This window comes from Nicotiana sylvestris, chromosome 12 (genome assembly GCF_000393655.2).
Source record: "Nicotiana sylvestris chromosome 12, ASM39365v2, whole genome shotgun sequence".
Taxonomy (NCBI): Eukaryota; Viridiplantae; Streptophyta; class Magnoliopsida; order Solanales; family Solanaceae; genus Nicotiana; species Nicotiana sylvestris.
Window position 1 is genome coordinate 146,797,190 of NC_091068.1, and position 72,089 is coordinate 146,869,278.

Here is a 72,089-nt window from a genome sequence, read left to right on the forward strand (position 1 = left end):
ATTGATTGGTATGGATGGGAACTTGAATCAGAGTTTTGAGAGGCTATTCGCTGATGTCAGTATGGTAGAAGCTGGAGAAAGTTCCAGCAGAGCAGAGATACAGTTTGTGGGGCCTGAGGCCAAAACCAACAATTGGACGGTTACTCCTCTCCCTGTCCGAGGGGAGTCTTGGTAGTAGGCTTTGATTTATGTTTTGTTTGTTTTGTTCGGATTATTCAGGGTGTAATCCAAGTTTTACTTTTGTTTTGTAAAAGTGTGAACCCTTTTATCCCGCAAGTTTAATAAAGTTCTCTTCTTTTGTCCCTATTTTAATTTTTGTTTTGTTCTTTTTCTTTCTGAACAGTTCTCTTTTTACTGGTTCTAACGACATGGCATGCACAACGAATCTTCGACCTAGTCTAATAAATCAATCTGTATCCGACTTAATGACACAAGAGGTCGTTTGCAACGATGAATCTGAATATGACAAAGATAAAGCCTTCGAAGAGATAAACCGAGAATTGTGCCAATTTGAAGAAAAACCCAAACCTAACCTAAATGACACTGAGGCTGTGAATCTAGGAGACGCTGATAATGTCCGAGAAACCAAAATCAGCATCCATATTGAGCCGAATGTCAGGGAAGAATTGATCAAAACCCTCGTGGAATTCAAAGATGTTTTTGCATGGTCATATGATGATATGCCGGGATTAAGCACCAATTTAGTGGTTCACAAATTGCCCACTGACCCGGCATACCCTCCGGTCAAGCAAAAGCTAAGGAAATTTAAAACAGAAATGAGTGTAAGGATCAAAGAAGAGGTGATTAAGCAGTTGCAGGCGAAGGTCATTCGGGTCACCCGATATCCCGAGTGGTTGGCCAATGTGGTACCAGTTCCAAAGAAGGATGGGAAAATCAGGGTGTGCGTCGACTACCGCAATCTCAACAAAGCAAGTCCCAAGGACAACTTTCTATTACCCAATATCCATATCTTGATCGATAATTGCGTTGGGCGCGAGATCGGATCATTTGTGGATTGCTATGCGGGTTATCATCAGATCCTAATGGACGAAGAAGATGCGGAAAAGACAACATTTATCACGCCATGGGGAACTTACTGCTATCGAGTAATGCCGTTCGGACTAAAAAATGTCGGGGCAACGTACATGCGAGCAATGACTGCTGTGTTTCATGACATGATACACAAAGAAATCGAGGTGTACGTCGATGATGTGATCATAAAGTCTTGGCGTTAGGAAGACCATTTAGCAGACCTAAGGAGATTCTTCCAAAGACTCCGAAGGTATGATATCAAGATTAACCCGGCCAAATGCACATTCGGGGTTCCGTCAGGAAAGCTGTTAGGATTCATCGTCAGTCGACGGGGGATTGAATTACACCCATCCAAAATCGAATCCATCCGAGATTTGCCACCGCCAAAGAACAAAACAGAGATAATGAGTTTGCTGGGTAGACTCAATTACATCAGCAGGTTCATCGCTCAACTCACAGCAACTTGTGAGCCCATATTTCGGCTGCTGAAAAAGGATGATGCGGTAAGTTGGACGGCAGAGTGTCAAGAGGCTTTCGACCAAATCAAAAGGTATCTGTCTAATCCACCCGTATTGGTCCCGCCTAAGCCAGGGAAGCCCTTAATTCTTTATCTGACGGTCCTGGAAAATTCATTTGGTTGTGTACTGGGGCAACATGATGACACAGGAAGGAAGGAGCAGGTCATCTACTATCTTAGCAAGAAATTCACAGTATATGAAGTCAAGTACACTCAACTCGAGAAAACATGATGCGCCCTAACTTGGGTAGCTCAGAAGTTGAAACACTACCTGTCCTCGTATACTACTTATCTCATATCCTATGCCCACAGGGAGGTTGGCAAAATGGCAAATTCTGCTCATAGAGTTCGATATCGTCTATGTGACGAGGACAACCATGAAAGCCCAGGCGCTGGCCGACCATTTGGCAGAGAATCCCGTTGATGAAAAATATGAACCCTTAAGAACGTATTTTCCCGACGAAGAGGTATTGCATACAAATGAGTTGGAGTTACCCGAGGAACCGGGTTGGAAGCTTTTCTTCGATGGAGCTGCAAACGCGAAAGGGGTTGGAATAGGAGCGGTACTCATTTCTGAAACAGGACGTCATTATCCTGTTACGGCTCAACTACGCTTCTATTGCACCAACAATATGGCCGAGTATGAGGCTTGCATTCTGGGTCTGCGCTTGGCTGCTGACATGGATGTCCAAGACGTCTTGGTCTTGGGAGACTCGGACCTCTTGGTACATCAAATTCAGGGTGAATGGGAAACACGAGATCTAAAACTCATACCATACCGACAATGCTTGCATGATCTGAGCAAGCAATTTCGATCGGTGAAGTTCAAACACATCCCGAGAGTTCACAATGAGGTTGCGGATGCCTTGGCCACCTTAGCATCAATGCTGCACCACCCTGACAAAATGTATGTTGATCCTCTACACATCCAGGTCCGTGATCAGCACGCCTACTGCAATGCCATAGAAGAAGAAGCAGATGGCGAACCCTGGTTTCATGATATCAAGGAATACCTCAGAATGGGGATATATCCAGAACATGCCTCTGGAGACCAAAAAAGAGCCCTTCGGCGTTTGTCGAATGGTTTCTTCCTCAGTGGAGGAGTATTGTACAAAAGAACCCCGGATTTGGGATTGTTGAGATGCATAGATGCCAGTCAAGCAACGACGGTTATGGCAGAGGTACATGCTGGAGTTTGTGGGCCACACATGAGCGGATATGTATTGGCAAGAAAGATCCTTCGAACAGGGTGTTATTGGCTCACCATGGAACACGACTGTATCACTTTCGTGAGGAAATGCCATCAGTGCCAGATACATGGAGATTTGATTCATTCTCCGCCAACAGAGTTACATACGATGTCAGCACCCTGGCCGTTTGTGGCATGGGGCATGGATGTCATTGGGCCCATCGAGCCGGCAGCATCCAACGGTCATAGGTTCATTCTAGTGACCATTGATTACTTCACCAAATGGGTTGAGGCTAAAACCTTCAAATCAGTAACCAAGAAGGCAGTGGTGGACTTTGTTCACTCCCATATCATCTGCAGATTTGGGATCCCAAAAGTGATCATCACGGATAACGGTGCGAATCTTAATAGCAGCCTGATGAGAGAGGTATGCCAACAATTCAAGATTACACACCGCAATTCCACCCCATATCGTCCCAAGGCGAATGGAGCGGTCGAAGCAGCCAATAAGAACATCAAGAAGATACTGCGAAAGATGGTGGAAGGATCTAGACAATGGCACGAGAGATTACCCTTTGCTTTGTTGGGTTACCGCACTACCGTCCGGACTTCCGTAGGTGAAACTCCTTATTTGTTGGTGTACAGAACTGAGGCAGTAATACCAGCGGAGGTCGAAATTCCATCCCTCCGGATTGTCGCTGAAGCCGATATTGATGACAATGAATGGGTCAAAGCTCGATTGGAACAATTGAGCTTGATAGACGAGAAAAGATTGGTAGCAGTGTGCCATGGTCAGCTGTATCAGAAGAGAATGGCGAGAACATATAATAAGAAGGTACGCCCTAGGAAGTTTGAAGTAGGGCAGCAGGTGTTAAAGAGAATCCTCCCGCATCAGGTTGAGGCAAAAGGCAAGTTCGCCCCAAATTGGCAAGGGCCTTATATTGTGACCAGAGTGTTGTCCAACGGTGCTTTGTGTTTGACAGATGTCGAGGGGAGATGTGTCGACATGGCTATCAATTCTGATGCAGTCAAGAGATATTATGCGTAATTTCTTTAATTATGGCAATTATTGGTTCGTTTGTTTGTACTTGGTACTTATTGGATAATGAAATGACGGAGGCAATTCTTTCTTCTATACAAACACTTTTACCATTGTTTTCCCCTTTTGAGCCTTAAGTTATTCTTTCATACCCCTATTTTGGAATCACTAACGGAAAAGATATTAAAAGAGAGAGAAGAAGAAGAGAAAATTTTAAGAGAAAATGAAAAAAAGAGAGAAAAAAGAGAAGAAAAAAAAGAAAAAAAAAAGAAGAAGATAAAAACCACAAACCGTGGGAACTACGTTTGACCTGATTCCTCAAAGAGGATACGTAGGCGCCTCACGGCTCAGTCATAGTATGCATCATAGTGTACATAGGATGCATAGTGTACATAAATACGCATAATAAGGCACAGTGTACATAACGCACATAGCTCAACATAGAGTAAAAATAGAATCCCCCAAGCAAGAAAACTGGGGCAGAGGCTATGTTTTAAAATTCCAACCAAGGTTTGATTCCAAAAGTTGTAGCGGATCACCTGTCAAAGTCATTTCATTTTTGATAGCCTTTCTTTTAGCCCCACACCAAAACCAACATCTACGTCCAAAAGACCTCCCGATCAATATCCAAGAGATGCCAAGTCAGGCAAATGAAGCCGAGAGTAATACACTGTTCCCCGGCAAAGAAGAGGATCATAAAACTGGAAATGAATTGATAGTCCAAAGGAATCGCTAGAAGAGAGGGTCATATTGACAACACTCCAACTCTCCGGTGAAGAAATAAAATGAGGGAGTCTTATTGGTGAAAACTTTCACAGGCACCATAAGGCGACGAAAGATGAGAGATATAAAACGAGAGAGTCTTATCGGTGAAAACCTTCACAGGCACCATAAGGCGCCGGGAGCTGAGAGAAAGAGAGAGTCTCATTAGTGAAAACCCCTCGAAGGGCACTATGAGGCGACAAGGCAGATCAGCAAAAGGGTCCGCGTTCGCAAGGAATGGACACTCACTTATCCCCAGCAGGTAAGACCATCGGGCAAGTCGATTGATACAAATAGACTGGGTCGGGAATTTATGGTGCACGTCATGATCACGGGGACCAGTCATGTCATCCAGATAAGTTCTTTTGAATTTCTTTTCCCACCAAGTATTGGATCAGAAAGATTTTCTCCTTTTCTATCTTTTTCATTTCTCTTTCTAAAAATTTTGTCTTGAAAAGGATTTTTCAAAGCTTACTACCAGAGACCGGAGGGGGATCCATCCGATGCAGGGTAACCCCAACAGTCCTAAAGGCTAGCCCCGGGCAATACAATGTTGAGCCCTGCAGTTTTGGAGGAAGTAAACTCCTAAAGGGAGTGGTTTCGGGAGTAATAGCAGACTCCTACAACATGTACTGTAAAGAGAAAGCAGAAAAGGGGATAAATTGAAAACCAATCCCCAGCAGGCTGGAAACCTCCAGCAAGCAACTTTGTCCCCTAACCAGTTGTGGGGGCACAGAGCAAGAAAAGGGAAAGAGAAGGAAAATCATCCACCGGAAAGACACCTCTTCCCACCATGAGTGAAACTGACTAAATCCTTTTGTCTGCTGCAGGAAAATAAGAATTGATAATGGCAGCAAGACGCGATGCCAGGGAAATCACCAAACCGGGGCAGAAAATTTTCTACCGTTGTCAAATATTTTCTCGGAAGAACGAGGAAACAATTTTAATACTTTTCAGTTCTAGGTCGCCCACCAGTAAATTGCGGGAATACTTTTTAGTTCTAGGTCTCCCACCAGTAAAATGCGGGAATACTTTCAGTTCTAGGTCGCCCACCAGTAAAATGCGGGAATACTTTCAGTTCTAGGTTGCCCACCAGTATAATGCGGGAATACATTTCAGTTCTAGGTCGCCCACCAGTATAATGCGGGAATACATTTCAGTTCTAGGTCTCCCACCAGTATAATGCGAGAATACTTTCAGTTCTAGGTCGCCCACCAGTAAAATGCGGGAATACTTTCAATTATAGGTCGCCAACCAGTAAAATGCGGGAATACATTTCAGCTTTAGGTCGCCCACCAGTATAATGCGGGAATACATTTCAGTTCTAGGTCGCCCACCAGTATAATGCGGGAATACTTTTCAGTTCTAGGTCGCCCACCAATATAATGCGGGAATACATTTCAATTCTAGGTCGCCCACCAGTATAATGCGGGAATACATTTCAGTTCTAGGTCGCCCACCAGTAAAATGCGGGAATACTTTCAGCTCTAGGTCGCCCACCAGTAAAATGCGGGAATACTTTCAGTTCTAGGTCGCCCACCAGTAAAATGCGGGAATACTTTTCAGTTCTAGGTATCCCACCAGTAAAATGCGGGAATACTTTTAGTTCTAGGTCGCCCACCAGTAAAATGCGGGAATACATTTAAGTTCTAGGTCGCCCACCAGTATAATGCGGGAATACATTTCAGTTCTAGGTCGCCCACCAGTATAATGCGGGAATACATTTCAGTTCTAGGTCGCCCACCAGTAAAATGCGGGAATACTTTCAGTTCTAGGTCGCCCACCAGTATAATGCGGGAATACATTTCAGTTCTAGGTCGCCCACCAGTAAAATGCGGGAATACTTTCAGTTCTAGGTCGCCCACCAGTAAAATGCGGGAATACATTTCAGTTCTAGGTTGCCCACCAGTAAAATGCGGGAATACATTTAAGTTCTAGGTCGCCCACCAGTATAATGCGGGAATACATTTCAGTTCTAGGTCGCCCACCAGTATAATGCGGGAATACATTTCAGTTCTAGGTCGCCCACCAGTAAAATGCGGGAATACTTTCAGTTCTAGGTCGCCCACCAGTAAAATGCGGGAATACTAATAGTTCTAGGTCGCCCACCAGTAAAATGCGGGAATACATTTCAGCTCTAGGTCGCCCACCAGTATAATGCGGGAATACATTTCAACTCTAGGTCGCCCACCAGTAAAATGCGGGAATACATTTCAGTTCTAGGTCGCCCACCAGTAAAATGCGGGAATACATTTCAGTTCTAGGTCGCCCACCAGTAGAATGCGGGAATACTTTTAAGTTCTAGGTCGCCCACCAGTATAATGCGGGAATACATTTCAGTTCTAGGTCGCCCACCAGTAAAATGCGGGAATACTTTCAGCTCTAGGTCGCCCACCAGTAAAATGCGGGAATACTTTCAGTTCTAGGTCGCCCACCAGTAAAATGCAGGAATACTTTTCAGTTCTAGGTCTCCCACCAGTAAAATGCGGGAATACTTTCAGTTCTAGGTCGCCCACCAGTAAAATGCGGGAATACTTTCAGTTCTAGGTCGCCCACCAGTATAATGCGGGAATACATTTCAGTTCTAGGTCGCCCACCAGTAAAATGCGGGAATACTTTCAGTTCTAGGTCGCCCACCAGTAAAATGCGGGAATACTTTCAGTTCTAGGTCGCCCACCAGTAAAATGCGGAAATACTTTCAGTTCTAGGTCGTTCACCAGTAAAATGCGGGAATACATTTCAGCTCTAGGTCGCCTACCAGTAAAATGCGAGAATACATCTCTTAATTTTGCATTTAAACAACTTTTTGGTCTTATATTACAGATTCTGGAATCAGTAACCCCACCAGAAGGCGGAAGGTTACAACAGAGATCCCCAGCAAGGAAACAATAAAGTCCCCAGCACCGGGAAGCATAAGGTTGCAAACTCAAGTATATGCGTCAAATGGAAGGAAGGACGCGTTTTGAAGGAAGCGGCCTGGGAACGTTATAACATGCCCATCATGACAATTTTGATGAAGAAATCCACACTACTAGGCTTAGAGAAGAGGGCCACGTTCCCAGCAGATCAAGCGAAATGATGAAAACTGGCATTCAGAAAAAGCAAAAGACCAGTATCATCCCCCCAAGTTCACAAAAAAAAGGCATAGGAGGACCGCGCTAGCCGACAAGAAAGCAAGGCGACAAGAACAAGTTGAAGATAGATGAGATCTCATGATCCCTAGTCTAGCATAGCTTCTTGTTTTCCCTTTCAGAACAATGTAACGAGGAGATCGGTGAGCGGTAGCATCCTACAGTAGCATGCAACAGCGCACAACAGCAGCAAACACTACAGTCATACGGTAGTCCCAACTACCAAAATTTCCCGAACTACATTGACCTGATTCCTATTCATCCCAGGATATGTAGGAAACCTCTGAAGCAAAGGTTAGGTCAAATCTTTTTCAAAAATGCTTCACACGGAGTACTCGGACGAGCAAAAATCACCCGCTTTATCTTTGCGCGAAAACCCTTCGTGTCTTCGGGCAAAGAGGGGCAGCTGTAAGCACGTGATTTTTTCTTCACGGACAATCACTCCAAAAGAAAACAAAAAAATAGTGACAAATGACCTCATTGTGCAATTTTTTGATTTTTCGTGACATGTGCTGTTAGTCATTTGTGGTTCAGGACATTTTGCATTTAATCTTATCGATCAAAATACAAAGTATGTCTGTCATGGTAATCAAACCATAATTCGGTCATTAAAAGAAAATTCACAAAAAATATGCAGCTTTTATTCTAGGCTGTGATTTTAACCATTTTTAAAAATTTTAATATGTGTGTGATAATTGTTTAGGTGTTGATTAATGGGTGTTTTAAAATTCATTTTAATTTAGTTGTATTATAACAAAAAAAAGAAAAAGAAAAAGAAGTGAAGAAATCGGATTGGGCCCCAAATGAGGCCCAAAGCCAATGCAAGACCAAGCCCAACCCAGGCTGCCCCAGCAGCACCCCAAACGACATCGTATCAGTATCCCTGTTGGAACCGTTGATCTGATTCAAACGGACGGTCTTGATCAGACTGCTCATTTACCCAAACGACGTCGTTTCAGGCAAGATGATCTAAGCCGTCCAACCCCCATTGATCCAACGGATCCAGGTCCTCCTCTAGACCCGTTAACATGACCCGGTCCATTCCCCCTACCCGGTCTCACCCACCATCACCCTCAAACGACGTCGCCCCCCTTTAATGAATAGATCCTGGCCCTTGATCTCACATGATCCGACGGCCAGGATCTAAACCCCTAGATCGTATATAAGCCTTCTATCATACCCCACGCCCCATATCTGAACCCCCCTTCACTCGTCTTCTTCACCAAACCCTGAACCCCCTGAACCCCCCGAAACCCTAGCAGCCGCCATGGCTTCCCTTTTACCAGAACCCGGCGGCATGGATGCTGGTGACCACCCCCTGAACACCCTAGGACCACCTCACTGTCCTGAACACGGATCTGCTATCCTTTTGCTTCGAATCAGTCCCTAGTTTCTCGAATATTCATTTGAAGATTCGAGTCGAACCATGACCTACACCAAACCACACCATACTCGTACCAGACACTCCCCAGACCTCCCTCGTGACCAAACCAGGCTTGGTTTGGTCCAAATCTAACCAGGGAAGCATAAATCTCAATTCCGCCTTTAGAAACCCTAGAAATCCTGATGTCCGATCGGTGATAATAGAAATTGTTGCTGCATTTACCAAAACATAAAATACTCGGCCAATACCTTGAGCATAAATGTTTCGTCGTGCTTCATGCTCCTTGCTCGGACAACATGCTCGAATTTCTCAGGAGTTGTAGGACCCTACAAGTAATCGACACGTTTGGTCAACCATAGGTATAATTCAAGGAGAATGGGAAACCCGAGATTTGAAGCTCATACCATACCGACAATGTCTACATGATCTTTGTCAGCGGTTTCAATCAGTGGAGTTCCGGCATATTCCAAATATCCATAATGAGGTTGCTAATGCATTGGCTACCTTGGCATCAATGTTGCACCATCCAGACAAAGCTTATATGGATCCACTACATATTCAAGTCCACGATCAGCACGCTTATTGCAATACGGTTGAAGAAAAATTTGATGGTGAACCATGGTTCCACGACATCAAGGAGTATATCAGGATGGGGATATATCCCGCACAAGCCACAGGAGATCAAAAGAGGACCATTAGGCGATTGGCAAATGGATTCTTCTTAAGCGGAGGAGTTTTGTATAAAAGAACACCAGATCTTGGATTATTAAGATGCATAGATGCCAGACAAGCTACAGCTGTCATGTCTGAAGTACATTCAGGAGTTTGCGGACCCCACATGAGTGGATATGTGTTGGCAAAGAAAATCCTCCGAGCTGGTTACTATTGGCTTACCATGGAGCGAGATTGTATCAGTTTTGTGCGCAAGTGTCATCAATGCCAAATACACGGAGATTTGATTCATTCTCCACCATCCGAGTTGCACACAATGTCGGCACCATGGCCCTTCGTTGCCTGGGGCATGGATGTGATTGGACCAATTGAGCCGGCAGCATCCAATGGGCACAGGTTCATTCTGGTAGCCATTGATTATTTTACCAAATGGGTTGAGGCCAAAACATTCAAATCAGTAACCAAGAAAGCTGTGGTCGATTTTGTCCACTCAAATATCATATGTCGATTCGGAATCCCAAAGGTGATCATAACTAAACTAGACTATGGTACATGAATAATAAAATCTTATCTAGACCATGCCCTTGCATTTCTTGTTGTCTTGATATCTTGGTGACTCTTGGGCATTTGGCTTATTCCGCATTCCCTTTCATTGTGTCCCATATTTTCTTTCTCTATTTGGGACTCTTGTTGTTTCCTGCTGGGGACTTTGTTGGACTTCTCTGCTTTATTAACTCTAAGTGTTCTCCTTTCTCATACGAGCGGGCTTTTGATTTCAATACTTCAATTATATTCCCTTGTTCTCCAGGTGGGCGCATGATTTCTACTGCTTCAGTTGTATTCCCTTATTCTCCAGGTGGGCGCCTGACTTCTGCTTCCTTTTTCATCCTTCCTTTGTCCTTGTTCTCCAGGTGGACGCCTGATTTCCTCCTTTTTTTGTCCTTGTTCTCCAGGTGGACGCCTGACTTCTTCTTTAATTTTTCATCCTCATTCTCCAGGTAGACGCCTGATTTCTTCTTAAATTCTTCATCCTCATTCTCCAGGTGGACGCCTGACTTCTTCTTAAATTTTTCATCCTCATTCTCCAGGTGGACGCCTGATTTCTTCTTAAATTCTTCATCCTCATTCTCCAGGTGGACGCCTGATTTCTTCTTAAATTCTTCATCCTCATTCTCCAGGTGGACGCCTGACTTCTTCTTAAATTTTTCATCCTCATTCTCCAGGTGGACGCCTGATTTCTTCTTAAATTCTTCATCCTCATTCTCCAGGTGGACGCCTGATTTCTTCTTCAATTCTTCATCCTCATTCTCCAGGTGGACGCCTGATTTCTTCTTAAATTCTTCATCCTCATTCTCCAGGTGGACGCCTGATTTCTTCTTAAATTTTTCATCCTCATTCTCCAGGTGGACGCCTGCCTTCTTCTTAAATTTTTCATCCTCATTCTCCAGGTGGACGCCTGATTTCTTCAATTCTTCATCCTCATTCTCCAGGTGGACGCCTGATTTCTTCTTAAATTTTTCATCCTCATTCTCCAGGTGGACGCCTGATTTCTTCTTAAATTTTTCATCATCATTCTCCAGGTGGACGCCTGACTTCTTCTTCAATTCTTCATCCTCATTCTCCAGGTGGACGTCTGATTTCTTCTTCAATTCTTCATCCTCATTCTCCAGGTGGACGCCTGACTTCTTCTTAAATTCTTCATCCTCATTCTCCAGGTGGACGCCTGACTTCTTATTAAATTTTTCATCCTCATTCTCCAGGTGGACGCCTGATTTCTTCAATTCTTCATCCTCATTCTCCAGGTGGACGCCTGATTTCTTCTTAAATTCTTCATCCTCATTCTCCAGGTGGACGCTTGACTTCTTCTTTAATTCTTTCTCCGGGTGTTTCCTGACACAAATGTTGTTTTTGCCCCTATTTTAAATCAAAGAAAACTTTGTTAGTTTTAAAACAGGATGGTTAACTGGGGCATTCTTGCCGACGGTGGGGCTTCTCTTCGTCTTGTTTTGTTGCCTTGGAATGGTTGAAAAGACTGTTTATCCTTGTAATTGACCCTTAACTATAGGATCCCCATCTGTATGTTTTCCTTCAAACCCTTTTAACCGTAATCATATGTTCTCCTGACATTGCTGATCCGTTTTTGATTTTTCTTACACCCATATCTTATTATTTTTTATTACCTCCTGCCCATCATGGCCGTATTTTTGTCCTATGCAACCTTGAATCTTGGTAGTATACCTTGACATTCTTTCTTATTTGTTTGGAACAAAACTCATCTCAAAAGCTTTAGAAGAGTAAGATTATTAGTGACGAAAACATGATGATTTCGACAATCTAAAAAGAAAAATCCAATGGATGATTGTTGGAGAAGGAATAAAGGACTTATCTGATTGGAGTCACTGGCGCCAATGATCATGGTATGCAATTTGGATTAATCAACCCAGTCTTTTAATCAATCTCCTTTTGATTGTCTCATTTTGTTTTCCCCGAAATTTCCATAACCCAACTTCATTTTTCATTTTACAGACATGTTTGACTTGCAATAGCTCAAAGAGTTTTCACCGACAAACCTTCCTCATTTGTTCATTTCTTACTTCCTTTTCGCCTTATGGCGCCTGCAAAGGTTTTCACCTATAAGACTCTCTCATTTTTACTTTCTTTTCTTGTTTGTACCAGAGTGTTATGAACCATCTTCATTTGCTTGACCCAGCATTTTTCTAAGATTGATCGAAAGGTCTTTTTGGTATATGGTTGGAAATGGAAAGGTATCAAAAGTTAAACAGTTTTGATATGGGTTTAAAAATTACAACTCTTGGAATCTTTTCTTATTACCAATAAAATTCATGCTCCAGTTTCTTGATTGGGGTCTCTTGATGTTTCTTTTTGTGCACATTATGCATATCGTGCACCCTATGACCGAGCCGTGAGGCGCCTACGTATCCTTCTTTGAGGAATCAGGTCAAACGTAGTTCACTCAATAATAGTGATTTTTTTTAATTATTTCATATTTGATTTTCATTGATTCCAAGAGAGGGTAGGAAAGAAACAAATATAGCTCAAAGGGGAAGCAAAAGGGTGTAGTGTTTGGATAGCAGAATAAATTGCCTCTGTCATTCCAATCTTCGAAATAATGCTAAATACAAACATTCAAAAAGTTATGCATAATATCTCTTTACCGCGTCAGAATTGATAGCCATGTCTATGCATTTGCCTTCAATATCTTTTAAGCATAGTGCACCATTTGATAATACTCTGGTCACAATGAATGGTCCTTGCCAATTCGGGGCAAATTTGCCTTTTGCCTCAACCTGATGTGGAAGAATACGTTTCAGCACATGTTGACCCACTTCAAACTTCCGTGGACGCACCTTTTTGTTGTATGCTCTTGCTATTCTTCTTTGATATAATTGACCATGACATACTGCGGCCAATCGTTTTTCATCAATCAAGTTTAACTGTTCCAGACGGGTTTTGACCCATTCATCATCATCAATCTTTGCTTCGGCGATGATCCGAAGGGAAGGAATCTCAACTTCTGCAGGAATTACTGCTTCAGTGCCATATACCAACAAATAAGGAGTTGCTCCTACTGAAGTGCGAACAGTAGTGCGATATCCCAATAATGCAAATGGTAGTTTTTCATGCCATTGTCTTGAACCTTCTACCATTTTCCGAAGTATCTTCTTTATGTTTTTGTTGGCTGCCTCGACTGCTCCATTTGCCTTGGGCCGATATGGGGTAGAGTTGCGATGTGTAATCTTAAACTGTTGACACACTTCTTTCATTAAGTTACTGTTAAGATTAGCACCGTTATCTGTGATGATCCATTTGAACCAGACGATTAGGGTCTAATGGACCTTAATCGAAGTGTTCTCAGTGGAGAACACTTCGATTAAAGCCCGTTCAACCCCAATAAAGGTCGATTCAAATCCGAGTTAGGATTTGCTGATTCTTTTTCCAAGACTCCCAAGTATTTTTACTTTATTAGTTCATGTGTTTTGTTATAGTTAAAGGTTTGTTTGTATGGCCAATTGTTTGTAGTTGATTTGCTGTGAATTCTAACTGCCCCGTCCATTTTGCCCAAGGTTTCTGTGTTTGGTCAAGCCCTTCTTCATTTTTTGTGTATGTTTGTAAGTTGTGCAGTCAGCTGAATTTAAATTTGATCGATTAATTAGTCCCCAGTACAACTTGGTTTATGTCAGTGCAATTTGAATCACATACTGATACTTTTGGATTTCTGGTCATTGGTTTCGATTGTATGTATTACAATTAGTATAGTCGAGTCGATATACGTCGTCAATTAGTTCAGTTTGGAATGACGATAATCTGATCTTTGTCATTGGTTTGTCTGCTGAGATTTTGTTGAATTCAATTAGGAACTGAGTGTGTGGCCTGAGATTTGTTCAAATTGAATCAAAAAACATTTGAGGGTGTGTTATAGTTGCAGTTCAGGCTGAGATTTTTAAATGGATAACATGTTCTCTTGGTTTAAATTGTGGGCAGCATGTGTATGGTTAGCTGTTAAGGAATTAAAATAATTGGGCAGCATGTGCTGTCAGATTATATTCCTGCTGCTCATGCTTTGGCTAAATAAATAAGAGATTAGGACGCTTTAACAACAAAATAGAGAGGGTCTGTCAGGGACCTCATGGGAGGTCTGGTTATTTAAAATAACTGAGTGGAAAAACAACAGGGAGAGGGAATTCTGAGTTGTCCAGCAGACTGTAAAGTGCTGAGGGTAGGCTATAAAAAGGCAGACCTTCCATTAGAACAGGGGGGATTTTTTTTGGAGCCTGGAGAGAAGGTTTTCTTAAAAAAGGCTGAAAGAAATAAACATAAATTCTCAGAATATTGTAACCAAACACTGTCTGAAACTTACATAAGAGTTCAAGCTAGTCAAAGCTGTCTTGGCCAATTGTTGTTGGTTATTTGCCAAGTTGTTTGGGATCATTGGATTGCTGTTGCTATTGCCGTGAACATTCTGGTTCTTGGTTGTTTTCTACTCTGTTTTCTGGGATTTTCTGCTTGGTGCTCTATCACTTGAAGGCTTCATAATTGAGGCTGGTTATTGCTGTTGGTTGTTGTTGCTGTGTTTGTTGCTTGGTTGCCCGTTGCTGACATCTTTCTTCTTCTCCTGTCTATTGTTCAAACATCCAGGTACACGACTAATACTGTCAATGTAATCTGAAGTTGAGTATGAATACAAAGAGAAGAGTTGAAGATCGTTTATTTTATGTATAGCATGTACACTAAATGATATGTAATGTATGATAGTTTACATTTTGTTCGGATACTGAGTTAGTTTTCACACATAGCAACTGTCAATGTAGGGTAATTTGACATCCAATTGTGTGCGTAGGCTGTTGGATAAAAAATTTCGACCATGTAGTAGGTTGTAGATCAGAAATTAATTGAGTTTGTGATTAGCATGTCCAGTAACGCGTGAAAACTATTCATCATTATAACTGTTTTTCCCTTTAATGAACTGTCCCGTTATAACTGATAAACCACGCCTGTAGAACAAAGAACAAGTTCACGGCCTCAACTTCACGAGGGTCGAGCCCAGGTCGAAACAGACCAAGCAGGCCTGCACCGGATAAACAGTGGCCCAGGTTTGGCCTATCCCGTATGTGCTGGATTTGGGCCCATAATGTTCGATCAGTTGTTCGTGCGCGTAGCCACGTTTTCTTATTATGTAAAAGCATTTTGAATCCCGCTATAGAAAAATCTGCAAGCATGTAATTAACTAGGACTATCTCTATTTTCAATTAGTAGAGACAAACGCGACAGGAAGCGTAGTTGCTATAGGATATCCTTTTAAAATAAGAATGAGATGAGCCTCGACAAATAAAAAACGCACAAGATGCAGGGCCCTCGTTAAATGTATATATCAAAGCATTCAGTTTCCAAGGTGGGTCGTTTAGCAAATTTCACGACCCTCCCGGAATAATAACGCGATGGTATCTTTAGGCGCGTGTTTAATAATCTATTTTCTTAAACTCGGGTGTGCATTTCATGCGACCCAAATCCAAATCCTAAAACATTGAATAAAATATGTTCCGGATCGCGGGTGCATTTTATGTGACGCAATCTAAAGACATGTTTTAAACGATGTTCACATTCCTTGTAAAAATAATGATAATAATGATAAAAGCGGTTAAAAGATAAAATTGGCACATAAGTTCACATTTGTATAAAATCAGATAATCAAGCTGAATATAACAGTTGAGCGACCGTGCTAGAACCACGGAACTCGGGAATGCCTAACACCTTCTCCCGAGTTAACAGAATTCCTTATCCGGATTTCTGGTACGCAGACTGTAATATGGAATCATTCTTTTCCTCGATTCGGTATTAAAATTGGTGACTTGGGACACCCTAAATCTCCCAAGTGGCGACTCTGAAATAAATAAACCAATCCCGTTTCGATTGTCCTTTAATTGGAAAAACTCCCTTGTACCCTCTCGGGTGCGGAAAAAGGAGGTGTGACAATGATGTGCTTCCTGCTGATCCCAATGGTGTCCCAACCGTTGACCCGGTCGATGCTAACTCGTAGGTGGCAATCAACATCAATTTGCAACTGATCCCGGAAATAGTGTTTGTAGAGGACCCCGACCAACAGCTCGACAAGCGCTCGAAGGTGAAGGTGATGGGGTGAGCCTACAACTGATTTTTGAAATGTTGTAGGATCAACAAGCAGCGATAGAACAACTGTAGCATCAAAGCCACACCCCTAACAGGCTCGAGCCTGAACAATCCCGAAATTGTACTCAGAGAGACGAACAAATCACCGAGAGACCAGGTGGAGCCAAGCCCGGAGAAACTTTAAAGGTAATGAAGATGCTCGAAGCGTTAACCGAACGGGTGGAGTCAGGCGAGAAAATGACTGAGGCCAACGACAAGAAGGTGGAAACATATTACTCTAGGGTCGATTAGATCCCAGGAGCACCTCCGATATTGAAGGGACCGGACTCCAAAAAATTTATTCAGGAGCCCTTTCCTTCGAGCGCGGCAGTAAAGCCGATCTCAAAGAAGCTTCGAATGCCCGACATTCCCAAATATAATGGCACCATGGATCCAAATGAACATGTAACCTCCTATACATACGCGATTAAAGGGAACGATTTGGGAGATGACGAAATCGAGTCGGTGTTGCTGAAAAGGTTTGGGGAAACCTTGTCCAAGGGAGCAAAGATATGGTATCACAACCTGCCTCCAAATTCCATTGATTCGTTTGCTATGCTTGCAGATGCTTTAATAAAGGCCCATGCCGGAGCCATCAAGGCCGAGATCAGAAAGTTAGATCTTTTCAAGGTCAACCAAAGTGATAACGAGATGCTTAAAGAGTTCGTGTCAAGGTTCTAGATGGAGCGGATAGATCTGCCACCAGTTGCAGATGATTGGACCGTTTAGACATTCACTCAGGGGCTTAATCCCTGAAATTCCGTGGCATCTCAACTACTAAAATAAAATTTGGTGGAGTACCCAGCGGTAACCTGAGCCGATGTCCATAACATATACCAGTCAAAAATCAGAGTCGAGGAAGACTAACTCAGGGCCCTTTCTAGATCTGTTTACCCCATCAGAACCGATGATAGATCTAAGAGACCCATTGACCAGGAGCCATAACTGGTCTAAGATCGATATCAACCATACTGTACAGATCGAAGGGGAAATGGATTTAGGTGTCACCTAGTAAGGAACGTGAAGAGAAGAGATCTAAGGCCGAGCGGTCAGGACTTGATGAGCAAGAATAGGTTAGATAGGTCACTTGGGAATAGAGAAGCGTCGAGGTTATTGGAGTATAATTTCAACATAGACACTGCAAGCATCTTGTTGGCCATAGGGCATATCAAAGAGACCAAATGGCCCCGACCATTGCAGTCTGACCCAGCTTAGAGAGATCATAATTTGATGTGTAAGTATCATAGCACTCATAGTCATAGGACCGAAGATTGCCGATAGTTATTAGAAGAAGTTGCCCGACTATTCATCAATGGGAACCTCCGAGAATTCCTAAGCGAGGGTGTCACGACCCCAAATGCCCGATCATGATGGCGCCTATCACAATACTAGGCAAGCTAACCCAAACCATCAACCACAATAAATTTCTTTTACAAAACCATTTCCTAGCATTGATTTAAATCTCAAATTCTCATAAGAAATGTATAAAACAACTAAAATGTGCAAAAATCAGTAAAACATTAAACCGACACAGCCCAAACATCTAGTGTCACGAGTCTAGAGCCTTTAAATATACAAATCTGACTGCCTAATACATAACAAGTCTAAAATGCGGGGAAAACAAGGATAGGAAGGAAGAAAGCAGGGCTGCGGACGCCATGCAACTACTTTACAGTCTCTGGTAAACTCTGACAATGCTGAGGACCCTCACTCTGCCGCTCGGGCACCTAGATTTGCACACAAGGTGCAGAGAGTAATGTGAGTACACGAACTCAGTAAGCAACTAAAGTAAATAAGGTTTGAAAGCAGTGACGAGCAGTTAAAAATCATATAGAAGGGTAAACGACAGAATATCCAGTCAACTCAACAGTTTTAAAGCCAATTTCTCCATAAAGTTTTAGTTTCAATTGAAATACTTGAAATCATTTACTTAGCAATTTTCAACAGAGGCTTATCGTAAAAGAAGAGTGAAATCAGCAAAAATATCATAAATGGGCCCTTCGGGCAAGGTATCACTCATAAATATAGCCTATTGGGAAAGCCTCTCAGTCACTCGTGACTCAACTCTCGTCACTCAGTACTCACACTCAGCACTCAAGCTCAAATACACCTCATAATAGTAATAATCATAATAACCGCTGTGGTGTGCAACCCAATCCATAGTTTATAGTCGACTACGCTCACTGGGGATGTACAGACTCCGGAGGGGCTCCTACAGCCCAAGCGTCATATCGCTGCGGCACACAACCCGATCCAATATATATATTGCTGCAGCGTGCAACCCGATCCATATAATTATTGTTGCGGCGTGCAGCCCGATCCATAATATATATATATATATATATATATATATATATATATATATTGTTGCGGCATGCAACCCGATCCATAATATTTATAATCCTCACCATTAGGTCATCAACCTCTCTTAGTCATTAACCTCACAGCCGCTCGGGCATAACAGTAGAAATCAGGAAACTCAGTCCGAACAGTTCTCACATTTTAAGAAGTAGAGTAATAAAACCAGTTTTAAACAATTAATAGGTAAAACATGACTAAGGATATGCTTTCAAACAAATAGAGTGAGGAAAAACAGTAAAATGCCCCTAAGGGTCTCAACATATCGGCACAAGGCCCCAAACATGGCATACAACCCATAATACATTATAATTTCTAATATACGGGATATCATAAGATTTTAAATCAAGTACACAACTTAATAGTCACTATGGGACGGACCAAGTCACAATCCCTACCGGTGCACGCCCACACGCTCGTCACCTAGCATGCGCGTCACCTCATTTATCAAAACGATACAAAATACCGGGGTTTTGTACCCTCAGTTCCAGATTTACAATGGTTACTTACCACAAACCGGGTGAATTACTACTCCGCGATGCCTTTTCCTCTCGCCTCGGCCTCGACTCGCGCCGAATCTACCCAAAATCAGAATCATAACATTAGAATATGCTAAAGGATCGAAGCCCAAGCGAAAATAATCAAATTATACCAAAAATCCCGAAATTGGCCAAACCCGACCCCCGAGCCCACGTTTTGGAATTCAATAAAAGTCACATCAATGGAAATCTTTATCCTCCCACGAGTTCATACATACCAAGAATACCAAAATCCGACCACAAATGGCCCCTCAAATCCCTAGATTAAAGTCTCAAGTTTCCAAGCCCTAACTCCCCAATTTAGGCTTCAAATTCCCCAAATTTCATGTTTAATTAGGTAGAAATCACAATAGGATCGAGTATTAAGTCCAAAATTCTTACCTCCAATAAGTTCTCTTTGATTCCCTCTTCAATCTCTCTCAAAAAGCTCCAAAATCGAGTCAAAAAATGGTGAACTTAGGCCAAAACTCGTGAAAATGGCCTTTTAAACATTCTGCCCAATGATCAGAAGTCCTTCTTTGCGATCGCGGTCAAAGCCTCGCGTTCGCAAAGCACAAAAATTCCATTGACCAAAATTCTCTTACGCGAACACACCATCGCGAATGTGTTGCCTCAGCATCTCAAACCATCGCGAACGCGTCAGACATATTGCAAACGCGATGCTTCCAATTCTGCCCCTTCGCGAACGCGGGACTCCCCCTCGCGAACGCGAAGGATGAATCTCCAGCCTCCCTTCCTGACCCTTCGCGAACGCGAAGCACAAATTGCCCGCAATAGCTAAAGCCAAAATCTACAACTTCCTTTAACTTGAAATGGTCCGTTCAACCATCCGAAACTCACCCAAGGCTCTCGGGACCCCAATCAAACATGCCAACATATCCCATAACCTCATTCAAACTTGTTCCAACCTTCGGAACGCCCAAAACAACATCAAAACACCAAAATCACATCGGATTCAAGCCTAAGAATTCCAAAAACTTCCAAAATCCGCTTTCGATCAAAAAGTTTATCAAACCACGTCCGAATGACCTGAAATTTTGCACACACATGCCGAATGACACTACGGACCTACTACAACTCCTGGAATTCCATTCCGACCCCTATATCAAAATCTCACCTATCAACCAGAAAACGCCAAAATTCCAATTTCGCTAATTCAAGCCTAAATCTACTCTGGACCTCCAAAACACATTCCGATCACGCTTCTAAGTCCCAAATCACCTCCCGAAGCTATCAAAACCATCAGAACTTACATCCAAGTCCTTTAACACATAAGTTAACTTTCGGTTGACTTTTCCAACTTAAGCTTACTCAAAAGAAACTAAGTGTCTCAAACCTTACCAAAACCTCTTCGAACCCGAGCCAATCAACCCGATAACATATAATAACATTGAACAAAGCAATAAGAAGCAGAAATGGGGAAAACGGAGCGGTAATTCATGAAACGACCGGCCGGGTCATTATAGAGGGAGCCAAAAACCACTTTAAAATAGGGACGCCAATGAATAGGTCGAATTAGAGGAGCCTCAGCACGTGATCGACATGATCATTAGGGGAGTCGAAGTCCCCTAAGGGCTAGTGATAAAATGCACTAAAGTATCTATCACGAGGGGAAAACACACTCGTGATTATGTTCCGGAGGGAGCTATTTTGTTCAGCGATGAAGATACTGAGGGCATAGTACAGCCTCACAACGATGCGCTGATAATAATTGTACTTATTAATAAATCTCGAGTTAAGAGTATGTTGATTGATCCAGGTAGCTCAGCCAACATCATCCGATTAAGGGTCGTAGAGCAACTGGGGTTACATGATCAAATCGTACAGGCGGTCCAGGTATTGAATGGATTCAACATGGCATGTGAGACCACGAAAGGAGAGATAACTTTTCCCGTAAACACTGTCGAAACAATCTACGAAACAAAGTTCGACGTGATCAAAAGGGACATGAAGTACAATGATTTATTCGGAAGGGCATGGGTCCATGACATGAGGGCAGTAAATTCGACCTTACACCATGAGCTGCGATTTTCAACATTGGGGGAGTCAAAACGGTGAATAGAGAACAACCGGATGCACGAGAAATGGTTGTTGTCGATGAAGTGATCCCGATGCATACAGTTTCAACATCGAATGGCGCGGAGCCAACCAAAAAAGAAAAGATTTAACAGCAGTCAACAATATCAGCCCCGGCTGGATGGAGAAACGGGAAAAACAAGGAGCGGACGATGAAGACGATTACGATGTCCGTAGATCATTCATAGCTCTCGATAACACCGATGCCACCAAATCAACGATCAAGAAGTTGGAGCAAGTTATACTAGTCAAGCACCTACCAGATCAAAATATATACCTGGGCACGGGGTCAATCCCCGAGCTTAGGAAAAAACTTATTAATTTTCTTAAAGCTAACATCGACTATTTTGCTTGGTCCCATTTAGACATGATAGGGATCCCAACGAAGGTAACCACTCACAAGCCAAGTTTGGACCCGAAGTTCCATCGGTCATGCAGAAGAAAAGGCCACAGTCCGATATCAAACACGTGTTCATCAAGGATGATGTATCCAAACTCCTAAAAATAGGTTCTATCTAGAAATTAAATACCCAGATTGACTAGCTAACATAGTGGTAATACCTAAAAAGGAAATAAACTAAGAATGTGTGTAGATTATAAGGACCTAAACAAAGCAAGTCCGAAGGATTCTTTATCTTTGCCTAACATCAATCGAATGATCGATGCGACGACCGGGCATGAGATACTTAACCTTCTCGATGCCCACTCTGGGTACAACCAAATTCAAATGGACCCGGATGACCAAGAAAAGAATTCTTTCATAACAAAGCTCGGGACATACTATTATAATGTAATGACATTCGGACTAAAGAGCGCTGGTGCCACCTACCAACACTTAGTAAACCGGATGTTCGAAGAACAAATAGGAAAACTAATGGAAGTTTATATTGACGATATGTTAGTCAAGTCCATGCGAGCAGAGGTCCATTTGAAACATTTACAAGAAACCTTCGACATATTAAGGAAGTACGACATGAAGCTAAACTCGAAGAATTGTGCATTTGGGGTTGGTTTGGGTAAGTTTCTCGGGTTCATGGTATCTAATCGAGGGATATAGATCACCCTCGACAAAATAAAGGCCATAGAGGATATAACCGTGGTCGACAACATCAAGGCAGTTCAAAGACCGACTGGGCGGATAGTCGCGTTAGGCCGGTTTATCTCGAGATTGTCAGATAAGAGCCATCAGTTCTTCTCATTGTTGAAAAAAGAAGAACAATTTTTCTTGGACTCTAGAATGACAACAAGCTTTGGAACAACTTAAGCGATGCCTATCGAACCCTCCTTTGTTGCACACTCTGAAGGCAGATGAATAACTATACCTCTATTTGGCATTTTCCGAGGTGGCGGTAAGTGGTGTATTAGTCTGGGAGGAAGAAGGTACGCAATTCCCTATTTATTATGCTAGTAGAACCCTGGGCGATGCCGAAATAAGGTATCCTCACCTAGAGAAGTTAGCACTTGCCTTACTAAGTGCTTCCAAGAAACGAAAGTCGTACTTTCAATGCCACCCCATATGTGTCGTAACCTCTTACCCACTAAGGAATATCATGTATAAGCCCAAACTCTCAGACCGACAGGACAAATGGGTCGTGGAGATTAGCACGTACGATATCTAGTACTGACCCCAGACTGCCATAAAATCTTAGATTTTGGCACACTTCGTGGCCGACTTTACGCCGACCTTGATACTCGAGGTTGAAAGGGAATTGCTACTTGCCTCAAAGACTAGCTCGAGGATCTAGACCCTATTCACGTATGGTGCATCCAACGCGAAAGGGTCAGGGATCAGTCTCATATTAAAACCACCCTCGGGTAACGTAATTAGACAATTTATTAGAACCGTTTAATTGACTAACAATAAAGCCGAGTATGAAGCTATGGTCGCAGGTCTAGAATTGGCTAAGAGCCTCGGGGCCGAAGTGATCGAAGATAAATATGATTCTCTCCTCGTCGTAAATCAAGTCAACAGAACGTTCGAAGTAAAGGAGGAACGGATGCGGAGGCACTTAGACAAATTGCATATAACCTTTCACTAATTCAAGGTATGGACTCTGCAGCACGTACCTCAAGATCAAAGCAGTAAGGTCGATGCACTGGTCAACTTAGGGTTATCTGTCGGCTCCAATGAATTCAACTCGGGCTAGTGGTGCAGTTGATGAACTCGGTGGTGGAAGAAGGTCACGTTGAAGTAAATTCGATAAGTTTGACTTAGGATTGGAGAAACAAATATATAGACTACCTGAAGACATGAAAATCGTCGTCATATCCCAAGGAATCGAGAGCCGTACGCACCAAAGATGCCAGATTTAGCTTAGTCGAAGGGGCATTGTTCAGAAGATCCTTCTTCGGCCTACTGGCTAGATGCTTAGGTCTGGGAGAGACCGAATATGCCATGAGAGAGGTCCACAAGGCACTTGCGGGAACCATTAGGGGACATAATCTTTAGTTCGAAAGCTAATCAGAGCCGACTACTACTGGAATGAGATGGAGAAGAATGCGAAAGACTTCTACGAAAATGCGATGAATGCCAAAGACACACCCCAATGATTCATCAATCGGGAGAGATGATCCACCTGGTCCTGTCACCATGGCCGTTTATGAAGTGGGGAATGGATATCACCGGTCCCTTGCCATGGGCCCCCAGTAAGGTCCAATATATACTATTCATGATCGATTATTTTTCCAAATGAGTTGAGGCACAGGCGTTCGAAAAGGTCTGGGAGAAAGAAGTCATTGACTTCATCTAGGATCACATAATATGTCGATTTGGGATACCGACCGAGATCGTTTGCGGCAATGAAAAACAATTTGTCGGCACCAAGGTAAGGAAGTTTTTTGAAGACCATAAGATCAAGAAGATATTATCAACACCCTACTACCCTAGTGGGAACAGGCAAGCTCAATCGATGAACAAAACTATACTCCAAAACCTGAAAAATAGATTGACCGGTTCAAAAGAAAAGTGGAAGGAAATCTTCCATACCATACGACTTCGAAGTCGAGTACCAGGGTGACTCCGTCCTCTCTAGTCTATAGAGCGGAAGCCTTAATACCATCCAAGGTAGGGGAACCAAGGATCAGGTTCCAGTATGCTACCGAAGTGTCAAACAATTAGGCCATGATCACGAGCCTGGAATTATTGGACGTAAGGCGGGAAGCTGCCCTGGTCTGGTTGGCTGCCCAAAAGCAACGAGTAGGGAGGTACTACAACCAAAAAGCTAACCTCCAAAATTTTCAAGTTAGAGACTTAGTATTGAGAAAGGTAACACCACACACCAGGAACCCAAACGAAGAGAAATTGGACCCGAATTGGGAAAGACCATATAGAGTCATCGAAATAACCAGTAAAGGCTTATATAAAGTCCAACCAAGAAACGGTGTACAACTACTAAACATCTGGAACATGAAACACTTAAAGCGGTACTACTGCTAAGGTACAAACTTAATTCCTTTTTTAATTTAGTTACATTACGGACTAGCGTATGTTGGTACTCGGCCAAGGGAGAATGTGACTATTAGGTCTGAAAGCACATGTTGTACTCTTTTTCCCTTGAACCGATTTTGTCCCGAAGCAAGTTTTTCGGCAAGGTTTTTAATGAGGCAACAGTCAAATGTGATACCTTAGTTTTTGAAGATCGGCCTTAAATCGAAATTGATGATCATTTGCACCAAACCTACAGTATTCGAGCCCTCACAAGTTCGGCCTCGAATACTGGGGGACATTACCCCCAGGTTAAGATCCTTAGCAAGGGAAAATTTCATATGTCAAAAGCCAAGGCTTGGTGATTAGGATTCACTGTAAGGATCAAACAGTCATAGAACTGTGCCCATGTAGCCCACTCTAGCCACGACACAAGGCTTATGCGTCTTTGATTATGTATCCTACATATAAAACAATGAAAGAAAACTTTGCTTCTCTTATACCTATTATTATGCATTTCACATTTCGCTTCATTGATGCTTCACAACGGAGCCTAGATCCTAAAATGCTACGCAGAATACGAAAGGCTACGACCACCCTAAAATGGCTCGGAGACGTTCGAAGTTTATACTCAAAAAATAAGGCCCTTATGTATAATTAAAAGGTTACCCTCGACAAAAATATTGTCGTATATGACTAAAACACTTAAGCATCTTAAAGGCCTTTGATTTTATCGAAATCTCGAAGCCACGAGTAATCCGAAGTTGCCATCGAAATTGGTCCCCATTCGGGCCTCAGAAGAACAAATTCTCTAGATTACGTTTGATTTTATGCTAAGGTATTAAGAACGATACACAAATAAAAAATTGCAAAGAGATGATGAAAAGTAAAAACGTGATATTGCCAAAGGAATATTTTTTGTATATTTCAAAAACTATTTACAAAGGCACAATAAAACAGCCTCAGAACAAGCAAGAACGAAAATATACAAGGGAAAACCAAAAAAGAACTAGGGCACCTATGCTTAATCTTCACCGGGACTCGACTCAGCACCAGAACCGTCGAAAACTTCGGAACCATCAAGCTTATAAAGTTCATTCGCCTCGGCCTCAAGCCTTTTGGCTTCTTTGATCTCGGTCGACAGGTCAAATCCCCAGGCATGAATCTCCTCGAGGGTCTCACTTTAGTATAGCCTCTTTACACACTTAGTCTTCGTCTTTAAGCGGGTCTCAACTATCTCTATATCAACCTTATACTGGGCCATCATTTCCTCGACTTAGGAGGAATCAATCAAAGTTGCTTCCAATTTGGACTTCAATGCAGTGTATTCCTGCCCGAGGGCATCCTGTTCCATGACGGTTGAGTTTAGTTGTGCTAGGAGTTCATCATTCAGCCGTGACCATTTGTCGGCCTTTCCATTTGCCACCCGGAGTTGGTCCTCGACCGATGCTAGCTCCTCTTTTATAGCCTCTTTTTCTAAAGCCAGCAGGTCCATCATGCCCTTCATCGCCTCAGCCATGGTCATGACCTCATCCATCTCGTCCTGAAGCTGGTCAATCAAGTCTATCTTCTCTTGGACCTGCAAAGTTGCGTCATTAGTCATCACAAGTAGATTCTCATTATTAGCCTCAAAGATATTACCTTCTCGACCAGTCGACATGCTCTTGTTTTATAGACGAGGCCTCTTTATATACTTTTTCCAGCTCGTCTCGGAGAATTGGGAAGTCCTTGAGGGCCTCGCCTTGTTTTTCACTAAGAGCCCTGTACATGTCCTTCTTCTGGACTTGCTCTTTGAGCTCGAACTCTAGTTGGATGATTTCCAAGCGGGACCGAAGGAAGCTTTCATGATGAAACACCGAAGCCTGAAAAATAATGAGATCATTAGAACATGTTGAAACTAAGAGAAATTTGCAAAGGATACGATAGATATACGTCTTACCCGGTTCAGTTCCTGTTGCGCCTCGTTGAAGAGGCTCGGTGCGCCTAGCTCATTCATTTTTACCTGGACCTCCTCGGTTCCTAGGCGACGAAGGTAGCTTGGCCACACCTACTGGAGTAGACAACGCTCGGTCATTCGCTGGGAAAGTAAGAATGACCGTTCTCTTGTAGTTAGGATCTACACTCGGGGCAAGGAATTGTCTCAGTAGTTTCGGGCTCGAGCTCGGCTTACCCGCTCCCGATGACACGTCTTTTTTGGGACCTCCAAGTGACCAAGCTCGGAGTAGTCCTCTAATGCGCTTACATCCATGCCGTCGAATAACATGTTAAGGGCATCATCTGGGCCCGACATTGTCTCTTTTGATTTCTCTTTACTAGCTTGAGCCTCTTCGAGCATGGACTTTGTGTGAGATGGCATCTCCGCAATGTCGATGACACCGGCTACCTCCTTCGGGACAGGACTGACTTTTTAGGAGGTCGTGTCCTTCGATTCTACTTCTGGTTCCCGAGCTAGAAGGGAATCGACCTCTCGGCCACCTTCCCCGACCATCGCCTGCTCTCCCTATTCAGGGTAATCCCTGAGCCAGAAGAGGGAATCGGGGTTCGGTACCCTGGCTTTGGTGTTCTTTTTGTTGCTTTTCCGAACCCGAACAACAACCCTCTTCTTCTTCTTCACCTTAGTGTCAGGAGAACCGGAGGATTTCCTCTTTTTCTTTTTCTCCTCCTTTGAGGAAGCTCTGGGCTACCCCAAAGTGGAGGGTTTAGCATGCGAGGACGGGGCCTCGTCCTCATCCAATAGCCGAAGCTCGGTGGTCTTGGGCAAACCTCTGAAAGGGAAAAGACTTAGAAAATATAAAGTTAAAATATAAATGCAATTATTCAGGCAGAAGACTCACCATGGGAAACAAGCCTCCCACTTGACCCTCGAGAGCTTGCGCCATTCACACTCAAAATAGGACATTTGTTTGCAAATCCGCTCGATCCACTCCTTGAAGCGGGGGATTGCATTAGGGACTTGGTCGACCACTGCACAATGATAGACACATGCAATTAGAAAAATTACAAAATGATAGCAAGCACCCAGGAAGGAGAAGACTCACGAGATGAGTTCTACTTTTCAGGGAAACGGTAGAAATTCGAGGGACCGAGGTCTTTGATTTTCACCCAAACAAATATCCCCTGCCAGCCTTAACCTCTATCTTCATCGATTCTCGAGAATGGGGCTTTACATGCTCAACGAACAAGCTTGATCAGCCCCTCTTGGAAGATTCAGGGACTATAGAGACGAAGCAGGTGGTCGAGGATGAACCGAGGTGCTTTGGTATTTTTTAAGAAATGGCGGAGGAAGATTACGATCCTCCCAAAAGACAGGTGAATCTAACCAAGGCAGACCTCGTACCTTTTACAGAAGCTGATGATTATAGGGTCCACCGGTGCGAGCGTGAAGAGATAAGTATAAACACTTAAATATCCCTCCACGTGAGTATTGATGTCCTTATTGGACCCGGGAATGACCACCTCCTTGCCCTCCCAGTTGAAGTACACCCGGATTGTGAGGAGTATATATTTAGTGATGGAGGATATATACCTCCATACTCCCTCACCTCGATCTTGCTTACTGGAAGCCTTCTCGACTTTGAAGTCATTTTCGATGGAACAACCCCCATGAATGAAATTCTTCAAAGAAGGCTCCGAGACCACCTTAGGAACGAACACCTTGACATCCACAACCGGGGTTAGAAATTGAGGCGTAGATTTGGAAGTCTTTGCCATCAGATTCTGGAAAATATGAAGTTTTGAAGAAAAATATAAAGATTTGAAGATGGGGATAAAGATTTGAAGATCTAATTTGAAGATATGGAAAGCAACGTATGAAGATTTGAAGAGTTTAAAGTTAAGTGGAGAATTCGAGGGTAAATCAAACAACTCTGAAAATCAAAAAATGAAAAAGTGAAAAAGGGGTAGAAGTTTTTATAGAGGAAAAGAGTAATCAGTGCGTGATGGTTCGCATTCGAAGACAATCAAGCTGTGGCTGACACGTGTCCAAAGTCTGAACAACACGACGGATGGGACGTTTTGTTGACCTGTTGGCCCTGTTGTAATGAACGTATGAAGAAATGGAGGATTCATCATTTCCTGGTGCTTCAATAAACCTACTCTCCGAAAAAACGAGGGGACTATCGGTGTACCGGTAAAATCGGAGGCAAAACTTCCTCAAATTCCTCGGTGAAAGAACTAATGGGAAGCACGAATTGACGAAGTGATAGTTGAGATCGGGAATCCCTCATATCGAGACCCAGGAAGAGTGAACGATATATCCGACATTGAACATGGTAAAAAATGCACCCCAGACCGAGTATAACTTCTAGACCTCGGAAGACGCGGTGAACGGTTATACATGATGGATAGGAGGCTGTAATATTCTTCCTCAACCGGATATTACAGTGCGAATCTCGTTTATTATCGACTATGGATCAATAATTATCGGATTTTTTTTACCTTTTTTAGACTTATACTAAGACTGAAACTCTCCTACTATATAAATAGGAAGTTTATCTTTAGTCTGATACATTGTACCACGTAATTCAAGACAATACAAAATTTTACTTTTGTCTTCTAACTACTGTTCAAGACACTACTTGTTTGTGACGAACGAGCTTACACCGAGGGTCTGATCGAGGACGAATTCCTCTGTTCAATCTAAGATCAAGATTGGTCATCATATTGCAATTGGTTTGATCGTCTATTTTGTTACTAATTCATCTATCTTTTATTCTTAGTTTGTCGTATTAAATTAAATCACATATCCTTCAAACCATGTACTAAATTTAATTGTTAATCATTTTTGGAGTAAATAGGTCGTGCTCTAATTTCATGTTAAAAAAACATTCAACCTAGTCGTTACTTAGTTCCCAAATTGACCTCGTAAAGCGTACCCATGTAAAAACATGTATTCTAAGTTTTAACATAAGAAAAAATAAATCATACACTATGTCGGTAACGGGGCATTTGCATCTATACCCGCTTTTTGTGTCACGTTTTAACTTGTGTCCGCTTTGCAAAAAAATTGCAATCGTACCTGTTTTTTCGCATAACTTTAGCATACGGGGCTGAAGTAGCAAAGGCAATCACGCAAAACTTCAGCATTCTAGTAGCCGGGCCTGATGTTCAGCTCTAGAGCTACAGTTTTTGTTTTGTAACTATTGAACTTCAGCTCTAGAGCTGAAGTTTTTGTGTTGTAACTGGGAAACTTCAGTTCTAGAGCTGAAGTTTTTGTGTTGTAACTGGGAAAACTAAAGTTTTTATATTGTAACTGAGAAACTTCAGCTCTAGAGCTGAAGTCTGAGGCAATCACTACTGTTTTTTGGTGTTTTGCGGTTGATCAACTAGAAATAAAAGAGAACTAAATAACTTCAGCTCTAGAGCTGAAGCTTTTGTTTTGTAACTGTCGAACTTCAGCTCTAGAGCTGAAGTTTTTGTTTGTAAGTTTCAACTCTAGAGCTGAAGTTTTTGTGTTGTAACTAGGAAACTTCAGCTCTAGAGCTGAAATTTTTGTATTGTAACTAGGAAACTTCAGCTCTAGAGCTGAAGTCTGAGGCAATCACTACTGCTTTTGGTGTTTCGCGGTTGATCAACCAGAAAGAAAAGAGAACTAAATAACTTCAGCTCTAGAGCTGATGTTTTTGTTTTGTAACTGTCGAACTTTAGTTCTATTTAGTTCTCTTTTCTTTCTAGTGCTTGTGTGTTCCAGGTCTTTTCTTTCTTCTTCACCTTCTACTCTTTTGTCTTTCGTTTTGTAATTTTAAACTCCAGTTATTTCTTGCTTACTAAATTATTAATACTTTTGAATTCAAATTTTATTTTAAACAAGTTCCCTTCTAAACCTACCTGATAAAGATAAAGAACTATTAATATACAAGCGTATTCAACATAAATTCTTATTATGAGTAGAACAATAACTTCAAACGTATTATATTACAGAATAAAGATGTACATTTAAAGCAAACATAAATTGTTTCAATGTGTGCTGAGCACCAAAAATAAATACGTACTACATAAAAGGTAAAAGTTAGAAGGAGGAGGAGAAAGGGGAAGGAGGAGGAGAAAGAGGGCTGAAGTTATTTAAAAAGTGGGTACAAGTTAAAAGTTTTTAAAAAATGGGTGTAGGTTAAATGTGGGTGACCAAATAGGGCGCCCCGTACAATTTTTACGTTGGTAACCAATATAAGACTCTAACAACTTTAAAATTTCCGTTGTCCTTCATTTAATATTTTCGACTTCTTCGGGCATTTGCATCTATACCCGCTTTTGGGTCACGTTTTAACTTGTGTCCGCTTTGCAAAAAAATTACAAGCATACCTACTTTTTTGCGTAACTTCAGCACCCGGGCCTGAAGTAACAAAGGCAATCACGCAAAACTTCAGCATTCTAGTTGACGAGTCTGAAGTAGCAAAAATTGCTGAACCAAGTGTGCTGAGGTTTTTGTTTGTAATTGCTGAACTTAAGCATAATAGCTGAAGTTTTGTTCTCTATTTGCTAAAGTTTTGTTTGTAATTGCTAAACTTAAGCATAGTAGCTGAAGTTTTGTTCTCTATTTGCTGAAATTTTTGTTTGTAATTGCCGAACTTAAGCATTCTAATAGCTGAAGTTTTGTTTTTTATTTGCTGAAATTTTTGTTTGTAATTGCCGAACTTAAGCATTCTAATAGCTGAAGTTTTGTTTTTTATTTGCTGAACTTCAACATGTTTTAGCTGAAGTTTTATTTTATATTTGCTGAACTTCAGCATGTGTTTATGTTATCATGTAATTGATTTTTTGTACAGATAATAAGTTTATCATAAGTAGAATTAGTAACTTAAAAAACTAGATAATGATTTAGCACAACAAGTTAAAATGCATTGATAATGTACAAAGCTGAATCCAAAAAAATAAATATAGAATGTGAATTAAAGGAAATGGACTTATATTTACATACATGTACGTACTTACTTTAGAAAGTTATTTATATATTTTTTTAATAATCTGATAAACATACTTATGGCAATCATCCCATGAACTGAAGTTTCATAGCAACACCAACAGCAGCGGAAGAAAGAAGAAGAAGAAGAAGAAGAAGAAGAAGAAGAAGAAGAAGAAGAAAACGAAGGAGAAGAAAGAGGAGGAGAAAGATGGTTGAAATTGTTTAAAAAGTGGGTACAAGTTAAAACTTTTAAAAAAAATGGGTATAGGTCAAATGGGGGCAACCAAATAGGACGCTCGTGCAATTTTTACGACTTCTACTTATCCATGCAAAACTATGTAACTCAAATAATCTTATCTCTATTTGTTTTATTACTCTAGGAAAATATAAATACTTGATGACATAAATAAAAAAAATCCAAATATATAATTTTCAGGATTTACTCCATCTCTAGTAAATTTGACGAAAATGAATATTTCCAAATCAAAGCATATCTGGCCAATTTGGATTGAAGGGCTTTGGGCCAATAGATTTCAAAATTACAAGCCCACATCTCTGCTAGCGGGTTGAATAGACTCTTAATTCGGACCTAAATTCTTCTTAATTTCCCACTAACTTCAAATTCTGTTATAAGTTTCTTCTTGGCCAAGTTGGAGATCACTTTACCTCTCTCGATTCCTTTCCGGTCGTAAGTTCTCAATTTCTTTCTTTGCATAAATTTTAGTGACTCGTTTTAAGATATTCTCGTTTTCATTATGCTTTACTTGTTTATTTAATGTTATTAGGTTACATAATCTACTCTTATACCTTTAGCTAGTGTAGAATGCAGCATCTATTTACATGAAACTTTTTAAAGCTTAAGGTAATAGTTTTTGTGAGGTTAAGAAATGGTTAGAGGAATGGATCATTAGAGAGAGCTGGTGGGTAAATTCAAGCAACAATGCATCATAAAAGAAGAAAATTTGTTTGATTTCAAAAGCTCAATAACAAGCAGCTAACACTAATAACTTATAGGTGTTTTAACCTGATCACCAAAAAAAAGAAAAAAATTATCGGTGATTTCTGCAAAGTTAACCAGTATATGTGCTAGTGGGAAGTAGCAGCTACCCTGTGGAAATAGTTGAGGTGCACACAAGCTGGCCGCGACTCCATAATCATTGAAAAAAAAGGGAAATTCTAAGCGGCAATCCCAAGTTAGTTGAGGTTGGCTATATGAATCCTCATTATCTGTTTCGCTCCATTTAGATCCATATCATTCCGATGTTCAATAAATAAGGTGTTCTAACCTTAGAAGTTCTCTATGTTTTCTACTGATGTACTAATCCCTGGCAAGATTAAATAGGCTCATAGCAAATATTGGACCAATGTAATCGTACCAACATGACTAAGCCTGAATTCAAAAGCTCAATCTACTATATTTTTCTTTTGAGTTTCAAAAATTCAATAGTGAAATGATTATGAAAGCGAAAGTGTTGGACGGGGCACCTTACTATGGCGAGTCTACATGAAAATGTCGAGCTTGTAGTATTCATCATGGATGCAAATTTTGTCGTGGTTCTTATGGACTTGGCTTTGTAGTGACATTGAAGAAAAAGAGATGAGATCTGAACTCCTATAAATGGAAAATCGTGATCAACTAGAAAAAGGTGATAAAGTTAGGGAAAATTTGCTTCTGAGCATAAACATAAAGTTTATTGCATATGAAGACTGGGCAGAAGCCAAAATTAGAGCGGAATACAAAAGAAAAAAGAGGAGGCGGTGTGCGTTATATTCCTTTTTAGTGGGCCATAAATTTGTGTTTCATATGCTGTGATCAAATGTCACTTTGAGAAATCATAGCATGAGAGTTGCTCAAAAGTAGCAAAACTGCAGCGTGTAAGGCTTGCTAAGGCATGGCTACCATGTGAATGCCTTAAAGAGCTGCGTCAAGCAAAAAATAAATTTTTGATGGAATTTTATGAACAGCCTACATCCTCATGTAACGAGTGTGAATGCTATCTGCTACACAAAAGTTAAGACTCCCACAGTTGCAGGACTATCAGTTAACTAGATGCCCTGATTAAGTTGATAGAGTAATGCAGAAATGCTGATTGCATTACCTTGCCTATACCAGGTAGCTTAGGCATAGAAGCATCATGAATGTAAAAAGGCTAAACAAAAGGAATCTTGTTGTTTAAGTTATCATATTTTTTCTTTCCATATGAAATGCAAATCACCATGGAGTTACCTATGGATTTAGTGAATGATCTGTACCATCTAATGTACAATCAAATTTCCTCCTGTTCATGCATCAAATCTATCCTGTTTTAAATGTGTGTTTCGTTGCGGCATCTGCCACTTGAGTACTTTGTGCTTACAATTCTTTGCAGTGGGAAGTTCTTGTTTGACAGTTTTGTTTGGACAAAGTTAATTTTTGAAGTTTCTAGAACTCAATGCTACATGGCTACTATAAATTACACAATGAAACCTTGAGAGTATTCTATGATTTTTTTTGGTATTTGCTGCAGAATTCACAATGTCAAGAAGATATGATAGTCGCACAACTATCTTCTCCCCAGAAGGTCGTTTATATCAGGTTGAATATGCAATGGAAGCTATTGGAAATGCAGGAAGTGCAATAGGTATCTTAGCTAAAGATGGTGTGGTGTTGGTAGGTGAAAAGAAGGTAACTTCAAAGCTTCTTCAGACTTCAACATCCACTGAGAAGATGTACAAGATTGACGACCATGTTGCCTGTGCTGTGGCTGGAATAATGTCAGATGCCAACATCCTTATCAACACTGCTAGAGTTCAAGCTCAACGCTATACCTATGCTTATCAAGAACCAATGCCTGTTGAACAGCTAGTTCAGTCTCTGTGCGACACCAAGCAAGGCTATACACAGTTTGGTGGACTTCGCCCATTTGGTGTTTCATTTCTTTTTGCAGGCTGGGATAAGAACTATGGTTTTCAACTGTACATGAGTGATCCAAGCGGCAATTATGGTGGTTGGAAAGCTGCAGCAATTGGGGCTAACAATCAACCAGCACAGTCAATGCTGAAGCAGGACTACAAGGATGACATCACAAGGGAGGAAGCTGTTCAACTTGTTCTGAAGGTGCTTAGTAAGACTATGGATAGCACTAGTCTTACGTCAGAGAAGCTTGAACTGGCAGAGGTATTCCAAACCAATGGTAAAGTCAAATACCACGTGCACTCACCGGAATCCTTGAACAGGTTACTCCTACAGTATGGATTGACCCAACCTGCTCCGGAGAATTAGTACACTTATATTTGCGCATCTTTTCAGCAATCTTTTCATTGTTTCCGAGTTTTATGCTTAGAGATTTCTGTTTCTATTTCATTTCCTAAGATGGCGAAGTCTTTTGAATCCTGCTCTGGGTGAGAAACTGGAAATCCAATGAGGCACCTTTTTTTGGTGCATCTGCTCCATGTTCGTTTTGTTTGAAACTGATATTAAGGCTCAAATACTGGTGGGTTATTCTTCTGCTGTTTCTGGTATTACAAGCAAGCCATCGCTTTTGAAAAAGCTTATTGAGATTAGTGGGCTTTGCCAGTTAAGAGTTATAATACCACAAATGAAAATGTGCCGGTCTCAAATTTTAAGTATCTTTTACTTCAGAGAGCAGAGATCACACTCGATGACATTTAAGAACAGAGGTAAGTATAACCAATTAAAATGAACTACAAAATTTAATCTATTCGACATGAAAGTGAAACATATCTACCATCTGCTAGCAGATGAATTCCCTTCTCACTAAAGAGTGTTGAGTTAGTTGATTACCAAGTCCAAGCAACCCCACTAGTACATGTGTTCCTTTATTTCTTCTCATCTTTCTTTGAATATTTTCTCTTTTGTTTTATAGTTCATATTTTTCCTTGAGCCGGGGTATATCAGAAAGAGTACCGGAATTATACTGGGGTTGTTGTTGTTGTTGTTATATTTTTCTTTTTGGAATAGGTTGGGGAGAGGAAGATGATTAGGTTAATCTTAGCTTTGAAACAATGTGTAATATCTTCAAAATAGCAAACATTAAGTGATACAGAAACCAATATAGCAACCACAATTACTCTGATTGGTGTGTATATTATCCTCTAAAAATGTTGTGCAATGTTATGATTACTCTCCTCCCTCACACGCTATATATAATAACATAAATTCAAATTCCTGTCCTATGTTCTTCATTTTCATAATTTCATTAACAATTTTATTCCAAAATTTGGTGAAACAACTCTTCTTTTTGGGGAGAGGGAGATCGAGGTGGGGACGAGCAGATTTTTTTTTTTTTTTTTTTTTGCAAAGTTGTTAAGTTTGAAGATCCACTTATTCATCATAATTACATAGATCAAACAGAAAGTTGAACTATACTGTGTATATCCACCATGGCATGTAACATTACTACTTAATTATAGTAGTAACTAGTAATGTATAATATAATACTCTTTTGAACCAACAAAAATAAAAGTTGTTAAGTTTGAAGTGTGGAAATTACGATTAGTATAGTTGGTCTGAACTCTGAAATATTAGTAGGCTGTATTTGACATGAAACAACTCTACAAACCTCCATCTCCCCTTAAGGACAACTAATAGTAACTAATTTTCACATCATTATTCATTCATTTTTATTTCATTTTCTTTTCCTTCTTTGTTATTGGAGGTGAGGCCAAGAGCAAACGTGAGGGATGATGAATGATATATATATATATATATATATATATATATATATATATATATATATATATAGGATATGGGATGGCACCTCTTTTTTGCCAAGGATCCTATTTATTTATTTTTTCCTTTTTTTTTTTTTTTTGCCTTTCTTCTTCTTTTAAGTAATTAATAATATGCTTCTTTTCCTCATCCCTTATTTAAGATGCCATATTTTGTATAAGTTACTACCCTTCCCATATTTAATGTCATTGTTTATAAGTTACCGTATAAAATTAATTGTGTAAAAGTTATTACAATATCATTTATTGTGTATACTAAATTACTAATGGAGAATTGAAAAATTACCATAATTCTCAAGTTCTTCGTGTCTTTTCCTCTCCATCATTAAAGTTGAGGCTATTTATTTTACTATATAAGCCTGGACGGTCTTCTATGAATGAAAGGCACTTGGTTTGATTTTTTTGATGGCATGAACAGAACAGTGCAGTAAAAAATGAGATAAATTTTGTTCTTCCTTTCTCTTTTTAACTTTAAGGAATTATATTAAATTTGTTGATAATATTATTGATTATTTCCTCTTCAATTCGCTATTATAGCTTCACCGTGCAAAGTTTTCATTGCTTAGTTCACTTCTTCTTTTCTAATTCATTTTCTTTGTTGGTGAGGTTAACATCTTTTATCTTCAGGACACGATATTTTCAAAAGTGTAGCAGGGGAACGAAGCCAAAGTATGTTGAAATGCTGCTTAAGGAAATTTTGTATATAAAATTTTACGCAATGATGGACTATACGAAGTCCTCAAGTTTCTCAACTTATTCTTTGTTGTTAAAAATTCTCAATTTTTTTTTTCTTATTAATCAATTTGTTTTCCTCTCTTATTGTGATTTCTTTTAGTAATAATTACTTAGATATCGTTTAGTTTAGAAGCAAGTTATACAAATATATTGTAGGGATTATAATGCATTCTGTAAGAATTAGTGGTACAAGAATTATTAATGTAACACAATGACTATTAATTCAAAGAATATAATTGAGGGATTCACAATACAAGATTGTAATATATGAATTGTAATGTAGAAATTATTTTCTATTGAAATTAATTTAGCTTTATTATATTAAAAATTATTATATATTAATGGATATCTTATAATATATGTTTATTGTTTTAACAAATTAACTTGTGGTTACTGTAAGGGTTATTTTTGTTATTTCATTATTTTAATTCATGAATTACTAATTCGCATATTCTTATTTTACATTTTATGCCACATAAAGTCATACATAAATTTCTATATAGCTTATATGGATGTTAACTACACGAAAAATAAAATTAGAAACCAAATATTATAATAACTTATGCAGAAAAACATTACACCAAATATGGTAGTAGTATTGAGGCTAGCACTTTTATGCAATGTTGTACTGTTTTATGGCTCTGCATCCTTTGCTGCAACTTCTTGAAAACTATCTGTACATGGAGATTTTTTCTTTCTTTTTATTTTTTTCTGTATACTATCTGTCATACCCCTTTTTAACCACACTAACTAACCCTCTTAAAAATAATAAAAGGATTTTGCAAAGCTTAAAAGGGTTTTCAATTAGAAAGTGACAAAAATTTGTGTTCAAAAGGATTAACTCAGAGTCGCCACCTGACATTTATTTCGGTGTGCCAGGTCACCGTTTTTAAAATGATTTTTCTTTAAAAACACTTTAGACTATAAAACTAAATCTGCACCAGAGATTCGGGTAAGAGGGTTCATTTGACTCGGGGAGAAGGTGTTAGGCACTCCCCAAGTCCCGTGAAGGTCACAGTTGCGTACTCGATCTAGTTGGCTTTTAAAATATTCGGGTTGAGGTAAACTCACGAAAAAGGCAACATAAACACACATGAGGGTCGAGGTCATCCCCACCTAATAAAAGGAAAAAAAATAAAATAAAAATACTACGAGTTCTACTATCGATCTCCAAGTACAAATACTTCGGGTCATACCCTGGAACAAAATATATACAAGTCCTTTGGGGCATTCCCCGGATAAATTTAACTAAGGGAACAACCTCTCGCCTCGAGACCAACAAAATACTAAGGCTTGCCTACCCAAATGTCGTCGGCCTAGCCATGCCACTAACGATTAAAATAACTAAAACACAACGCAATATAATGAAACCATGTTAAGTCCAAATTTGCCAATGCCATTTATCCACCGTAACCACTTGCCTTAATCTGCACTTAATCTTAATCTGACTAAAATTCCTTTAGTTATATTTCATTCAACAAATAGTTCATGCAAATCTAAACTACTGATATGAGCAAACTATCCAAGCAACATATGACTAATATGGATCAATCAAATATTTCCACAAACAACTCATAAGTTTAAAAGAAAATAATTTGAACAGAGGGTTAAAGAACCAAACCTCAATATAGATGAAAATTAATTGTTTCACTGTTTTGAACTTGAAAATGCAACGAACCGCGGATGAAAACTCAAATTGGCACCGAAAACTCAACCAAACCCGGATTCAAACCCAAACGAACTCAAGCAATGACCTTTCGATAATAAAATGACTCCAACTCTGTTTATGTTTTGATTTATTTTTCGAAATGGTATTGAACCAAAAGAAAGTAAAATATTTTTTGATATTTTTATTATTGCAATGATCAGATTAGTCCATTCCCCCTCCTTTTTATAACTGTTTGGTCCTCTCTCAAGCCCCAAACGTTTGCTTCTAGGGCTGCTGCTGATGGTGGAGATTTGGTGGCCGCTTTCAGGTGATCTGGCGAATGTTCCCGCTGTTAGGTCTTGGAGAAGAAAGGAACAGCCGTTGTTTCTCTTTTTCTTCTGAAAATGGGGGTGGGCGAAAGAGGTTTTGGTGGTGTTGAAGAGGTCAGGGGTCATTTGTAGTAAAGTTCAGGTGGTCTTTGGTCATTTGAGGGCCGGTTCACGGCTGAAGGGGTTCAGCTTGGAGAGCAGGGTGGCGGCGGCTGGTTGTTGTGTATCCCTAGGGTTTTTGGTGTTCCAAGGTTGAAGAAGGTTGCTCCTGATGGTGCGCCGCTGCTGATTTCTAGCAGTTGTTGGTGGTTTGGGAGATGAATAAGGTCGGCTGGTGGTTGGAAGGTGGTTGGACAGTTGTGCGCTGGTGTGTGGTGAGGTGAGGGACTGGTGTAGCCGGTGTCTGCTGGTGTAGCTGGTCGGAAATGGAGGAAGTCGATGCCGATGGGTTGAAGAAGAAGAAGCTGGTGGGGGTCACTGGTTTTCCAGCGAAGTGGTGGAAACGGGCGGCTATGGGTGGTCTTTTCCTAGGGTTCCGGCTAGGGTTTGTCTTGCAGTCTCCATTAAGATCCTGAAAGGGCCTTGTTTTTAGTTAAAAAATAAGAGACAAATCTGATGGGTTTGGGCATGGATAAGGTATTTGGGCTTCAAATTTGGGCTAAAATTGTATTTAAAAATGGCCCTTTAGCTTTACAAGACTAAAAATGTTGATTTCTTTTCTAAAACAATATACTATAAAATTGTAAAATCATTACTAATTAATTAAAACAAACTATATTATGACATGAAGCTATTTTTGGTATTTTTTTTAAAATTATAATAAAAATGGGTAAAAAATAATATTCTTCTAAAAATACCTAATACCTTAATTATATAGGGAAGAATGAAATTATTGTTTTGTATATTTTAATTTTGTGGTAAAAATAATGTAAAAGAGTCAAAAATTAGTTGAAGTAACTATATTAGACCTAAACTAAGTATTTAAATACTAAAATATGTAAAATCTTGGGGAGGGTCAAAAATCACATGTCTACAGCTGCCCCTCTTTGACTGGAAATACGAAGTATTTTCAGACAAAGACCGATAAGACAGTTTTTTTGACCCGAACCTTATTTAGATAGACCAAAAATTTAGAGAAAGAAAGAGAGTGTGACCGAGCCCTGTATCTGACCTGCCGACATATCCTTAGCTATAAAGGAATCAGACTATGTATAGTTCAGAAGTAGGAAGAGTGACAGAGTTTACCAAGGTGGAGAACCGATTGAGGTTTCGTCGAGGTTCCGATCCGCGGTTCCTGCCATTACATCAAAAGTAAAAGGAAAAATTACAGCAGAAGTAAAAGAAAAATATAAGATCCTATCTACTTCTTGTCTTGAATCTTTACTTGATCTTCAACATGAAACTGAAAGATGGACCCTGTTCTTCAAGCGGGCTCCTGATGTTTCTTGAATTTGCGAATTGAAAGTAACTCTGAAATGAATTCCCTCGTTTTCCAGGTGGTTGCCTGCCAGCGACTTAAAACTTGAAATGAATTCTCTCATTCTCCAGGTGGGCGTCTGCCAGTGACTTAAAACTTGAGATGACTTCCCTCGTTCTCCAGGTGGGCGCCTCTTGCTGACTTGAAAATCACAATAATTCTAAAATAGATTCCCTCGTTCTCCAGGTGAGCGCCTGCCGTTAAAGATTGAAACTTGATATGGATTCCCTCATTCTCTAGGTGAGCGCTTGCGACTGACTTGAAACTTGATATGGGTTCCTTCGTTCTCCAGGTGGGTGCCTAATTGTCAAAAAATTGAATTGTATTCCCTCGTTATCTAGGTGGATGCCTGATTACCGAAACTTGAATTGTATTCCCTCGTTATCCAAGTGGGAGCCTAATTACCAAAACTTGAATTGTATTCCCTCATTATCTTGGTGGGCGCCTGATTAACAAAACTTGAATTGTATTCCCTCGTTATCCAGGTGGGCGCCTAGTTACCAAAAACTTGAATTATATTCCCTTGTTATCCAGGTGGGTGCCTGATTACCAAACTAGAATTGTATTCCCTCGTTATCCAGGTGGGCGCCTAATTACCAAAACTTGAATTGTACTCCCTCATTATCCAGGTGGGTGCCTGATTACCAAAAACTTGAATTGCATTCCCTCGTTATCCAAGTGGGTGCCTGATTACCAAAAACTTGAATTGCATTCCCTCGTTATCCAGGTGGGTGCCTGATTACCAAAAACTTGAATTGTATTCCCTCGTTATCCAGGTGGGTGCCTGATTACCAAAACTTGAATTTTATTCCCTCGTTATCCAGGTGGGCGCCTGATTACCAAAAACTTGAATTGTATTCCTTCGTTATCCAGGTGGGCGCCTGATTTCCAAAACTTGAATTGTATTCCCTCGTTATCTAGGTAGGTGCCTGATTACCAACAACTTGAATTGTATTCCCTCGTTATCCAGGTGGGCGCCTGATTACCAAAACTTGAATTGTACTCCCTCGTTATCCAGGTGGGTGCCTGATTACCAAAAACTTGAATTGTATTCCCTCGTTATCCAGGTGGGTGCCTGATTACCAAAAGCTTGAATTGTATTCCCTCGTTATCCAGATGGGTGCCTGATTACCAAAACTTAAATTGTATTCCCTCATTATCCAGGTGGGCGCCTGATGGCCAAAATTTGAACAGTATTCCATTGTTATCCAGGTGGGCGCCTGCCATTACAATAAAATAGACAAAACAAAAGAAACTTTTCTGCCCCAGTTTGGAATCTGGGCACATCTGTGAGTGTTAATCGAATCATGTTACCTAAAAAGCTCTAATAATTAAAAGTTAAATCCCATTATCTAGGAGGGCCCTGAAAACTTCAAATTAAATCTCATCTTAAGAGTGACAACTTTAAAGCTAAATTATATTTTCTAAAGGTAGAACTTACGCTAAATCTTGTTATCTATGAAGGCCTTTAAATTTAACTAGGTCTCATTCTCCAGGAGGGTCCTGAGAACTTTTAAAATTAAATCCCATTATCCAGGAGGGTCTTGAAAACTTAAAACTAAATCCCATTATCCAGGAGGTTCTTGAAAACTTGAAAACTAAATCCCATTATCCATGATGGTCCTGAAAATTTTAAATTAAATCACATTATCCAGGAGGATCTGAAAAGTCGAGAATGAACTTACCTGAGCCATGCTCTCTTCTTGGAGGATTCTGAATAGAATTTCTTGCCCCTGAGTCATGCCTTCTTCATGGGAGGGTCCCTGTGGATTAACAAATTTTCTTGCCCCTGTTTCAGATAAAATCTTATTAGTTTGAAAACTTGGTGGTTAGTTTGTGGCATTATTGCTGAGTGTCTGGTTCTGCCACTGCCAAGATAACTTTGATTTTAACCTGGACGACCTCGACTGTTATCGACTGCCCATTTTCTTTCAACGCTTATCACAGAAAATACCTCTGCTCCATTTGTTCCCAATATCCTCTATCTGTTGCATTTTGCTCATGGATTGACATTTACCGAACCCTTGCATTTCTCACATGAATCCCAAAGCATGTTGATTGTTACCAACTCAATGCGCATACCACTTTTCCCTAACTCATGCCACGTTGATGTGCTAGCCAAGTTCGTTTTGTGCAATTGGAAAGCTGGTAGAAAATTTTGAAGTCATTTCTCACTTGTTCTGACCAAACAGACTCAAGAAGGGACTCAAACAAAATGAGAGGAACAAAATAAGGGACAGGGGAAAGAGATGATACCTAATAAGAAAATTACGAAGTAAAAACTTATCAGATGTGAATACCAACTCTAATGACCATGACATGCACCCTTGGATTAAGTGGCCTAATCTCTCAAGCAATTCTAATATTCAACTCTTGTTGTACCTCTTCGTTGTGAAACTGGGCTTCAGCGCTTCAATTATCCCATTTGATCCACAATCCTCAGTCGACTTGTAGTGCCCTAAAGGTTTTCGCCATCAAGCCTCTCTCATTTTGCTCTTTTCTCAACTCACGACGCCTTACGGTGCCCCTGAGAGTTTTCACCGATAAGACTCTCTCATTTTATCATTTTCTCTCATTGTGCTGAGAACAAAGGTATTACCCATGATGCAGGAAGATCATACTTTCACCACACACTTAATTTGGCATCCTCAAAGATTGGTCAGAAGGTCTTTCTTTGGACCATAATGTAGGCTTTTGGACAGGGTTGGAAAGAAAGGGTGTATGAAGGCTCAAAATAATTTAAGATGAAGAGGGTTCAAAATTACAACTTTTGGAATTAGGCTTTTTGGCAAAATTAAAACTTTTGTCCCAGTTTCTTGGAGTTTGGTGATTTTTTTTTGGATTTTTTCTTTGATGGGATTTCTAAGAAAAACTGCCCCACTCTTGACTTGGGAATTATGAAATATTTTATTTAGTGTGACCGAACCGTAAGGTTGCCTACGTATCTTGTGGTGACAAGAATCAGGTCGAACGTAGTTCAAAAGAAAGTTGTTTGTTTTTGTCGCTTTTTTTTTTCTTTTTTTTTTCCTTTTTCTTTTCTTCCTTTTTTTTCTTTTTTTTTTCTTTTTATTTTTTTTTTCTTCTTTTCCCCTTTTTCTTTTCCTTTTCTAGTTTCTAGCTCTATTTCCGATTCCAAAAGAGGGGTATGGAACAAAATTAGGGCTCAAAATGGGTAGCAAAGGATAAAAGTGTTTGGGTAGCAGAATAAAATGCCTTCGTCATACCAAACTTAAAAATGCCAAGTACAAACATGCAATTGAAGATAAGCAAATAAATTATACACAGATCTATTGACGGCATCAGCACAAACAAAAAGTGTCAATGAGCAATACCTTTGTCCCATGAATGACCCTTGCCAGTTCAGAGCAAACTTGATTCAACCTTATCTTGATGCGGAAGAATGCATTTCAACACTGACTGATTTACCTCAAACTTCTTGAGAGGCATTTCCTTGTTGTATGCTCTTATCAACCTTTTGATTTCCCAGACTAATTGCCTCAGTTTCACTCAATTCAAGCTTCAGGTTATCTCAGGATGCGTGAATATTTACTTGTTTCCTCAAATGCCTCATTTTATCATATTTAAAACTGTGTCATTTCTTCATAATTAGACTAACTTTCAAGACTAGGCTGAGAATTATGCGTGCATGTTATGTCACTAGAATCAGCATAAGAAGAACTATAAAAGGAAAAATGACCTAACCAAAAATTGACTAGAACTAACAGAAAATAAGAGATTGCATTAGATAGATGATGAAAAGCGTTTGAACAAGACAAGCAAAATAGACATGGGTTACAACCCTGGAACAATACTAAATAACACTAGACGAGTTACTACAACTAAACGAACTGGACAAAATGAGAAGAAGAAGAGTTTGAGCCACAAGACAATATCTGAATTACAACCCTGAAATAACCCGAACAAACAGAAATGATAGCAAAATAAACCACCAAAATTCTTCCTTGGCTAGCCAAGAAAGGAATGTTTTTCCAATTACCAAGCTCGACATCTTAGCCACTGGGTTGCACATCAAAATTACTGGGACCTTCACCAATTTCAATATCATTAACTTCAGTCAGCAAGTTTCCAAAGGATGCTCATACTCCCTGTCACCATGTATCTTCCCTAAAAAGTATGCATCGTCATGTGCAGATAAAGGATTCTGTGCAATGTTCTGGGTGTCACTATCTTGGACCACAATTATCCCTTCTTGAATCATTCTTTCTATCTCCTTTTTCAAAGCACGACAATCTTCAATGTTATGCCCTTGGACATTAGAGTGGTACATGCACCGTACAGTAGGATCAAAACCTTTTGCATATGGGTCTGGAGTATAACCAATGAGCGGCTCAATCAGGCCAGATTGTTTTAACTTTTTCAAACAAGCTTGTGTAGGATTCTACGATTGGAGTAAAAGACCTTTCTCTTTGCTGCTGCCTTCTCATTTTGTACTCCGGCCTTGGTTGGAACCTCTTTCGGGTAGGGATTGATATGCTTGTTGAGGTGCGTAAGACATTTGTGGAGGCGGTGCAAGCCGTTGCGGGTTTTGTGAGTGTGGAGCATATGGCGATGCATTGTGGATAGAGTACTGGGGAGGTGAGGTATGACTTCGGGGATTTTGTGGAGGAAAGTAGCTTTGGTGAGGATTATCTAGAGTATGAGGATATTTATGGGGTCGGTATTGGGGCTGAAAGCATTTAGCAGGACTGCCCACTGGATTATGTCGTTGGTGGGGCTCAGTAACATCTTTTCTATTAATCGGAGAACTAACTCGAGCAACTTGTTCGTTCCATCTGAACCAAAACTCCCTAAAACTTTCCTTGGGTCTCTTTCCTTGGGCATCAGGGACTTTGAACACAGTCTCGCTAGAGGATACAAGAAGAGTAGTTGGTGGAGGAACTACAAAAATAGGAGCAGATGTCGGAGCAGGGTATGAGGTCGTTTTGGCTGGTGGAGCATGGAAAATTTGGGAGGAGGTGCCAGGGAAATTGTGGTAAGGGGTAAAACCCGGTGCATGTTGAGGGTAAGGGTTAACGGTAGTGGGAACCTGGGCTCGTGATAGTGGTGAGATAGTTGCAGGGTTTTCAGTGTAGTTAGTGGGGAGTGAAGGTTGAGGAAGTACCTTAAACCAGGCCTGATACATTTCCGCCATTTGATGTTTCAACCTTCGGACCTCCTCTTCCAGTTCTGATTCTGATTCTACGATCTCCCTTGGTGGGTCTACAACCCCAGTGTATGTTTCTTTGCTAGCCATGGCTACCTTGCTCTTTGACCTTGTGTTGTATGGGAGAATCACCAAAGTGCCACAAACTAACCACCCTCTGTTATGATAACAATGAAAGTACAAAGCCAATATGTTAGCATTAGGGCATTTATCAGATAGAAATATCACATTGCGTGCAATGCCCATAGTCATAGTTAATGGTTCTAGAATGGTTTCGAGAGTCATAAGGTCATTTGGCATCATCCCAATTTTGTTCATTCCGATCTACTCTTTTCTTTCTTTTCTAGCACTTCTTGGCTTGCTCATTTTCCTTCCCCTTTTTCTTTCTGATAAATACTCTTTTCTTTCCTCTCACTTCTCACATCCCACAGCTTTATTCTCCTTTTTTTTTAAGAAAATGATTCGATCGAACCCTATGTAGGTTGCCTAAGTATCATGTCCCTCATAAATCAGATCAAGCATAGTTCTGAAAAAAGTAATGGAAGAATAAACTAAAAAAACAAAATCTTTTGGATTTTTCATTTATAACTTTTTTCTTGGGTTTTCAAATACAAAACAGGAAGCACTATAACAAAAAAACTCGACAATCTTAACTAGATTGACAGACTCGATACTACTGTACAAGACTAAAAATTAAAAGACAATATAAAATAGACCAAAAATAAAAAGTTTTCTCAAGCAACTCGTGCATGCAATGGTCTTGACTAGAATGGTCCTGAGATATTTGTCATGTTCAAACTTTAGCAAATTGATCCATACCTGAATGAGAAAAATAAGATCAAATAGAGTTAGTGACTCAAGATACATGTGACGCCACGACACCTCATATTGGACACATGCAAGACATGATTAAGGCTATTTTTGCAAAATGACCTACGTGGCCAAGGATGGCTACTAGCGCAAACTCAGCAAAGATGACCTCAAAGAGATAGACATACTTCCCTAAGGTTTATATGGATTCAAACTCCTAATAATCATGGCCCAAAATTAATTTGCAGAAATGACCATTTTGCAAAAATGACCGATATGGCCAGAAGTGGCTAAAGATGCAAACTCATAAAGGAAGGAACATAAAGTAATATGACACCTAGTTGTGGACTTAAAATCCTAAGATACGGGTAATTGAACCACTTTTGTGAAAATGACCACATTTTGCAACAATGGCCGATATGGCCAAAAGTGGCTAAAGATGCAAACTCAATAAGGACGTGCCTTAAAGTAATATGACTCCTAGTTGTGGACTCAAGATCCTAAGACATGGGTAATTTAACCACTTTTGCAAAAATAATCCCATTTTGCAAGAATGGTCGATGTGGCCAAAAGTGGCTAGACATGCAAGATTTGGCTAAGACCCCGCAAAGCCAAGAACCTAAGACTCACTAGGAAGACTGAACCCTATGTGGGTTGCCTACGTATATCTCCCCGAAAGACGAGAATCAAGTTCGCGTAGTTCGGGAAGATTGGACATGGGAGAAATCCTTTAAAAAAAATGCAACTAATTTGGAAAAACCATATTTTTTGTCTTTTTGAGAAATGATGGAAAATGTAAAATCTTTTTGGATTTTATTTTTCTCCTTTTTTTTTGAATTTTTGGAAAATTAAGGAAAACTGTAAAATCTTTTTGGATTTTCTTTTCCTCCTTTTTTTTTGAATTTTTGGAAAATAATGGAAAAGTGTAAAATATTTTTGGATTTTCTTTTTTATTTTTGTCTCTTTTTTTTGTTTTGAAAAGGTAGTGAAAGAAAAATATAACTGGGCCTACTTGCTTCGTCTTTCACCCTTCTTTCCTAAGCATCGGTCCACCAAATGATCTTTTTGCCCTCAAAGATGCAACATGTATCACATAGGGATGATTGAATGCCTTTTTGGGCCACGGGCCCATTTTCGACAAAATTTGGATATGCTTCCTACAAAGGGACATGGTGCTTGGGACCGAGCCCTGCTAGGTCTAAATGACATGATGCAAATAAAAATGACCTAAAGGTTGACCTACGTTCGGGGTTCACTAGACAAGGCAATTTGGGGGAGCGTATGGTCGATGGTGGCTGCTCAAGCTTTCCACCCACTCCATACGTCCGACGGCCCCCCTCCTAAATTAAGGGTGATTCAACAAATAGTTCGTGCATGCGACACGTACTCCGAAACTTGTTGCAGAAAGAAGACCCATGGTTATACAAATGATGAAAGTTTATAAAGCAGTAACACATTAAGAAAAACGATAAACAAATAACCAACAAAATAAGAAATAAAACAAACAAACTAAACAAACACCTCAACCAAATATCCTAAAAGCCAATAAGATCAAGTATCAGCTCGAACCGGCAAATCCCCAGCAGAGTCGCCAGAGATGTCACACCCCTTTTTAACCACACTAACTAACCCTCTTAAAAATAATAAAAGGATTTTGCAAAGCTCAAAAGGGTTTTCAATTAGAAAGTGACAAAAATTTGTGTTCAAAAGGATAATTTCAGAGTCGCCACCTGACATTTGTTTTGGTGTGCCAGGTCACCATTTTTAAAATGATTTTCCTTTAAAAACACTTTAGACTACAAAACTAAATCTGCACCAGAGATTCGGGTAAGGGGGTTCATTTGACTCGGGGAAAAGGTGTTAGGCACTCCCCAAGTCCCGTGAAGGTCACGGTTGCGTACTCGATCTAGTTGGCTTTTAAAATATTCGGGTTGAGGTAAAATCACGAAAAAAAAGCAACATAAACACACATGAGGCTCGAGGTCGTCCCCACTTAATAAAAGCAAAAACAACAAAATAAAAATACTACGAGTTCTACTATCGATCTTCAAGTACAAATACTTCAGGGCATACCCCGGAACAAAATATATACAAGTCCTTCGGGACATTCCCAGGATAAATTTAACTAAGGGAACAACCTCTCGCCTCGAGACCAACAAAATATTAAGGCTTGCCTACCTAAATGTCGTCGGCCTAGGCATGCCACTAGCGATTAAAATAACTAAAACACAACGCAATATAATGAAACCATGTTAAGCCCAAATTTGCCAATGCCATTTATCCACCGTAACCACTTGCCTTAATCCGCACTTAAATCTTAATCTGACTAAAATTACTTTAGTTATACTTCATTCAACAAATAGTTCATGCAAATCTAAACTGTTGATATGAGCAAACTAACCAAGTAGCATATGACTAATATGGATCAATCAAATATTTCCACAAATAACACATAAGTTTAAAAGAAAATAATTTGAACAGAGGGTTAAAGAACCGGACCTCAATATAGATGGAAATTAATTGTTTCACTGTTTTGAACTTGAAAATGCAATGAACCGCAGATGAAAACTTGAATCGGCACCGGAAACTCAACCAAACCAGGATTCAAATCCAAACGAACTCAAGCAATGACCTTTCGATAATAAAATGACTCCAACTCTATTTATGTTTTGATTTATTTTTCGAAATGGTATTGAACCAAAAGAAAGTAAAATATTTTTTGATATTTTTATTATTGCAATGATCAGATTAGTCCATTCCCCCTCCTTTTCGTTACTGTTTGGTCCCCTTTCAAGCCCCAAACGTTTGCTTCTAGGGCTGCTACTGATGGTGGAGATTTGGTGGCCGCTTTCAGGTGATCTGGCGGATGTTCCCACTGTTAGGTCTTGGAGAAGAAAGGAACAACAGTTGTTTCTCTTTCTCTTCTGAAAATAGGGGTAGGCGGCGGAGATTTTGGTGGTGTTGAAGAGGTCAGGGGTCGTTTGGAGTGAAGTTCAGGTGGTCTTTGGTCGTTTGAGTGCTAGTTCACGGCTGAAGGGATTCAGCTTGGAGAGCAGGGTGGCGGCGGCTGGTTGTTGTGTATCCCTAGGGTTTTTGGTGTTCTAAGGTTGAAGAAGGCTGCTCCTGATGGCGCGCCGTCGCTGCTAATTTCTGGAAGCTGTTGGTGGTTTGGGAGATGAATGAGGTCGGCTGGTTGTTGGAAGGTGGTTGGACAGTGGTGCGCTGGTATGTGGTGAGGTGAGGGACTGGTGCAGCCGGTGTCTGCTGGTGTAGCTGGTCGGAAACAGAGGAAGTCGACACCAGTGGGTTGAAGAAGAAGAAGCTGGTGGGGGTTGCTGGTTTTCCGGCGAAGTGGTGGAAACGGGCGGCTATGGGTGGTCTTTTGCTAGGGTTCCGGCTAGGGTTTGTCTTGTAGTCTCCATGAAGATCGTGAAAATGCCTTATTTTTAGTTAAAAAATAAGAGACAAATCTGATGGATTTGGTCATGGATAAGGTATTTGGGTTTCAAATTTGGGCTAAAATTGTATTTAAAAACGGCCCTTTAGCTTTACAAGACTAAAAATGTTGATTTCTTTCCTAAAACAATATACTATAAAATTGTAAAATCATTACTAATTAATTAAAACAAACTATATTATGACATGAAGCTATTTTTGGTATTTTTTTTAAAATTATAATAAAAATGGGTAAAACATAATATTCTTCTAAAAATACCTAATACCTTAATTAAATAGAGAAGAATGAAACTATTTTTTTGTATTTTTCAATTTTGTGGTAAAAATAATGTAAAAGAGTCAAAAATTAGTTGAAGTAACTATATTAGACCTAAACTAAGTATTTAAATACTAAAATATGTAAAATCTTGGGGAAGATAAAAAATCACATGTCTACACTGTCAAATTGTCAAAGAAAATATGCTACTATCTTTTGTCCTCTACCCTCTTAAGTTAATTAATATACAGTTGTGTCATTCTCATTTAAATTAAATTTAAACGACATATTGATAAATTATTCTCATCTAAACAACATTTAAAAAACAAAAGAAGCTATTTCTAAATTCAAATTCTTCACGATCGCACAAAGCGCGAGCAAATTTACTAGTTAATAATACTTGTTGTCGTTATTATTTTTGTTGAAAAGAGGATATATGCTGACATTTAGTTCTTTTGTTGATGTTTTGACTTAATTATAAATAAAGCTTGCATAATTCTTGAAAGAGGAAGTAGAACATGGAGAAGGATTCACCCACTTGTCTTGCTACCTCAACCTACTTTAACCCCTTTTATTTATTAATATGTACTTTTGGTTTTTTTATCTAATGTTTAATTTCTGTATTAGAGTTTCGACCAATTCAAATTCGAATCGCATAAAGCTGATATAATGATCAATCATACCTTTTGGCTTCTGAATTAGTGTGACTATTAAAATTAGAGATAATTCGTCACTACTATATACTATCATATTGTAAAAGAGACAGTCTTTATCCTCTACATATTTTATGACTACCCTTCACAAAATCGGTAGATAGTAGAAACTTCTTTATTATAACACAAACAACTTTTATAAAAAAATTTCCATGCACAAAAAGGCCTCGGAAATGCATGAGATGTATCCCTATGAAACGATTTAAAAATAATGTTTCCTGCTTTACTACAATAATAGTCTTATGTCATTTTTATTTAGTTGGTCGTGTCTTAGAGTGTTAAAAGATTTTTCTTATTTTTTCTGAATATACCGTTAATTTTAAATCCCTCGGGCACTTCTCTAAAGTTAGACACTAATCCCTTTAATACATAAAGCATTGGTAGCACATCGACTACTCACAATTACCAAATGATACCAATTCTTACTACCATTCATTTCATAATATAATTAATTAAAAACATGATTTTCTTGTTAAGAAACCCTTAATCCGGTTCCCAATAATGAAATTTCTATCCTTTTTAGTTTGAATTATGAACAATACTCAATTTCTTTTTCTTTTTTTGAACAGATTTTTCTGTTGCATGTGGACATGAAGAAAATCAAGAATCATGGATGGCTTTAGATCAATAATAAATCAATTGACAAAATGAACATAAATTTTTCAGACACTCCCAACATACACACAAACACAAAAATAGCTTAACTAGCAAAATTATAGTGGGCCACAGAGTTTTAAACTTTATGTAATATACAAGAAATAATAGGGGGAAAATTACGTAAAAGAAGTTCGTTGTTGTTCGAGAAGTAGATTAGAGGGACCCCAATATCCATCTCATCACCTAACTAAAGAAAAACGACAGAGCAGCTAATTAAATTAAAGGGCATTTTCACCTATATATACATTACATTGTCATCTCTTGAATGCAACAAGCCTAAAATATATCACAACTGAAAGAAAACCACTTCTCTATTACTTAGTGAAAAGAGACAAAAAAATGGAATCTTGGGTTCGTATTTTTATCTTGTTTGCCTGCCTCTTTCCAGCCTTTGTAGAATGCCGGATTCGACGTTACAACTTCAATGTAAGTCTTTAATAGTATTTCAATATGTCTTTAGTTAAAAAGTCTTTTTAATAGGAGTAGTAAAGAAGGATTTAACTTATATATTCTAATAGTGTAACTAATTTTTACATATAATTCATGAAATTAATCGTTGTAGTCAGTAGCGGAACCAAGATTTTTACTAAGGGGTGTCAAAATTTAAAGACATTAATACACAAAAAAAATTAAGGGGATTCAACACACAGTATATCTATGCATTAAAAAAGTTACATAGCTAAACAACATAATTTTTCGATGAAGGGATATCAATTGACAACCCTTGAATTGTAGCTATGTGGCTGATCCGCAACTGGTTGTAGTTGTCGATTGCTTAATTTTTTCTAGGTAACAAATTCCACATGTTATGTGCAGTACTCATGACTCATAGTTGTATATTTTAATTTAGGTTATGTGACAGTGTAAAACTTAAGTTACCATTTTGTAGAAGTTAAACTCGAAAGCAATGAATTATTTTCAAGTGATAGCGTAGTGATCTTCAACAAATTAATCACTTTTAATTTGCCAAAACAGTGGTGCCTTTCTCTTATTAATTATTTTGCATTTTCATTCTAAAAAGAATGACAACATTATATTCTTCAGAAGTTTTGAGCAGTTCCATCCAGGCATCCACTGGTAATGCCACAAAATATATGTTGATTTGGAATTGTTGCCAATTACTAGTAGATTTCTTGAAGTACAAGCTGGCATCATAAATTAGTTAGAGTAAATTCCAATTAGCAAAAGGTGGTAGCTCTAGAAATTAAAACAAATTAGTTGACGCCAAACACTTCCAAAAAAATCATTACTATGAACCATAAGAAGGTGAACATAAGTTGTCAAACCATACATCATAAGTACAACATGGACGTTCCCATAAAAAAACACAAAATTAAATCCCTAGTAACGTACAACGGTGCACAATTTTACTACTTCATTTGGTTAGCTATCTGCACTTTCAAATCAGGAATTTCCTCAATGGTGTTCAAACTTAAAGAAATGAATAAAATTCTCCGACAAAGATTGTTTAATATATGTTATATACCTCTAAAACCTAATATTTTACCTATATACGCCGTGTAATTTTCTGAGGAAGAACGGTCAGTTGACCACCCTTTAGGATATGCAGCTTCGCCCCTGCCTATTGGTGATGGTTCGATTTCCTACCGTGTAATCCCCTCCCCTATTTCCCTTTAAAATAAAATTTAACGTAAGATGGTTGCTTTTGCAGGTAATGGTGAAGAATACGACTCGCCTGTGCTCAACCAAGCCCATTGTCACTGTTAATGGCAAATTCCCAGGACCCACAGTCTATGCTAGGGAAGATGATACTGTGCTTATCAGAGTTGTTAACCATGTCAAATATAATGTCTCTATCCATTGGTAAGTCAACTCAAATTCAATTGCACTTAATGTTTTACACAATCAGTATAGCTTAAGCATGTTATTTACTTTTTTATTCGATTACTTGAGTGACATAGGACCGATTGACCATAAAAAAAGATTACTTTTTATAAAAAAAAAATTCACTTTTTTCGAAATTAGTGTTTGACTATGAAATTTTTAATTTTCACTTGAGGATGAATTTAGAAATTTTTCGAAAATTTGAAAAACTCTAAAAAAGCTATTATTCAAAATTTTCACTTCAGATCACTCACAAAAATTCAAAAACAACCTAAAATTATATTCATGTCCAAATATAACTCTAATTTTCAAATACCATTTTCACTTGAATTTTTTTTCTTCACTTTTTTTCCCGAAATTTTACAATTCTTATGTCTAAACACCCACATAATTGTGTGAACATTTTATACATAGCTAATGCATAGAATAGAAGGGGAGCCTTGGAGCAACCGTAAAATTGTTTCCGTATGACCTATAGGTCACGAGTTAGAGTCGTGGAAGAAACTATTAATGCTTGTATTAGGGTAGGTTGTCTACGTCACACCCGCCCTTCCCGGACCCTGCGTGAATGCCGAATACATTATACACTAGGCTAATGCATAGAACATAAACTTCCTTACAAAATCAAGATTTCCATTTCCATCACTTTGTATATAATTCACTTGGTTCTATTTGCTTTACACAATCTTTTTCATTTGGTGTGTAATAGGCATGGTGTCAGACAACTTAGAACAGGTTGGGCAGATGGACCAGCATATATCACACAATGTCCAATTCAGCCAGGTCAAAGTTATTTGTACAATTTCACCATTACAGGTCAAAGGGGTACACTGTTTTGGCATGCTCATATTCTGTGGCTAAGGTCCACAGTACATGGCGCCATAGTTATTTTGCCTAAGCTTGGTGTGCCATATCCATTTCCAAAACCTGACCATGAAGCTGTAGTTGTTCTAGGTGAACATAAATTACTTCACTTTTTTGCTTAGGGAAAAAAAATATTTACTTAATTTCAAGGGATTAAGATTAAAGTTTGATCAATTAATGCAGCTGAATGGTGGAAATCTGATACTGAAGCTGTGATTAATCAAGCAATTAAGTCAGGTTTAGCCCCTAATGTTTCTGATGCTCACACAATCAATGGTCATCCTGGACCCCTTTCGAACTGTCCATCCCAAGGTAATTATACTTTTAGCTAATTGGCTATATATCAAAATTTGTGTGTTTACTTATGTGCACTTATATGGTATAATTATTTTGCTATCAGGTTGAGTTATCTAAAATAACACATAACTATTCATAACAAATTTGATATGGTAACACGAAAAAATTTAAATTATATGCACTGACAATATAAATTTTGTTATACACTATCAATGTATTTTAACTAGTTGCATGCAACAAATTATCTGCCTTATTCTCCAGGTTTTACTAATTTAACTTGTTAAGCACTGTAGTGATTTATGATGTGACCTGATTGTATAAATATTTGCACTGTTAATATGTAGAAGTTAAAATCACTTAAAAAATAGTATAAAATCTGCAGGTTTAAGTACATTGATAGTTTAAATAAATTGATGGCATCTACTATCAGTGTATTTTAACATGTTGCAACAAATTATCTTTCTTATTCTCCTGGTTACTATTTCAGTACCTATTAAGCACTATACTGAATTTCAAGGTGACTTGATAGTATAAATATTTGCACTATCAATTTGTAGAAGTTAAACACACTTGGAAAATAGTATAAAACCTGCAGGTTAAAATGCACTTATAGTGTAAAATACCTCTATTAATTGTATATGAGTTAAATCCTTCAAATTAACTCATGGGAAAAATGAAATTTTGATTTTTGAATTATATGATATACAGGTGGATACACATTGAGTGTTGATCCTGGAAAATCCTACATGTTAAGAGTCATCAATGCTGCACTCAATGAAGAACTCTTTTTCAAGATTGCTGGCCACAAAATGACTGTAGTAGAAGTAGATGCTACCTACATAAAACCTTTCAAAACAGACACAATTGTGATTGCCCCTGGCCAAACCACAAATGTAATTGTCACAGCTAATCAAGGTTCAGGAAAATACATGGTTGTTGCTTCTCCATTCATGGATGCACCTATTGCAGTCGATAACGCGACTGCAACAGCCACGTTACATTATTCGGGCACGTTGGCTAGTTCAGTCACTACCCTAACAAACACTCCGCCCAAAAACGCGACCCCTGTGGCTAACAATTTTGTTGACTCTCTTCGAAGCCTCAACTCGAAAAAATACCCTGCTAAAGTTCCAAAAAATGTGGATCATTCGTTGTTTTTCACAGTAGGGTTAGGAATTAATCCATGTCCAAGTTGCAAACAAGGTAATGGAAGCAGAGTTGTTGCTAGTATAAACAATGTCACATTTGTTATGCCAACTACAGCACTTCTACAAGCACATTTCTTTGGTATCAAAGGAGTTTACACAACAGATTTTCCTCAAAATCCTCCAATTAAATTCAACTATACTGGAAAACCACCAGTAAACTTGGCTACGACGAGCGGGACGAAGGTTTACAGGTTGCCATATAATGCAACAGTTCAATTAGTTTTGCAGGATACTGGAATTATAGCGCCTGAAAACCATCCTATCCATTTGCATGGATTTAATTTCTTTGCAGTAGGTAAAGGGCTAGGAAATTTTAATCCAAAAACAGATCCAAAGAATTTTAATCTTGTTGATCCTGTTGAGAGGAATACAATTGGAGTGCCTGCAGGAGGATGGGTAGCTATAAGATTCCGCGCTGACAATCCAGGTATACTATAGAAAAAATGAAGTAACAACATGTTATTTTTTTGTCATATCGGTGTGTATAACTTAGAAGGGGAGCCTTGGCGTAAAAGTTAATGCTATGTGACCAAGAGGTCACGGGTTCGAGTTGTGGAAACAGCCTCTTGCAGAAATGCAGGGTAAGGTTGCATACAATAGACCCTTGTGGTCCGGCCCTTTCTCGAATCCTACACATAGCAAAAGCTTAGTGTACCAGGCTGCCCTATATTAGTTAAATTCATGACGCCTATATAATGATTGTTAAATGTTTTATGAAATTGCAGGAGTTTGGTTTATGCATTGCCATTTAGAGGTGCATACAACATGGGGATTGAAGATGGCATTCCTTGTAGATAATGGAAAGGGTCCAAATGAGTCACTTTTGCCACCTCCAAAAGATCTTCCAAAATGCTAAAATTTAGGATATTGCCATTCAAAAGGAGTTGGCTCCTCCTCTTCACAACTTAATGCGAGCAAAATGTAGGAACACGGCAAATTAAAGGTTGACAACGAAGAAAAGAGAGTCAATAATGCATTAAATTGTATTCATTTCTTGAGTAAAAAAGGAATTTTTTTTGCTCAAGCTTCTCAATAATTATATGAAGTTTGTATGTATACATTTTTTTTGCGGTTTTGAATAAAAGTTTGATAAATGAGTGTTTCTTCTATCTCTTTCTCTTACTCCCAATGCCCTCCTGCAATTAGGTTTGTGTATGATGTTAATACAGCAATGATTAACATCATCTCTGTCAACGGTACATCTTTTACAGTCACTGTTGAAATTGGCTCCAAAAAATGTCCAAAATTCGTAGTTTTTGACTGTTTGTATCTTCACAATTGGAATTTAATACCTTACTAACTTGTGGGTTATTGAATGGTGATTTTTTAAGAAACCAAATTATGTCACTATGTGGCATGTATACCCTTTTTTTTTAAAACTAAATTACACGGCCTTTTATTGAACTTCCAGAAAAACTGAGTACATTTGAGAGGAAAAAAATTCCTATATCCTACAATATCCTTCCACACAACTACCATCACTATTGATTTTGCATACGAGAGGTGGTGGTTTTTCCCATTTGACAATCTTATATATTTTCTGATTTATAGCGATTTCCAACATACTCTGAATTCTCTCCCAATCAGTATTACTTCCTCGTCTTCCAAATTTTTGTTTGACTAAATGGGTGGTATTTTGAGAAATAAAACTAATTGATCTTTGGATGGAAGGGAGCTCAGAACATACTTACTTGCACACTGCGATCTCCAGAGTTCCCGGACCACAAATTGAGGAATGATTTTTGCTACAAAGCTTGCAATTGTGTTCTTTGCTACCATTTCTTCAATAGTCGAATCAGAAGTGTTCCTCTCCATTGAATTCCAAAAATTCGATCGCACCTTTTGTGCAAAATCTCATGAGCATATGTACTAAATTGCACCGCTCGTTATGAAAATTTTGTTGTTGTATGTTGCGCAACAAGTTAAATAATTGTAGACAAGATAGTCTATATTGTCCGCCATCTGTTCCGCTTTGGAATTTCTTTTCTGAATAACCATTGAATCAAAAGGTGTTTTTGCTGGAATAAGAAGAAAGCGATATTTGTCATATTCACCAATTACGATTTATAAATATTATACCTTAATTGCGATTTTTTAAGTCACATTCCGAATTGCCATTTATACCACTAATTCGATTTATAAGACGATTATAAGTTCCCTCCAACTAATTGAATTTATAAATTGGTAAATGCTCTCATCACCTCCGGACAACGCAACTTATAAACCACTTCCTTTTTAGATCCACATCACACCAATAACCCTACCCTGCCTTCCATATTTTATTTGTTTTTCTAAGAAACTCGTGTGTTAAGGAGTTATTGAATAATTAAAGCGATCAACTCATAATTGGTAAAGTTATAAGTTCAATAAGTGGCATTGCGATTGATGGTTTGTATTACTGACGGGTTTATTCTTTAATTATATTATGGGTGATTCTTAAGTCGTACAAATACATTTTGTATATTTTTGGCATTCCCTTAAATATTCTCAAAAGCTACTGAATTCCTGTCCCTTTAAAGAGTTCATTACAGGCAAAGCAGAGCAATCCTTTAAGCTTTGCTAGTCTCTTCTGCTAGAATTATAATGCATAGATTATTCATGTGGTAAATAGTTGTGCAGAGATTGTTATCCGATGAATAGTAATTCAAGGATTTGTTATGTAGAATTGCTTAATTAATGATAATTTAATTAATATATTCTTATTCCATATTCTGTACTATGTATAAATAATATAAAAATTCCCGTATAAGTTATATCAGAATTAGTAATAAAATATTTGGTTTTCGATATTAAACCTACATAACTTATTATGTGAATAAGTTTAATACTGGAAATGGAGATTATATTAGTTATGCATGCTCTTATACCGGAAGTAATACGAATTTCTATATTGAGATTAAATTTTATTATACTTCAAAACAAACGAACCTTAATGTTTGTTTGAAAATTGGATTCTATAGTGTAACAAAACCAAATTTCAGATGTCCTATCTGCCGGCCACTTACTACTATAAATTAAAAGTCATTAACTTTTTCCATTCTGTTGTGAGCAATGGACTGTCATCCAAAAAGCATGATCTTCCTTAATTTAATCAAGTATAACATGAAAAAGAGAAGAACTAACACAAAATGTAGTAGGAAGCAATCGGAAGAAATACATAGATAGAATTACAAATACAGGATTTGAAGACCGAACCCGTAATAGATGGGCTAGCTCCGCCCCTGAGTCAGTATTATGTAATATGCTAACACTAGTTTTTACCCTATATATAGACGTAATAGAACCGAAATCCTATTATGTTATTCCATACTAATTAATGTATGCAGAAAGTATGAGTTCTCTAATTTTCTTTTCAAAGCATATGAGATCGTGGAGGAACGACACGGCCAATTGAGGCCAGATAATTAGAAAAGGAAAAATACATAACTTATTTACATCACTTTGTTATTAATTACATGATCACTTTCTTATGACATAAAAAATATCAAGAAATAAAGGAAGAAATTTAGCAGCAAGTACTACTGGGAACAGAATAGGATCTCTGCAGTGAAGAGGCTGAAGAATTCAAGAACTCAATGCAATCCTCTATAGCTTCAGCTCTTTGAGAATCAAGTCTTTCTGCATAAGAACGTGACCTGCCCAAGCTTGAAGACGAGACTTTACGTGACGACCTTTTTCTGTAATAATTGGAATTCGAAAAGAAACTTAGAGCACTGGCCAACTTTGCTCCTATATTCTTCAATAAACTCACTGTAGAAAATCCTGATGAAGAAGTAGAAGAGGAATTTCTTTTACTCATTTTTGTGTGTTTGGTAGGGAAGAGTATGGTGATGGAATGAACAAAAGAGAGGCAGATGGGAAAATGATATGAGGTATTTATTTAAAATTGACGAGATAATAGTAGTAAAGAAGAAGGATCAAACCTACTTAACCTACTATTGTAATAAGACAAGTAAAAACTTAATTTACTGATTTTCCAATATTCCATGGTTCAACCAAACCAATTGACTGTGGACCGAACAGGTGTTTAACTCACGTATTAGCAATGTGTACATTACAATTTATAATATATTACATGGTAGTTATGCGAAGATTACAATTTATAATAAGTTATTTATACAATGATCAAAATATTGAAGGAATTGTTATGTGATGTTTATTAATGAATGCTTGAGTTATTATGCTCGTATTAATAATGACGAGATTCTTACATGTGAAATATCTTCTTTATGAGCATTTTTTTAAATATCATTATATGCTTAGTTGTTTTGCTTCATATATTGACATTGTGTATGATACAATTTACTTTTGAAAAATCATTATATGCTTTACTACAATTTTCTTTAAGGCGCTATGTTTTATATTTACTGCAAATTCTTGCAATTGTATTATAACTTCAACTTAGTTTCTGAACGTTTTAGTTTTCTCCCAGAAATAAGTAGATTGATATACTATGCCTTCTATAAGTTGCTTCTCTTTTTTTCCTCTCGAAAACAACTTAAGTATATTATATTAATGCATAAAAGGCAACTTCTCTCTAGAGGAATTATCACGATTGACTATGTAAAGTCAAGTGATAATGTGTCAGATCCACTTACAAAAGGCCTAACTAGAGAGGTAGTTGAGAAATCATCGAGGGGAATGGGACTATGGCCGAGAACAAGTCATTGTGGCGGTAACTCTACCTAGAAGACTGGAGATCCCAAGATCTAGGTTCAAGGAGATCAAACAAAGTCATTAATGACGGTTCAACATTGTCAACAAAATTTGTTTTAGTCCATTCTCGTGATGAGACAATGTTCAGTACCAAGGATAAAGCATTAAGGCTTTTTAATGATTTCTAAATTTGATACAGGGTATATCAAATAGTGTATCTATGAGATGACACGTTTAGGAATCACCTATGTATGTGTGAAGTGTTAGCCGCTTCAAGGAGAATTTTGCAAGGCCAATTCTCTACGCACTTATGAAACCAGGCAGTGTTCATGGCTGAAACGAACACAACAATGAGAACCAAAGACGGTTAAGGGATTGATTGTGTGACTTATGGTTGTCTAGGTATACACTAAAGTTCGACGGTTCAAAGATATCAAATCTACCGATTGACCGAGTATATCCGACATAAGTTCACTACGGAAAGTTCAAAGGGAAACCTACTTATCCAGATGCAATTAATTCTTGTTTGCAAATCACACAAGTTTTTCATGCATACTTCCATGATATAGCCATTCCCCATTCATGTGGGGGATTGTTGAGTTTTTGTTTAAGATGAAATAGTCTTAAAATTAGAGTGAATGGGAAATGGGATTTGGATTCGGATTTGGTCAAATGATCGATCGATTGATTAATTTTTTGGACCAAATTTATTTGTTAATAGTGAATATTAACGTGATATAATCCGTGTTTGTAACGGATGTTTTCCAATCCGTGTATTGTGTTGCAACACTAAGCAACAATGCAGCCTAGTGCACCTCCCACAATGGTGCAAGTGCTCCTCCCACCAAGCAAGTGTATATACCACCATGTAAGTGCTTTCTCCATGATCTAGTGCTTGTTGCACCATGGAAGGGGCGGATTTCTCTCAAATAACTGCTATAAATAGAGCATAAGTTGGAGAGAAAGAAGAACACATCGGAAAAAACACTTGAAACACTCTGTATACACTTAATATACACTCTGTATACACTGGATATACACTCTGCATATACTGGATATACACTCTGTATACACTGCGTATACACTGGAAAAACGAATTGCAATTTGATATTCTCTTCAGTAAGAATTCAACATTGGCTATACTTTGCATTCCTTCCTCTCAGAATTTCCATTCGACTTCTGAGTTGTCCTCCTTATTCTGCATTGTTTTTAACTACAAACAAAGCATCCATAAGTGTGATTTGTTGCCGAACTTTGTGTTCGTTGAAACACTGGGGTTTGAAGTACCGCTACACCAGTGTGTAATTCGTTCTATCCTGGGAGGAAATAATCTATAACCTTGGGTACTAGGAGGGGATTAAATTCCTTAAGGAAACACTGTGAATTCAGTGGGCTCGAATTAATTTCTGTTTTTTATTTATATTTACGTTTATAAGCTAACGTTCTAATTTCCAGAATCATTATTTACAAGTATAGAGGAACAACAATCTTAAGGAATTTAATAATTTAATAATTTAATTTCTGAATTTGTGTTACTTTTATTATTCTGGAAACTATAACCTTTGTGGTTTTTTGTGTACTCCCGTTTGGAGAGTAAAGCCTTCGTGGCGGTTTGTTGGAGATTAAAATCTACGTGATTTTTACTCCAGTTTTAAAGCCTTCGTGGCATTTTGTTGGAGATTAAAATCTACGTGATTTTTCACTCCAGTTTTAAATGTTTATTAAACGTTTGATTGTGTCATTTTTACAGTAAAAATGGCGAATGACGGAAATCAAGCTGTTCCGATGATGGCTGCCAACGCATCGACAAGTCGAACTCCGGCGTTGGCACCGACAGAGAAACCCGGAAAATTTTCCGGGATGGATTTCAAGCGCTGGCAGCAAAAGATGTTCTTCTACCTGACTACGTTATGTCTACAGAAGTTCATCAAGGAAGATGTTCCTGATCTTCCAGATGAAACTCCAGAGAATGATAGCTTTCTCGTGATTGAGGCGTGGAAGCATTCTGACTTCTTGTGCAGGAATTATATTCTTAGCGGACTGGAGGATAATCTGTATAATGTATACAGTGGCGTGGAGACGTCAAAAGAATTGTGGAATGCGCTTGAAAAGAAGTACAAAACTGAAGATGCCGGGATGAAGAAATTCGTCGCCGCAAAATTTTTGGACTACAAAATGGTAGATAGCAAGTCTGTTATTACCCAAGTCCAGGAATTGCAAGTGATTATTCATGATCTACTTGCTGAAGGTATGTTTCAAATAAATACTGATATTGAAAGTAAATTTTTTAGTAATTTTACTAACGGAATTTTCATTGAAGGTCTTGTCATCAATGAAGCATTCCAAGTAGCAGCAATAATTGAGAAGTTGCCTCCATTGTGGAAGGACTTCAAAAATTATTTGAAACACAAACGAAAGGAGATGTCCCTTGAAGATCTCATTGTTCGATTGAGAATCGAAGAGGACAACAAAGCTGCTGAGAGAAGAGGCCGTGGAAATTCAACAATAATGGGAGCAAATATTGTTGAAGATAACAAAAAGAGAAAGAAGGCTTCTGGTCCGAAATACAACCCAAGCAAGAAGCGGTTCAGTGGAAACTGCTACAACTGTGGGAAAACCGGACACAAATCTACGGAGTGTCGTGCTCGGAAGAAAGACAAGCAAAGGGGTCAAGCAAACATGGTAGAAAAGCATGATGATGTTGATGACTTGTGCGCCATGCTTTCTGAATGCAACCTGGTAGGAAACCCAAAGGAGTGGTGGATTGATTCTGGAGCCACTCGCCATGTTTGTGCTGTGAGGGAAGCATTTTCTACATATGCTTCTGCTGGACCCGAAGAGACGCTCTCTATGGGAAATGCTGCTACAGCAAAAATTGAAGGATACGGTAAGATATTTCTCAAGATGACTTCTGGCAAGGTCATGACTTTGAACAACGTCCTTCATGTTCCCGAGATTAGGAAGAACTTAGTCTCTACTGGACTTCTTGTAAAGCACGGTTTCAAGTGCATTTTTGTATCTGACAAGGTAGTGATTAGTAAGAATGAAATGTTTGTAGGAAAAGGTTACCTTACTGAGGGCCTTTTCAAGCTGAATGTAATAGTTGTTGAAACTAATAATAAAACTTCAGCTTCTTCTTACTTACTTGAGTCAAATGATTTATGGCATGTACGTTTAGGTCATGTCAATTATAAAACCTTGCGAAAAATGATAAACTTGGAAGTATTGCCTAAGTTTGAATGCGAAAAATCAAAATGTCAAATATGTGTGGAATCTAAGTATGTTAAACATCCTTATAAGTCGGTTGAAAGGAATTCAAATCCTTTAGACTTAATTCACACAGATATTTGTGACATGAAGTCAATACCATCTCGCGGTGGAAAGAAGTATTTCATAACTTTTATTGACGATAGTACTCGATATTGCTATGTTTACTTACTTAATAGTAAAGATGAAGCAATAGACGCATTCAAGCAATACAAAAATGAAGTTGAAACGCAACTTAACAAGAAAATCAAAATGATAAGAAGTGATAGGGGTGGTGAATATGAATCTCCTTTTGAACAAATATGTTTAGAATATGGAATTATTCATCAAACAACAGCCCCTTACACGCCCCAATCCAATGGGATTGCGGAAAGAAAGAATCGTTCATTAAAGGAGATGATGAACGCATTATTGATAAGTTTTGGTTTGCCACAGAACTTGTGGGGGGAAGCCATTCTTACGGCCAGCCGAATACTAAATCGAGTACCCCATAGTAAAACACAATCCATTCCATATGAAAAATGGAAAGGAAGGAAGCCCAACTTGAATTATTTTAAAGTGTGGGGGTGTTTGGCAAAGGTGCAAGTTCCTAAACCCAAAAGGGTAAAAATAGGACCGAAAACAGTTGATTGTGTTTTCATAGGATATGCAACTAATAGTAAAGCATATCGATTTCTGGTTCATAAATCAGAAAATCCCGACATTCATAATAATACGGTTATAGAATCAGATAATGCTGAGTTCTTTGAAAATATATATCCGTATAAAAAGGAATGCGAGTCGATTGGTGAAGTATCTAAACGACCTCGGGAAGAAACAAAAGAAAGTACATTTAATCAGGGGGATCCAAGACGTAGTAAACGTCAAAGAACGTCTACTTCGTTTGGACCAGATTTTGTGACTTTCTTATTGGAAAATGAGCCTCGAACATTTAAAGAAGCTATGTCTTCTTCGGAATCATTGTTCTGGAAAGAGGCAGTCAATAGTGAAATAGAATCCATATTGAACAACCATACATGGGAATTGGTTGATCTTCCTCCTGGAAATAAACCTTTGGGTTCTAAATGGATTTTTAAGAGAAAAATGAAAGATGATGGCACTATTGATAAATTCAAGGCAAGACTTGTTGTCAAAGGGTATAGACAACGAGAAGGTCTTGACTACTTTGATACATACTCCCCAGTTACAAGGATTACGTCCATACGGATGTTAGTAGCATTAGCTGCAGTGTATGGTCTTGAAATTCATCAAATGGATGTTAAAAAGGCCTTCTTAAATGGAGAGTTGGAGGAAGAAATTTACATGGAACAACCTGAAGGGTTTGTGGTTCCAGGTAAAGAAAATAAGGTATGTAGACTTGTTAAGTCCCTTTACGGACTAAAACAAGCACCCAAACAATGGCATGCAAAATTTGACCAAACAATGTTGTCAAATGGTTTTAAGATAAATGAATGTGATAAATGTGTGTACATTAAAAATGTTCCAAATCACATAGTCATTGTTTGCCTATATGTGGATGATATGCTGATAATGAGTAATAACATTGCCAACATAAATGCTACTAAGCGTATGCTAACTAGCAAGTTTGATATGAAGGACTTGGGAATTGCGGATTTAATTCTGGGGATTAAGATCCAAAAGACTCCTCAAGGTCTGGCATTGTCACAATCTCATTATATTAAGACAGTACTTGAAAAATTCAAGCACTTGGGCTTTAAAGTTGCAAAGACTCCAATTGACGTGAATCTTGCACTAGCAAAGAACAAAGGCCAAAGCATATCACAATTGGATTATGCTCGTGTGTTGGGATGCTTAATGTACATCATGAATTGTACACGACCAGATATAGCTTGTGCTATAAGTAAACTAAGTCGATACACGAGCAATCCAGGCCAATCTCACTGGATGGCAATGAAACGAGTTTTGGGATACTTAGAACATACCCAAAACTTTGATTTGCACTACAGTAAATATCCTGCGGTGATTGAAGGATATTGTGATGCAAATTGGATCACCGGTTCAACTGATTCGAAGTCCACAAGTGGATATGTATTCACTATTGGTGGAGGAGCGGTATCTTGGAAGTCGTCCAAACAAACATGTATTGCCCGCTCTACAATGGAGGCTGAGTTCATAGCCTTAGATAAAGCCGGTGAAGAAGCTGAATGGCTCCGGAATTTCTTGGAAGATATTCCATTTTGGCCCAAACCGTTGGCACCAATATGCATACACTGTGATAGCCAAGCGGCAATTGGAAGGGCTGGGAGCGTTATGTATAACGGTAAATCTCGTCATATACGACGAAGACATAAAACCGTTAGGCAACTTCTCTCTAGAGGAATTATCATGATTGACTATGTAAAGTCAAGTGATAATGTGTCAGATCCACTTACAAAAGGCCTAACTAGAGAGGTAGTTGAGAAATCATCGAGGGAATGGGACTATGGCCGAGAACAAGTCATTGTGGCGGTAACTCTACCTAGAAGACTGGAGATCCCAAGATCTAGGTTCAAGGAGATCAAACAAAGTCATTAATGACGGTTCAACATTGTCAACAAAATTTGTTTTAGTCCATTCTCGTGATGAGACAATGTTCAGTACCAAGGATAAAGCATTAAGGCTTTTTAATGATTTCTAAATTTGATACAGGGTATATCAAATAGTGTATCTATGAGATGACACGTTTAGGAATCACCTATGTAAGTGTGAAATGTTAGCCGCTTCAAGGAGAATTTTGCAAGGCCAATTCTCTACGCACTTATGAAACCAGGCAGTGTTCATGGCTGAAACGAACACAACAATGAGAACCAAAGACGGTTAAGGGATTGATTGTGTGACTTATGGTTGTCTAGGTATACACTAAAGTTCGACGGTTCAAAGATATCAAATCTACCGATTGACCGAGTATATCCGACATAAGTTCACTACGGAAAGTTCAAAGGGAAACCTACTTATCCAGATGCAATTAATTCTTGTTTGCAAATCACACAAGTTTTTCATGCATACTTCCGTGATATAGCCATTCCCCATTCATGTGGGGGATTGTTGAGTTTTTGTTTAAGATGAAATAGTCTTAAAATTAGAGTGAATGGGAAATGGGATTTGGATTCGGATTTGGTCAAATGATCGATCGATTGATTAATTTTTTGGACCAAATTTATTTGTTAATAGTGAATATTAACGTGATATAATCCGTGTTTGTAACGGATGTTTTCCAATCCGTGTATTGTGTTGCAACACTAAGCAACAATGCAGCCTAGTGCACCTCCCACAATGGTGCAAGTGCTCCTCCCACCAAGCAAGTGTATATACCACCATGTAAGTGCTTTCTCCATGATCTAGTGCTTGTTGCACCATGGAAGGGGCGGATTTCTCTCAAATAACTGCTATAAATAGAGCATAAGTTGGAGAGAAAGAAGAACACATCGGAAAAAACACTTGAAACACTCTGTATACACTTAATATACACTCTGTATACACTGGATATACACTCTGCATATACTAGATATACACTCTGTATACACTGCGTATACACTGGAAAAACGAATTGCAATTTGATATTCTCTTCAGTAAGAATTCAACATTGACTATACTTTGCATTCCTTCCTCTCAGAATTTCCATTCGACTTCTAAGTTGTCCTCCTTATTCTGCATTGTTTTTAACTACAAACAAAGCATCCATAAGTGTGATTTGTTGCCGAACTTTGTGTTCGCTGAAACACTGGGGTTTGAAGTACCGCTACATCAGTGTGTAATTCGTTCTATCCTGGGAGGAAATAATCTATAACCTTGGATACTAGGAGGGGATTAAGTTCCTTAAGGAAACACTGTGAATTCAGTAGGCTCGAATTAATTTCTGTTTTTTTATTATTTATATTTACGTTTATAAGCTAACGTTCTAATTTCCAGAATCATTATTTACAAGTACAGAGGAACAACACAGATCACTAGAAATTTTTCAACATTGCACACTGAACTCCTGACGCTTCAAAATTCTGGTTATTGTTAGAACCGTTTCCAAGTTCTGACAAGTATGCTTTAAAATTTTGAATGGAGGCTATTTTCTCAAGATTTTTCTTAATGAAGCTAAAATCTTAACGATAGTCCTAAAAAGGTCCCTTTAGCGTAACTACACCTATAGTTTATTCATGAAAGAGAAAAATCCACTTTCGAATATTATGATCAAAAGCATATAAATTTGGGGAAGTGCACGGTTAGCCACTAATAACACATGTATTTACTTTTAAGCCATTGCTTAAAATGTCTTTAGTCTTTAGCCACTGCTTTAATAAACTTTAACTGCCTGGAGGAAAATACCCTTCTACTCATGTCCTTAACTTTTTAACTTAACTTCAGGACTTCAGGACTACATGTCCTTAACTTTTGAACTTGTAACTCTAAGTTCGGGACTTCAAGACTACATGTCCTTAACTTTTGAACTTGGAACTCTAAGTTCAGGACTTCGGGACTACATGTCCTTAACTTTTGAACTTAACTTCAGGACTTCAGGACTTCATGTCCTTAACTTTTAAACTTGTAACTCTATGTTCAGGACTTCAGGACCTATTGTCCTTAACTTTTGAGCTTGTTAGTCTTAGTTCAGGACTTCAGGACCTATTGTCCTTAACTTTTGAGCTTGTTAGTCTAAGTTCAGGACCTATTGTCCTTAACTTTTGGGCTTCTTAGCCTAAGTTCAAGACTTATTGTCCTTAACTTTTGAACTTGTGACCGTAAGTTCAGAACCTATTGTCCTTAACTTTTGAGCTTGTTAGTCTAAGTTCTGGACCAAATGTCCTCAACTTTTGAAATCTTAGTTTCCATGCCAATAATTCCAAGATCTTTGGTTAATTACGTAGAGACTTAGATATCTGTGATTAGAGTCAAAAAAGTGAAAACTCAAATTGGTCAATTCTCGTTCAAATGGTATAACACATTCTATTGTGACCTTGCGCATTTACCTTTTTCTTTAAATGTCAACAAAAATGACATTCTGATAGAAAGCAAAGCATAATGAAAACAAATGGTAAAAATATCTCGTGGAAAGAAAACAAAAGTGAAACTAGAATATCTCCCGGAAAGAAAACAGAAAACGAGTGGGTATTGAACTTGAGAGAGAAGCGAGGGTTTGGGAAGAAAAGCAATGGAAGAAAGGGTAAAAATGTCTTTTCATATTAATTTTAATAGAGTAGTGGCTATTTTTGCTCAACATTAGAATTGCTGTATAAAAAATAAATACCACCTTAAATAATGGCTACCCTACGCCATTTCTACTATAAATTCCTCAGGCTCCTAATTTGTTGGTTTTGAGAAAATTAAGTACCAAGCAGTTGCTGTATAAACAAAGCAAATATGTGCGCGGATTATGCATTTACAAAATCGAAAAAGCTTAATTTGGTTTTTAAAAAAGTAAAAAAAAAAAAAAAAAAATTCTATAATTTCAAATTTAGGAAATTTTATTTCTTTTTTAGTAGAATATATTTTGTATTTATATTGCCAACCTTGTACAAGAGTAAAATGACTGGTTAAACTAGGGTGAACAAAAGGTTTAAGAAGGCATATTAGTGGTTAAGAGACTACAATTGTAATCGTATAAGTGCTATAAGCTATTATGCGTTGTGACCTGCGAACAAACAATAACTGCGCGCAGTTCAACTGTTGCCTAACTATTAACTCAAGTGGTCAATGTTAATTCAGAATTCAAGAAGTTGCCTCATACAACTAGTGTCAGTTGTATGAGACAAAAAATAAAATTTTTCCTATAAGTTCAATGTTAATTCAGAATCCATGAACTTCAAAGACCGCAGGAGGCATTTGTTTCTTTCAACTTGGCTAAATGCGTAAAAAATGCACGGAGCGCCCTATTTGGTCGCCCCCATTTAACCTATACCCATTTTTTTTAAAACTTTTAACTTGTACCAACTTTTTAAACAACTTAAGCTCCCTTTCTCCTCCTCCTTCTCCTCCTTCATTTTCTTTTTTCTTCTTCTACAACGATGACTTCAACATTACTCTCTTTCTTCAGCTTTAGATAAGAAACTTCATGCACCTGTTCCTAATTTCCAAAGGCACCGATGTGCTTGCTGCTTTGTTGGTCATTCGGAAGAAATCAACATTGATGAGTTAAATGAGAGGAATGCATCTGAAACAGATGATTCAAATGAGAAAAGATGCATCACTGACAATGTCTTAAACATTAACTATTCTTGATCCAAGATAGCAATGGCAGGACATGAGACCTAAAGCAATTTCTTAGTGACTTTTGCCATTACAGAGAAGCTTTTGTTATGTAAGGCGATTAGTATACGTATATGTACAAAGGATTTGTTACCTATATTTGCTTAGCTTATCACTTTTTCTTCACGCAAGGAAGACCAGATATTTCATGATCCTTCTCTTTCATAATCAAATAGAAACTGATCATACCTGCAGTTGAAGTCTTTCCCTTACTTAGTGGCAGCTTCTTCCAACAACTGAACTACTCCAACTTTTGGCGAGCTGTGCAATTTATTTTTTTCAAAGGCCAGAGCTGAAGTTTCCCAGTTACAACACAAAAACTTCAGCTCTATAGCTGAAGTTTCCCAGTTACAACACAAAAACTTCAGCTCTAGAGCTGAAGTTTCCCAGTTACAATACAAAAACTTCAGCTCTAGAGCTGAAGTTCGCCAGTTACAAAACAAAAACTTCAGCTCTAGAGCTGAGCTTCAGGCTCGACTACTAGAATGCTGAAGTTTTGCGTGATTGCCTTTGCTACTTCAGCCCCGTGTGCTGAAGTTATGCGAAAAAGTGGGTACGTTTGCAATTTTTTTTACAAAGCGGGCACAAATTAAAATGTGACACAAAAAGTGGGTATAGATACAAATGCCCCGCTAAATGCGTTGTTTGGGCCTTGTTCCATAGATCAATATCAGGGATTGTGAACATAACAGACTTTCAACAGATATTTACTGCTTTGGACTCGAAAATATGCATGATAAATTTTGGGTTGGCTTAAGCTGAATCTTGGTTTAAATCCTTTCAAAGGAATTCGGGCGAAGTGCAGCAATAGTCATTGTTAAGCCCGCTATTTAAAATATATTCATAATTTACAATGTATTTAAAGATTAACCAATTCTACCAAACTTTAGAACTAAGTATCCTGAATTTGGAAATTCAAGACTTAGTGTCCTGAATTTTTGAGCTGCTAATTTGAAATTCAGGATTAAGTGTTCTAAATTTCTGAATTACTAATTTAAAATTCAGGGCATAAGATTCGAACTTCTAGACACGATGTCCTGAAGTTTGAATTTTGAGGTTTAAACGCTAGGACTTCAGGACTAAGTATCCCGAATTTTGAAATTTAGGACTTAGGTAATTTGAAATTCAGGACCAAGTGTTTAGTCCTGAATTTCTGAACAACTAATTTAAAATTCAAGACATAAGATTAGAACTTCTGAACACAATTTTCGAACTTTAGGACTCGATATCCTGAAGTTTGAATTTTGAGGTTTAAACTCTAAGATATCGTGTCCTGAAATTTGAGCGAAATTAACTACCTTAAATAGTACATTATTAATTATGAATATATTTTAAACAACATGCTTAAAAGTGACTACCTAGTGTCATTTCCACTGAATTTTTGGGCCAGTTGGATATTGCTTATATATATAGAGTTGAGAATATCTGCTTCACTTAAACTGGGCCTCAAAACTGAGAGTCATGACACAGGGGCTTGCTTTATTTGTTCCGGCTCTCATTGGAAAGTTTTCTAAAGTGCAAGGTTTATGTTCTTTTTTTCCTATTATTTCCTTTTTTAATTTTGGTTTTCTTTTGGGCAGTTGAGAAACTCAGAAAATAAAAGGGGATCTTGAAATAAAAATAAATTCTCCTCTGCTTTTATTTTTCCATTATTTCTTTCCTAATTGTTAACTCCACCAATGTGAGTTTGCTCACATTGCTAGTTTCAAGCCTCGACAGAGGATAGGAGGGTTGCAGTGGCTGACAGCCAGCGTAAAGCTTGTCAAATTCAGAAAAATCGATCACAAATTATTTGGGACCGAGGTGTTGTTGTTGATTGTTTCTTTCCTAATTGACCAAACCCCCATTATAATATTCTCTTTTAGCATACTTTAATTTTTTATTGTTTGGTTTGTTGTCCCCAAGATTTGCTTGTTAGCTTCCGTATAATATCTTGTTATTTCAATCCCAACATATTAAAATGTATTTCTTATAGCTCTTGTGCCTTTTCCTCCATCCCTATAAAATAAGTACAATGTACATATTTGTATACATCTG

General features: G+C 38.6%; 3 protein-coding genes across 3 annotated transcripts; 2 read left to right on the top strand and 1 right to left on the bottom strand.

Annotated features, from left to right (window-relative positions):
* Positions 1–26,083: 26,083 nt before the first annotated feature.
* LOC138883906 (uncharacterized) lies at positions 26,084–27,163 on the bottom strand. The gene is made up of 3 exons (XM_070164624.1): positions 26,978–27,163; positions 26,502–26,669; positions 26,084–26,386 (listed from the first exon to the last, which is right to left on the bottom strand). Exons 1-3 carry the CDS (start codon positions 27,161–27,163, stop codon positions 26,084–26,086), a joined length of 657 nt encoding a protein of 218 aa, XP_070020725.1.
* Positions 27,164–32,265: 5,102 nt separating this feature from the next.
* Positions 32,266–35,192, top strand: LOC104234521 (proteasome subunit alpha type-4-like). Its single transcript, XM_009788092.2, has 2 exons — positions 32,266–32,393; positions 34,213–35,192. The coding sequence occupies exon 2, from the start codon at positions 34,221–34,223 to the stop codon at positions 34,965–34,967; it is 747 nt and encodes a 248-aa protein (XP_009786394.1). The 5' UTR covers positions 32,266–32,393; positions 34,213–34,220; the 3' UTR covers positions 34,968–35,192.
* A 16,764-nt stretch (positions 35,193–51,956) lies between these two features.
* On the top strand, positions 51,957–57,004 carry LOC104234520 (laccase-4-like). Its single transcript, XM_009788091.2, has 6 exons — positions 51,957–52,107; positions 53,354–53,505; positions 54,236–54,480; positions 54,574–54,702; positions 55,396–56,322; positions 56,621–57,004. The coding sequence occupies exons 1-6, from the start codon at positions 52,021–52,023 to the stop codon at positions 56,749–56,751; spliced, it is 1,671 nt and encodes a 556-aa protein (XP_009786393.1). The 5' UTR covers positions 51,957–52,020; the 3' UTR covers positions 56,752–57,004.
* The last annotated feature ends 15,085 nt before the right edge of the window (positions 57,005–72,089 follow it).

Coding starts and splice junctions, on each gene's coding strand:
- LOC138883906 (XM_070164624.1), bottom strand. CDS start 27,163: ATGCCATCTCACACAAAGTCCATGCTCGAAGAGGCTCAAGCTAGTAAA. Junction 26,670..26,977: donor AGACGTGTCATCGGGAGCGG/GTAAGCCGAGCT, acceptor ATTATTTTTCAG/GCTTCGGTGTTTCATCATGA. Junction 26,387..26,501: donor TCCGAGACGAGCTGGAAAAA/GTATATAAAGAG, acceptor GCAACTTTGCAG/GTCCAAGAGAAGATAGACTT.
- LOC104234521 (XM_009788092.2), top strand. CDS start 34,221: ATGTCAAGAAGATATGATAGTCGCACAACTATCTTCTCCCCAGAAGGT.
- LOC104234520 (XM_009788091.2), top strand. CDS start 52,021: ATGGAATCTTGGGTTCGTATTTTTATCTTGTTTGCCTGCCTCTTTCCA. Junction 52,108..53,353: donor TTCGACGTTACAACTTCAAT/GTAAGTCTTTAA, acceptor TTGCTTTTGCAG/GTAATGGTGAAGAATACGAC. Junction 56,323..56,620: donor ATTCCGCGCTGACAATCCAG/GTATACTATAGA, acceptor ATGAAATTGCAG/GAGTTTGGTTTATGCATTGC.